Below are 72,089 nucleotides of genomic sequence, written 5' to 3'. Positions count from 1 at the left end.
TATATATATATATATATATATATATATATATATATGCATACACACACACATATATATATATACACATACATTTCAAAATATAACATGTGAATCATTGGCGATTTTCTTCCTCCGTTTTACCTTCTATTGGACTTTCCTCTGCTTCCGAAGAAGAGCGTCTGCTCGAAACATTAAACCATCCTTCTTTCCTTCCCTGAGCATCTGCTAATACTTTACATGTACCATGTCCTCATGTGTTTTTTGTGTTTGTTCTTCTTTTTGGGATTTACTATATATATAGATAGATAGATGTGTATGTTCATGTTTGCTTGCTCCACTGCTTGACAACTAAAAGTTATGTATCTGTAACATAGTAGTTCAGCAAAGGAGACTGATACAATAAGTACTTGACTGAAAATTAAGCCTTAGTGTCAAATCATTTCATTAAACCCTTAAAAGTGGTATCCCAGCATGGCGTCAGTCCAACAACTGCACCAAGTTATATATATGTGCTTGTGTGTGTGTGTATATATATATATCTTTTCACCTTGTGCTGTATTGAATACATGATGTGGTTTTAGAGTCAGGGTTTTGACTTCTATTTCAAGCATGGTGGTATCTCTTAGAAACCCTTATTTATAATTTTAATATCTATCTATCTATCTATCTATCTATCTATCTATCTATCTATCTATCTATCTATCTATCTATCTATCTATCTATATCATCATCATCATCATCATCATCATTTAACGTCCGCTTTCCATGCTAGCATGGGTTGGACGGTTCAACTGGGGTCTGGGGAGCCCGAAAGCTGCACCAGTCCAGTCAGATCTGGCAGTGTTTCTACAGCTGGATGCCCTTCCTAACGCAACCACTCCGAGAGTGTAGTGGGTGATTTTATGTGCCAACGACACAGGTGCCAGACGAGGCTGGCAAACGGCCACGCTCGGATGGTGTTTTTTTATGTGCCACCGACACAGGTGCCAGACGAGGCTGGCAGACGGCCACGCTCGGATGTTGTTTTTATGTGCCACCCGACACGGTGCCAGATGAGGCTGGCAAACGGCCACGATCGGATGGTGCTTGTTACGTGCCCACAGCACGGAGGGCAGTCGATGCGGTACTGGCTACGGCCACGTTCGGATGGTTTTCTTGTGTGCCACGTGCCACCGGCACTGGTACCACAAAGATACAAATTCCATTGATGTTCATCTATTTTGATTTTTTTGATTTGATTTTCACTTGCCTCAACAGGTCTTCACAATTGTCACAAGAGAGGAAGGTATGCACAGGTGGACTGACTACGTCCCAGGTAGGGGCCATGGGTTATGCCTGACTAGTCTTGCCGGGTCTTCGGATGGTGTTTTTATGTGCCACCGACACAGGTGCTAGATGAGGCTGGCGAACGGCCACGATCGGATGGTGTTTGTCATGTGCCTACCACACTGACTACAGCACTGATGATTTTCTTGTGTGCCACAGGCACTGGTACCACAAGATACAAATTCCATTGATGTTCATCTATTTTGTCTATTTTGATTTGATTTGATTTGATTTGATTTTCACTTGCCTCAACCGGTCTTCACAATGTCACAAGAAGGAAGGTATGCACAGGTGGACTGACTAGTCTTGCCGGTCTTCGGAAGGTGTTTTTATGTGCCACCGACACAGGTGCCAGATGAGGCTTGGCGAACGGCCATGATCGGATGGTGTTGTTATGTGCCCACAGCACGGAGGCCGTCGATGCGGAACTGGCTACAGCCACGTTCGGATGGTTCTCTTGTGTGCCACCGCACCGGTGACCACAAAGTGTGTGCCACCGGCACTGGTACCACAAAGATACAGATTCCATTGATGTTCATCTATTTTGATTTGTTATGTATGTATGTATGTAATAGATAGATATATATACATACTACATACATATATACATGTGTGTGTGTATACATACACTTACATACATACATACTTACATACACACACACAAACAGTATTTTGTTTAGTTTTGAGAATTTTCACATTATCAAGCATATCTGGCCATTCTTTCTTCCTTCTTTCTATTTACCATGTGTTTCCCAATAACATGGTGTCTCTGAGTGTTAGCTGTACAGCTCACCACAAACACATCGATACAAACTATGTTTTTTGCTGATGGTTTTTTTTTATTAATTTCCAAATAAATTTCTTCTTTTAAAATCCGTCTTAAACCATACATAGCATAATTCTTATGATATTGATATATAAAAAAAATATATTCTCTTGGTAGAAAATATCAGTTCACTTTCTAAAAATAAATATCCTTTATTTGTCTGTTCCATTTATAAAAATATATTCAGTACTAGAGCTCTTTTTCTCTTTCCCCTCTTTCTCTCTCCTCTCTTTTCTCTCTTCTCACTCTCTCTTTTTTCTTCACTCTCTCTTTTTTCTTCACTCTCTCTTTTTTCTTCACTCTCTCTTCTCTCTCTCATTCATTCATTCTTAGTAATGCTGTTTGTAAGCTCTCCATGTCTTATAGCTGACTATATTTATACCATGCTGGCTAACAGGTCAAAGAATCAATTGCTTACATCCTACCACCAATTATTCAGCTGTATTCATAACAGTGAAACTTAATTCTTACTGCTCAAGTCCACTTGACTTGAATAGTTATAATGAAGAAACAAAAGTTTACTACTGCAAGCTATAGTGGCATTATATGAGCATTGTGGTGGCTGATGTATTTGCTTCACTAATGCACTTGAGAAAAGGATGAACACCACATAATCTCTTCTCCACCAATGATAACAATTTTTGTGACTATGCAAGAAATTAGTATTTTAAAGTAGATGTGATGGTTAGCACTGTTGAACATTATATTGGGTACTTTACCAAATTGCTTTTGAATTTAGGACTTAGAGGTGAGGTTGTGCATATTTTCTATTGGTTCAGTTGGTTTAGGCTGGGTGTTGTTTGCCATGTAGCAGATTTTAAACTGAATCGGCAAATTGCCAAGTAAAAGCCACAGCTTTCTAATAACAATTGCATATGATTGGCCAATTAACTGACCGGTCAGCACTGAGATGTCACATGATACAACTTTCTAGAACATTTTCTAATAAGGCTTAGAAACAGGCTTGCTTTGAGTGCCAAATTTAGCTTGTTAAGAATTGCTGCCATGTAAACCGCTTTCTCAATTTGCAGTATTTAACAATTGTTTTGATGACTCCTTATTCAGTTACAATTTAGCTGTCATGAATCCAGCGTGAATTTTTCTTATCATGACAGTGTACTAACAGAGTCTACTTAACCAAATATTTTGTAATAACTAAAGAAATGTCCTCCCGGTGTGTAAACTTAGTTGCTGCATTTTTTTAATTTCAAGACCAACTTGGAAAGTTATTTGTGTAGTGAATAAGTTTCTGTAAAATTGTTCCTGAGTGTTGTTTATCATCATTTATACACAGCCAGAACAGAATCAAACTCAACCATTAGCATCTCACATATATATATATATATATATATAATATATATATATGTGTGTGTGTGTGTGTGCATATATGTTTGTGTGTCTGTTTTGCCCCCCCCCCCCAACATTGCTTAACAACCTATGCTGGTGTGTTTACGTCTCCATAACTAGCAGTTCAGCAAAAGAGTCCAATAGAATAAGTACTAGGCTTACAAAGAATAAGTCCTAGGGTCAATTTGCTCGACTAAAGGCAGTGCTCCAGCATGACCACAGTCAAATGACTGAAACAAGTAAAAGAGTATTATTTAAGGTCTAGATGTGAATGTAATTGCAAGTCAGATTTAAAACTCTGAGGATCAGGACATCTTAGTACCTGATTTATAGTAGGTAGCATAGGTGGACAGTCTGTTACACCAATGAGCAAAACTCTCAAAGAGGAGAGAAGATAATTATCTTGTGAAATTCTACTGATTCCTACTTTTTACATTTGGTTCTTTGTATTTCTTTGTTTCTCTTACATAAATATCCTCACATGGAGTCGTCTGATTTGGTAGTATTTACTTGCAAGACAGCAGCAGAATCAATCAGCATATTATTTTTACAGAGTTCTAAGGATTAATGTTCAACATGTGCCATAAAAGAAATATACTGTAACACCTGACAATTAATCAATAGCTACCAACTTGGTCACAGCATTATGCAAGATTGATTACTTTGAATATTGATGAAAGAAATGATATGAACCACTGGGCTGGGTGAACTTGACAACATCCTGCCTTGATCTTTGCTTGAAAGCATTAATCCAAGACTGTAGTTCTGTCAAAAAGGTGAATTGGGGGAAAAAAACATGTCTAACAGATGGCAACCACATCAGTTCACCTTCAAGAAATTGCTTGAGATGTCACAGCATTCCTGTGCATCACCAGCCATGGCATACCAAGTTTTTCACACAATGGGTGTTAACAGCAAATAGAGCACCTGAGCAGTGGAATGTGTCCTTTCTATAAAAAGCAAAAGAGCTGATGATCCAGTCCAATCAGATATGAACTGGCCAGGCTGCAATACATGATAGACATGGCATAGGTGTTCACAGCGTCTGCCTGGCCCTTGATGGCTAGCTTTCTCAAGGTTCATTTCCAATTGAGACTGGTTATTCTAGTTACCAATTTGTCTCAGTTCTTCTTCACCAAGAGAGCTGGATAAAACCAGTTCCCAATTTTCTCTCTAGTGCATACAACACTGTCTAATGAAATAACTCAATTTGACAGACACATTTGTTCCTAATTCCTTCACTGGCAGACAAAGTTTGAAATCACACTTTTCACAAGAAGTTGAATGTTTCAATACAGACTACACAAGATTGTTAATTGGTCGAACATCATTTTGCTGGACACGTGAAAGTCACATATCAATAAGATATTATTGATCCTTACCAACTCTTTCCTTAGTAGACGACCTATTTTCTTTACTTTCCAGCTATCTTTCATACTGAACATTTGTGTTAGCAAGATTTTCATATGTATACACATTCAAATACGTACCATGTAAACATAAAAACTCATATATACACATGACCAAGTATATACACACAGTATATACACATATATACACATGACCAAGTATATACACACATGTGTGCACACTCACAAAGTCTAGTATGTATACATGTACATCCAAGCAGGAGAATGATTACAGTATATCACATTCAGGGCAAATCAATAAATGGTGCTCATAAATTAAGAGTTCATTTTAAATCTAATTCTGATAATGAGACTTGATCACTTCCTAGTGCATTACATAATATATTAAAATTGGCATCAGAAATTATTATAAGAGATATACATATCTCTTTCACTCTTTTACTCTTTTACTTGTTTCAGTCATTTGACTGCGGCCATGCTGGAGCACTGCCTTTAGTCGAGCAAATCAACCCTAGAACTTATACTTTGTAAGCCTAGTACTTATTCTATCAGTCTCTTTTTCCGAACTGCTAAGTTACGGGGACGTAACCACACCAGTATCAGTTGTCAAGCAATGTTGGGGGGACAAACACACACACACAAACATACACACACACACACACACACACACACACACACGCATGCACACGCACACACACACACACATATATATATACATATATACAACGGGCTTTTTTCAGTTTCTGTCTACCAAATCCACTCACAAGGCATTGGTCAGCCTGAGGCTATAGTAGGAGACACTTGTCCAAGGAGCTATGCAGTGGGACTGAACTCGGAACTATGTGGTTGGTAAGCAAGCTACTTAACACACAGCCACTCCTGCGCCTTTTGGTAAAGAAATTGTTTGATGCAAAGAAATCATTTGATAATATCATTATGTCATGCAGACTCATTTTTGCAAGTTAAAACATTATGTATGTAGTTGGCAGCATATTTTTTTTTCTGCATCAGTCACTAGAATAAGTCATTTTTTCTACAGAGTCATAAGAGTTATCTGGAGATTGTACTGTTTGAAAATACTTATTAATAGCTTCCTTAGTTTATGGAATGACCACAATGATTTTTGACAATACCCAACCATATGGAGATGGTGAACTTTCTAGACTTCACTCTAGATCTAAGCAAAGGCCTACACCAACCATACCATAAGCTAAATGAAGACAATATTTAAGCTAACAAAGGTCCTAAACATCCCCTTAAGATAATTTGGAATATAGTTGATAATGTAGGTAAAGGTATTTCCAACATCATCATCATCATTTAACGTCCGCTTTCCATGCTAGCATGGGTTGGACGATTTTAACTGAGGGCTGGCGAACCAGATGGCTGCACCAAGCTCCAATCTTGATCTGGAAGAGTTTCTACAGCTGGATGCCCTTCCTAACGCCAACCACTCCGAGAGTGTAGTGGGTGCTTTTTACGTGCCACCATCTTCAAATAGGAATATATTGAATAGTGCTTCCTCATACAACAATGATGTGCTAAAAATATGACTATGGCTTCTTCACCAATGAAATAAGGTATTTAGAAACTGTTCCCACCAAGAAAATTAAACTTAGAACTAAGAAAGTGATATAGTTTAATCCACCTTACAATACTAATGTATTAACTAACGTCGTTGGACGTTTACTCTCTCTTATAAGAAAGCACTTCTCCAGTCATCACAGATGTATCAAAATTTTCAATAAGTACATGGTCAAGGTTAATTATAGCTGCTTCTAAAATATAGGGTTGCAGGTACTGAATTACAACCAGGGAATTACACATACAAACAATTTAAATCTAATCCAACAAGATTGTAATTTTAGAAACAAATTTCAATGTCTATTGGATAATAAATGTCTTGCAAAAGTGCTTGTCTGTAAAGCCAAAGTTCACAACTATGAAGATACAGAAAAATCAAATATTGGGCTCATAGAAAATTTGATCTTCACTCCACACAACATCTTTATACGATCTGTAACTTAGTATAAGGTATTCTACATCATTGTCTAAGTATATCTGGGACCTGAAGGATAATGTTATAAACAATCCAACCAGTAAGTGGAGCATTTTAGGAAAAGCAGACGCCAATAGCAGATGAGGCACAAGATGTAATCTGTGCTTAACTGAGAAATTGAACATCCTGCCTACATCTAACATCCTGAATTCAAGAGAGTAGACACTTTTTTTCCTTACTTGCATATGAGAAGTTTCAGTCTGCAAGTATTCAAATATACTCCTCTCCCTAATGGATTCCATCAACAAACAGGATAGCAACAACTGTGAACCTGGCTTCCTAGTCAAAACGGCCTCTTGAACTCAGCATTAGTTACATCCTCATCATAATAATCAGCATCACAGTCAATACCACTATTATCCTTATTACTGCTACTACTACCTTCACCAATGACCCCTTTATCAGTGATTTGATCACTATCCCCATCAAGTCCCTATTGGAGCCACTATGAGTTGTAGTATATACATACTCTACATAAACATGGCCAGCTTTGGGATCCATTCCTTACACACTGAATATCAATAGTATCATCATATTGGCCATTAATCTGTATTTATTTATATGTTCATTGGTTATCTTTATAATTAATTGTGATCATTACCATCATCATCATCATTACTATCATCTGATATTGTATCTGTATATAATGTCACCCAATCTGTTTGTTCTACTCACCTTCTTCATCATCATTATTCCCATCTTAAATTATTTACTTGACTCATTTACTCAAATATTTTTCCATCCATATGTCCTACCATATCTAGTTTCTACTCTTTATCTCGGTTGCATTTTATTGTTTTCTTTTACCTGTCTTTTGTTTCTTTATTTCTTGTTTCTGGGTATTACTCCTTTAAAAATTTTTTGTATTCATTCTACATTTCTTAACTTTAATAACTTTCAGAATTCTTTTATTCTTTTATTTTTTTTATTTGTTTCAGTCATTTGACTGTGGCCATGCTGGAGCACCGCCTTTAGTCGGGCAAATCGACCCCAGGACTTATTCTTTGTAAGCCTAGTACTTATTCTATTGGTCTCTCTTGCCGAACCGCTAAGTGATGGGGACGTAAACACACCAGCATTGGTTGTCAAGCGATGTTGGGGGGACAAACACAGACACACACATATATGATGGACTTCTTTCAGTTTCTGTCTACCAAATCCACTCACAAGGCTTTGGTCGGCCCGAGGCTTTAGTAGAAGGCGCCTTGCAGTGGGGCTGAACCCAGAACCATGTGGTTCGTAAGCAGGCTACTTACCACACAGCCACTCCACCACCTTTATATTTTATAACTTTTCAATAACTTAACTCCTTATCATTCAGGTTACTCTGTCAAATATAATCCTTTCTACTAAAGGCACAGAGCCTGAAATTTTGCTGGAGGGAACTAGTCACTGGTACTCAATTTATCAATCCCAAAGGGATGAAAGGCAAAGTTGGCCTTGATGGGATTTGAACTCAGAACATAGTGACAGGTGAAACACCGCTAAGCATTTCATTCAGTGTGCTAATGATTTAAATGTTATAAGGTTAACATTCTCAACATGTCTCATTATCTTTCCAACTTTTTCTTAATACATTTCTATATATCTCTATTCCTAATTTTCTACATTGTCTTCAATTTAAAAAAAAATTTTCTATTGAATATTTCCATTGCGTTCATTAACCATTCTAATATTCACCCACCCTACTTCATTCTTCCTATGAAACCTTTCAAAATACTCTCTACATTTCTTCTTCTTCTTCCTCCTCCTCCGCCCCCTCCTCCACCGCCTTCCTTCTCTCCTCTTTTTCTTTTTGTTTTTTTTTTACCATTTTTTTCTCTGCCACCATATCCCATGACAAACCTTATATATATATATATATGTTTGTGTTTGTGTGTGTGTATGTATACTTAAAAGTCTTTGTGAAAATTACTTAATAGTTTTTAAGTACAAAGAGGATTTTTTAAAAATAATTTTTAAAAAGTTATAAAATCTTTTATCAGGTTGTTACTAACCTTTTATGGAAGAAGGTTTTTTTCCTAATGTGTGGGAGCTTTTGATTAACCTTTTCAAATACACATGGTCTTAGTTAATATAATATATATATATATATATATATATATATATATATATATCACTTTGATCACTTTGACCGACCAGTCCATCAGGCGTCCATTTGACAGCGCTGGTCACAGCACGCTGTCCACTCCTCTCTGGATCGCACCTTTCTCATTCCCGTGATCCCAATCGTCCTCTTGAAATCGTCACTCCACCGTCGTGGAGGTCTTCCGGTGGTCTTTTCCGCTCACGCGGGTACCACTCGACAACTGATAATATATATATATATATATATATATATATATATATATATATACACACATATACAGACAGGCATACTGTCAGACAGACAAGACAGATAGATAGAAAATGGAAAGAATGACATTCTTTATTTAAAATTACTTCAATTGTTTCAACACATTTTTACATTTTAATACATTGGTGAGATGTGTAATCATTATCATATACCCAAAGTGTAAAATGCACCTCCTCAGGTGATTGTTTCTTTCTACATCTTTAGTTTTGTTCTTGTTTCTATTCTTCAGTCTTTTTAAAACTTTCTTCCTTGTAATCTGACAATCAGAATAGAATGGTAATCTATTGTCAACTAGACCCATTTCTTTATTTTTATTTGTTTTTTATTTATGTATTTTTGCATTTTGATTGTAATTGTATTTTATCTGTTACTATATTCATGAGTTTAGTTTAGTCAATAGACTGTTGAAAATGATACACTACTTTGGGTATACATTCTCACACTGAGTGGAATGACAGTTGGATCTAAGAAAGAATTTATTTAGACAGTCACCCGAGGAGGTGCATTTTACACCTTTTATGTATGGTAATGATTACACAACATCTCTGCAATGTATTATGGGTGTAAAAATGTCTCCAAACTATCCACTTGTAATAAGAAAATATGAACTCCTATCAGAATCTACATACCATGGACAAGAAACATTTCTACCCTTGCTACACAGCACTTTCCTTGGATAATGGACATCCTACATATATTTTTAATTGTATTTTTATTTTCTTATTTCTCTTTATACTTCCTGTATCCATCCTTTTACAAAATAACTCCTTATATTGAACTCTACTATTTCCCTCTAGTTAACTCTCTCATATTGTCTCTGATGAAGGGATATCCCTAATATCCCAGAAACAGCTGTAAGATTAACTCTCTCTTTATAAATGTCCTATAAATTCCACACAGCCTTGGTTTTGTTGTCTCATTTTATTTAACATATACATGCACACACAAGACACACATTAGACTACTCACTCATATTATTATCAAACTGAGAAGTAACTATGGTTCTCCCGTAGCACTTACATAGGCTTACCTGCCATCTTAGGTCTTCTGGATACCAATACCTCTCATATATATATGATATATATATATGTGTGTGGGGCGGGGGGAGGTGCAAATGGCCCAGTGGTTAGGGCAGCAGACTCACGGTCACAGGATCGCGGTTTCGATTGCCAGACCGGACATTGTGAGTGTTTATTGATCAAAAACACTAAAAGCTCCATGAGGTTCTGGCAGGGGGGTGGTGGCGATCCCTGCTGTACTCTTTTGCCACAACTTTTTCTCACACTTTCTTCTGTTGGCCTACTTGCTTATCCAGCAGGGTGGCATCATTTGAAGGCTAAAACAATGTGAAGCACATTGTGACCAGCGATGTGTAGCAGCATCTGATAGCCTGGTCGGTTACGTGACGTGATATATATATATATATATATATATTTATATATATATATAGATTGATAGATAGATAGATATAGATATAGATATATGATATATATATATAGTTTTTTGTTGTTGTTTGTGTATGTGTTTCTCTGTGTCTTTCAACATATAGACACTGCAACCCAGACTTCAAGAAAAGTCTTTCACTTTGAACAATTTATAAAGGCACATGCATGATTAACATTTTCTTTTTTACCGGCAACACACCGACTGGCAATGACCTATTATTTATAACATAGGGGATGATTTTCGCAAGCCATTCAACCATAGCAGCTAAGAAAGCTAAGAGACATCAGCAACCATAGGTGATGGTTAGAGGTGAATGCCTTCATATGATCAGGCCATATTTGATCATATAATCAAGTTATACTTTCTTACTTTGAGCAACAAACATTAACGGCTTTCTGTTGATGGTCAGCTTCTTCTTGTACCAGTCTTCAACTGCCTTTCCATCGTACAATTTGTCAACAACATTGGTGAAAGTTTGAGGTTCTACTGTATATGTTTTACTGTGGATATTGATACAATATTCTCTCCTAACTGAATCATTACAACAATGTAATCAAGTCAAAATCTTTCTTTTCATTACAGATCTTTGACCAGAATTATTAAAGATCTTCCTGAGACTTTCTTAACAGTAATGTTTTTAATGTCTTTTTTCCTTATCTCTTAGTATAATGCTTGTGGATTGGAAGCAAAATTATGATTTAAACTGCCTTGGTTGAAGATTTTTCTTTGATAACTAAGTTTTTCATTTAATGTCCTTAGTACATATTTTGAAGTAATTAGCTTTCCTTTATGAGCTTGATGTGAAGAATTACCAAACAGTTCCATTATTATTATTATTATTATTATTTTTTATTTTTATTTATTTTTTTTTTGCATAAGATGTAAATCGGTGAGATGTGAACTTGTTATTACTCTTTAAAACATCCAAAAGACATTGCAGATTGTTGATGTTTCCTTCAAGTATATTTTCTTTTTCTGTTGCTTCTGTTTAGTAATTTCATTAGCATGAGTATAGCAAGTGTCTCCTAGATATTCCTTAAGAGTAATAGTAGCAGTGCATAGGAACGTATTAGTTGTTCAGTAATTAACCCCAAAAACACTCATGTTGAAAGTCTTCAATGCTGCTATTAGAAAGTGCTCATTTAAAATATCTGAAGCAAGAATCCAACCAGGATTTAAAACTAAAATCCTTTATTTTACTCATATGCAAAAACCACTATATTCAGAATTGTTCCTGCAATAAAGGAGCAAACAGAAAAACAAAAAAACATAAATAGTTATTGAAAAACCAGATGACCTAAGAAAAGCCAACTGGTGACAGAAAATCTTCTTGAGCTGAGAGAAAAAAAGGTAGTTTTCTGAATTCTGAATGATTCACATATAAATAACTGTGAACATTAGGCTTTATATAAGACATCTTTTCCTTGAAAAATGGAGAGAGACTGCAAAGCTAGGATGAATAAAGTCATGTCACAGTCAAATTACTCAAACAGCTGGAGGAATGCAATCAAATCACTGATGACAACTGATCAAGACATCTCTCATACTTTTATTTTAGTCTTTTTTTTTATTCTGTTTCAACTAAACTAGTATACCCCCGGAGAACTACAAGACTTTTGACTACCAAATTCAATTCTTCTTTCCTCTCATGCATGCATACACACACACGCTCACACACACATGCACACACACACATACACACACACACGTGTATGTGCACATGCATGCATGAACACATGTGTAGGAATATAAACCTTCTTTTCTTTGTGTATTCACATTCTTTTTGCTTTGCACAGACACACACACACACACACATTGTAAACATGAACTTTTGGGGTCGATGATCTGTGAATAGATAAATCAGTCTACCTATTTTATAACATTCTTCTTTGTACATTAATATCTGTAAAATCTGTGGCTAGTGCAAAGTCCCTTCCAGACCTAGGGTAACGGGGTGGTGGAATAGACAGGGTCATTAGAGCAAAGAAACAGGACTGGAAGAGTGGGAGTAGCAGGGAACTGTATCAGATAGCCAGAAAAAAAGCTAGGAGACAGGTATATAGAGCCAGGGGAGAAGCAGAAAAGAAGTTTGTCAATGTTCAGCGACATGAAGACATGAAGACCAAAGAACTGTGTTTTAGATTGCAAGACAATGTGTGAGAGGAAATTGTGATGTCATAGGAGAGAAATGTGTCCCCATGGATGATGGTGCACTTGCATTTAATGATTCTGCAAAGAAAGAGGCTTGGAGATGAAAGTCTGCTGAATGTGGAGAATGAACAGGAGGAGGAGAGTTTGCCAAAGTTGACCCAATTGAGGGACCAGCTATCCGAATTGAGAGTACCCAGGTAGATAAAGCAATTAGGGATATAAAAACTAGGCAAGCCCCCGGCCCATCAGGAATCACTGCTGAGATGCATAAAATATCTGGTGGAGTGAATTATCATCTAGTCACCCATATTATAAATCAGATAGTTCACGAAGGAGTCATACCCAGTGACTGGTGTAGCAGCACTATGGTCAACTGCTACAAAGGTAAAGGTAATGCTTTAAATAGAAATAAATACAGGGTTCAAATTGCTGGATCAGGTGGTGAAAGTCACTGAGAGGATCATAGCCCAACTAATTAAGGAGAAAGTTAGCCTAGATGAGATGCAGTTTGGTTTTGTGCCAGGCAGAAGCACCACTGTTGCTATATTTCTGGTAAGGCAACTGCAGGAGAAATACCTAGCCAAAGATAAACCTCTGTACTTGGCTTTTGTTGACTTGGAGAAAGCCTTTGACAGAGTCCCCCGATTCCTTATCTGGTGGTCAGTGCGGTAACTAGGGATAGACAAGTGGTTAGTAAGAGCTGTACAAGTCCTGTACAGGGATGCTGTCAGTAAAGCTCTAATAGCTGAGTCACAACCGGAACTAGAGAAGAAGTTTTAGGTGTGGAAGCAAGGTCTAGAATTGAAGGGCTTTAGAATCAATCTAGCAAAGACCAAAGTCCTAGTAAGTAGGAAGGCAAACAAATCACAAACCCCTTCAGGTAGATGGCCCTACTTGATATGTAGAAAAGGCATAGGTAGAAACTCCATAAGATGTACCTGAAGTAAGTTATGGGCACATAAGAGGTGCAGCAATATCAAAGGAAGGTTAATCGGGAAGATAGTTTTTGTCTGACAAAAGCACAGGGGCAATAAACACCGGGAATGTACGAAAACAGATTCCATCACATTCCAAGGGTCAAAACTAAAAGTAGTTGATAGTCTGTAGTGGGAGTGGATACTCAGAGAGCATAGCTGATAGAAAAAGAATAGCCTGGGCAAAGTTTAGAAAGCTTCTACCTTTGCTGGTAACAAAGGGCTTCTTGCTCAGAGTAAAAGGTAGACTGTACTATGCATGTGTGTGAACAGCCATGCTACACAGCAGTGAAACATGGGCCATGGCTGCTGAGGACATGCGTTGGCTTGAAAGAAATGAAGCTAGAATGATCTGCTGGATGTGTATTGTCAGTATACATACACAACAGAGTGTAAGCCCCCATGTGAAATAAGTTGGACATAAGAAGCATTAGATGTGGTGTGCAAGAGAGACAACTGCACTGATATAGTCATGTGTTGTGTATGGATGAGGACAGATGTGTGAAGAAGTGTCACACCCTAACAGTGGAAGGAACCTGTGGAAAAAGTAGACCCAGGAAGACATAGGATGAAACATGACCTTCGAAATTTGGGCCTCCCAGAGGTAATGACAAGAGACTGAGACCTTTGGAGATATACTGTGATTGGGAAGACTCAGTAAGTAAAGCAAGATTGCAGCTGTGGCTGATACCAGTGTCGCATATCCAGCCCATTCAAAAGTACCCTTGAATTGCCAGGCAACACGCTGTGCTTGACAATACCTGTTGGGTCAAGTGAAATAGTAATCATGGCCAATGCTAGTGCTGTCTGACTGGCACCCATGCTGTTGGCCCGTAATAAATACCATTCAAGTGTGGTTCAATGCCAGTGCTGCCTGACTGGCTCCCCGTGCTGGTGGCATGTAAAAAACACCATTTGAACATGGTCAAAGCCAGTGACCCCCCAACTGGCTCCCAAGCCAGTGGCATGTAAAAAGCACCATCTGAACAGGGTTGATACCAGTGCCACCTGAGTGGCTGCTGTGCTGGTTGCATGTAAAAAACACCCACTACGCTCTCAGAGTGGTTGGCATTAGGAAGGGCATCCAGCTGTAGAAACATTGCCAGATCAGATTGTCTGATGCAGCCTACTGGCTTGTCAGGCTTCAGTCAAACCATCCAACCCATGCCAGCATGGAAAACGCATGTTAAACCATGATGATGACGATGATGATGATGATGATGATAGAATGTGACAATTTGCTGAATGAAGGTAAAAACCATTTGAAGTTGCAAAGGCACAAATCACTTCTCATTGTTGGTTCATTACCATTTTTTCTAAGTCAGAAATAATCAAATTGGAAATTCTCATTGCTACTAAAAAATTCTCTTTTGCTTTGCATACTGTTTCTCATAATTTGAGTTTCAAGACATCCAGCAGTTTCTAAAAGTTACTCAATAGAATTTTTGAGTCAAAAAGTGAAGCCATAATTTTAAATGTATTTGCATAAATGGTTAAATCTAAGTTTGGTAAAGATCTTGCAGTGGCAAATTTTGTGACAATTTTGATAGAAAGTTCTATATTTAAGAGATAAGGAATTATGTACATTATTTACATTCGACCCACGGGCATATGGCATAGTGGTTAAGAGTGTGGGCTCCTAACTCCAAGATTCCGAGTTCGATTCCAGGTAGCAACCTGAATAATAATAATAATAATAATAATAATAATAACAACAACATCGAAAAATACCTTAGGAATGAGAATCCAAGTTCGAAATTTCCCCAAGACACCTGAAGAAGGTTTGGAGGGTATATCAGCCAAAATGTTGTGTTAACAACAAACAACATAAGGACAAATACCCGTCGAATGTAAATAATATAAATAATTTTGAGAGATGTTTCAAATCAAAAAGATGTTGAGCTACTTTTCAATATTCAATATTACATTTCCAGAAGGCAGTCAGCTGGCAGAATCTTTAACATGCTGGACAAAAAGCTTAGTAGCATTTTGTCCATCTTTATGTGCTGAGTTCAAATTTCACCAAAGCTGACTTTGCCTTTCATCCTTTCAATAATATGAGTACCAGTCATGCACTGGGGTCAATGTAAACAACAAAACCACTTCCACAAAAGTTTAAGTCTTGTAGCTAGAGCAGAAAGGATATTACATTCCTGATCAGGGGTACAAGTCAAATTTTTGGATATGTGTACTGTTTCAGTTGAGACATCTTTGACCAATCTTAGTTATTGACAATCACAGGTTGATGAAAAAAGATACTACATTTTGTGGAAACAACTGCAACACAAATTTTGGTGGAGTAAATAAAAAAAGCAAGGAACTTAGAAGGGATTTCATTAGCATAGGCTTTGGGACATACATTGTGTGTAACTGACTTCAAAAAGCTATCGGTTTATTACCAGTTGATATCAAAGCACTTATGAAAAGTTTCTTAATATTTCTCACGTATTCACAGTTCATGTAACACAGGTAAAAGAAATTTATAACCTTGCAGAAGTAGAATACAAAAAGCTATTAAAACATGGGAACACCCAATTTTTCAATTCATTCAACTACTGCTGGTAGTTGAATGAATTCTTTTGATTTTTGTTGGCTTGAAATGTCACTTTTTCCCAGGAAGACCACCCAGAAATGATGAACCAATTCTTTGAAAAAGGATTCTAGAGAAATATATTTGTAGCAGACAGCTACCAAATACCTAAGCCAAGATTCAAAATCAAATTCACAGTTTCAAACAAGTCTTTGGCTAATTGTTCTCACTTTTTGCACCAAGTAATTAATAAGAATAAGCTGACTTTTTAAACCTCTTCGAGTTATTTTCAGGTCAAACCTGATTAAAGAGAAAGAATCCCTTGTTTTTAGCTTGACCTGGATTAGTTAGATAGATATAAAAATGCAACAACAAATATGTCCATTCTCGTTGGTCACTTGGTGTCTAGCCAAAGACCACACATAATTTCCTTCATTCCTTTTTCTTTTCATTGATGATAGAGAAGTGCATCATTATATGAGGAATAATACAGCACTTACCATTTCTATATGCCATGATTTTCTTGCTCTTTCCCTCTCTCTCTAGCAGTCTCAGAGATGAAAATAGCAAGCATAAAGAATAGACTGGAGAACTACAAATAATTTGTGTATACACAAATAACTATAAAAAGTTATTTTCTATATTTTAATGAATAACACAATAACTTAAATGGTCATTTCGCCAATGCAATTAAACCTCATTGTTACATATTTATGGTTTGTACATGTATAGTTTAGGCTTTTCAACAGATCATTACTGGTTATGGAGAAGAACAATTTCAATGCAACAGATATCAAACTAAAATTCCAAAATCTTATGAGAAATATATAAAAAAGATATGGTGAAATTGTTCCCCCAAAATTCAAAGAGGAATCTTGCTGTCTCTCATATTTATTTAGATCAATGGAAAGAGAACTTTGAACAAAGGTAGAAGACTTGATGTGGTTACAATTTTACAACACACACACACACGCACGCATGCACACACACACACACATATATAGTAACAAAAAGGGAAGAGGAGAATTTCAATTTGAGAAATCTCGATTGGTGAGTTGTAATGCAAAAAGTAAATATACAAAATAAAAGAAGGAAAATACACACAGTTTACATACATTTTTAAATATATTTTATAAGTAAAAGAGTATTGTGTTTGTCAACCATTTTTGCTTTCACTAATCATGATATTGAAATTATTGTGAATTTATATTTTCTTAAGAAGATTTTAGTCCATGTTGTGTCTGGAAAACCTTTTCTACACACAACATATACTAAAATCTTCACTTATAAAATATATTAAAACTATGTAAACTGTGTGTATTTATATATATATATATATTATATATATATATATATATATATATATATGTGTGTATGTATATATATATATATATATATATATATGTTTGTGCTTCTGTGTTTGTCTCCCCACCATCACTTGACAATCAATGTTGGTGTGTTTACGTCTCCAAAACTCAGTGGTTTGGCAAAAGAGACTAATAGAATAAGTACTAGGCTTACTAACAGTAAGTTCTAGGGTCAATTACTAAAAGGCAGTGCTCCAGCATGGCTGCAGTCAAATGGCTGAAACAAATAAAATGAAAGAATAAAGATTTGAAATGTTATCAGTGGGTGCTTTATATAACATTAATTTATAGTTATGTAATTTTAGCTGACCTTGCTGAGTAAATTTGACTTTTAGGGGCAAGTAAATTTCATTAACAGGTGTAAAAGCAATAACATTATGGGTAAACACTAAAATTGAAAATCCTAATGCATCTTACCTGTTTGATTTGTTACTAAAATTATTCTAGTTGGCAACCGACAAAAATTTTGTCACTTTTCAAGATGAGGTACATTACTTTGAATTAATTAAAATACAGGTATAATTGATATAAGATTTTATTCTTTTGGTAAATATTTTGTACCTCGGTGTGGGATACTTTTTTCCACAGTTTGTTCAGGTACCTTCAACATGTCTGACCTCTAAACCCACTGCAAGCCACTTTTGTATGGAAAAGATAGGTGAGAGAGGTGGTGGGGACTGTTCCCTCTTGACAGGACAAAGAAATTTCCCATTGTCTTTGCAAGCAACAAGTGGATGACTTTGGTTTCAAATCCAGGCAGGGCCACACAAGATTCTACAAATTATTTATAATAATAAGTGGCATTATATCAGGGTTGAAAGAATGCTGTGTACAATATTAAATATGCTAAGATAATCTAAAAACAATAGAAACGTTTAAACATTTACCTGTTTTTATGAAATTTTGGAGTTAACGGACTTAATAATGATTTTCTAAGTTAACAGATTAATGGACTTACGCCCAGCTGTGTATATATATGTGTGTGTGTGTGTATGTGCGCGTGTGTGTGTGTGTGTGTGTGTGAGTGTGTGTTATGACTGTGTGGTAAGAAGCTTGCTTACCAACCACAGGGTTCCAGGTTCAGTCCTACTACATGGCACCTTGGGCAAGTGTCTTCTACTATAGCCTCAGGTCAACCAAAGCTTTGTGAGTGGATTTGGTGGATGGAAACTGAAAGAAGCCCATTGTATATGTATACATACACACACACACACACACACACATATATGTGTGTGTGTGTCTGTATTTGTCCTCTTGCCATCACTTAATAGATGATGCTGGTGTGTTTATGTCCTTGTAATTTAGTGGCTTGGCAAAAGAGACCAATAGAATAAGCCCCGGGACTGATTTCTTTGACTAAAACACCTTAAGATACTGCTCCAGCATTGCCACAGTCAAATGACTGAAACAAATAAAGAAATATGTATATATACTGAAGGCACCTACCCAAGGTACTATGTAGTTGGGAAGCAAACCTCAAAGTCTACATATGTATGTGCTTGTGTATGCATGTGTGTATGAAGTGGTGCTGAAAAGTTCCTTGCTTTAAGGGTGTTGCAAAAGGTCTGGCTGGAGTCTCAACCTTCTGAATTCTCTTACAGGGTTTAGAAAAATTGAAGGACCACTGAAATAAGTGTGTAAATCTGAGAGAATATATTAAATAAAATAATAACCAATCCTCATGTACTTTCTTTTACTCAAAGCCAGGAACTTTTCAGCATTCCTTCATATATCTCTTATTCATTTATTTTAGTCATTGAACAACAGTCATGCTGGTCTACCATCTTGAAGGGTATTTTAGTCAAATGGATTGACTTTAGTCAAATGGATTGACTTCTATCCGCTCAGTCGAAGTCAACTCTTGGTCACTCATTGGATCAGTGTCCTCCAGTCAGTTCTATCCTGGGCTGCTTCCTTCAGACTGGCCATGTCCATTCCAGCATCACTCCTGATGGTGTCAAGCCAGTGGATTCTTGGTCGGCCTCTTCCTCTCTTGCCACTGACCATTCCAAGCATGATGTCCTTCTCTGGGGATTCTCTCTGCATTATATGACCGAAATATGCCAATCTATGCTTGGTGATCCCAGCTTCTAGCGACATTTTCAGCCTTATCTGCTTAAGAACTTCTCCATTGGTGAACTTCGCTGTCCATGGAATCCGCAAAAGTCTTCTCCAACACAAAAGCATTAATTCGCTTCTGGTCAGCTTTCTTTAGTGTCCAGGTCTCGCATCCATATGTTGCTATTGGGAAGACAATTGCATTCACAAATCTGCATTTGGTAGCGAGTCTGATGTCTCTACTCTTCCAGACCCTGCTCATGCTGACCATTGCCTCTCTGGTATTTATTCTATTTGTTTCTTGTGCTGAATTGTTAGTTTACAAGGAGGTAAACAAACCAACAAACAGACACACACACACACTCATATACCACAAACTTTTGCACAGTTTCCTTCTACAAATTCACCCTTAAAGCATTGGTTGGCCTTGGCTATTGTAGAAAATACTGTAGCTGCCGCAGTATGGGAGTGAACTAAAAAAACAACACATTTGCAAAGTGACCTTCTTAACTACACTGTCATTTCTGCACCTATATGTTTGTGTGTGTGTGCATGCATGTGGGTGTTTATTCTGTCACAAGGAAGATTGTGACAGCCACCTTCTTATAGTCTTATGGCCACTTGGGACTTCTGGTCCTATATTATGTCTGGAAATCATATTGCTGAATATCCTTGAACAGGAATGACTTTAGATTATGAATGGTAAAAATCAAACAACTGCACTCAGAGGATTATTCCTTATGCTATCAAAATCTTTAAGGAAACTGAGTCTATTTTATCTAACCTGATCTTTGAAACAAGGATTGTAAGATTGTAAGTGTAAGTTCTACACCTGATACAGAGGCAGGATACACACGCAACATTTGTCCCAATACAAATACAGTCGTACATGAGTCAGAGGTAGCATTAATGGATCCCAATGGGTAGAAAAACATGCAGAAGTATGTTGGTACAATATAAGGCCTTTACAAGTCCAGTAACCATAAGTCTTCCTTTAATGTCCAGGAGAGAGGTAATATCACAACCCTGATTAAGGATGTATTGTTGTTAAAGCAAAGTGTCAAAGATTACAAGTAGAGAGTTCTGGAAAAGGGCAAGCCTAGGTTATGCCAAGCTAAGAAAAGAATTAATAATAATTAAAAAAACTTTCTACACCCAAACACCTACCTAAATTGAATGAGTGAGATTTTCTGCTCATGCATACATGAGAGAAAATATATTATTGCTTACCTGTAGTCTCCACCATGATTATAAATTCAAGGACTTCCACTATCAGCTTTTCACCATCACAACCTGAGAGTCCAGTAAAGATCTGACCACACCATACCACACACATTAACACACCTATGCATATGCATCCATACACAAGGTTACGGTTTTATGCACCCACACAATCCTCCTCTAAAACCACCCTACACATGTATCAACCCCTCCAAAAAGAAAAAGAATACCTACACTCATTTCGACCCCTTCTATCTCTGGTAATCACAACTTACACAAGTTTCAGGTGGGGTGGAACAAGGGACATGACTCATGGTGAGTCCCTCCCATAATTGTGATTTTGTTTTGTCTTTATCACAGAATGCTCAAACTGGCCATCTCTGATGAGCACTGTTATTGGATGATATCTGATTGTGTAATATTTTGTGCAAAACTGATTAGTAAGATCAGCTAGAATGGGTCTATAATAGTATAGTTTTATTGATACTCCTCAGCTATTTTTAGATATATCAGTGCCTGTTTTTTTTTTTTGACAAATGGATTGTCAGACAAGATATGCATTCATGCATGCATACATACATATATACATACATACACACATACATACAAACAAACAAACAAAGTTTTGTCCAACTAAACTCTTCAAAGCAGTGCATCAGCATGGCCTGAGTCCAGTGACTGAAACAAGTAAAAGATAAAATATATATATATGAGACATAGACCAATCATTATTACTTTTCTAAGCACCAAGAATATTGAAATAAACGATAAAAGTTTCAAGAGGCAGTGTGTGTGTGTGGGTGGTGGCATTGGAAAAATTTTAATTTTCGATTCTTTTTTAAAAATTGTTATCTTTCATGTTTTTAACACACAACTGGAAAAAATTAAATTCGATACATGTAAAAAAAAAAAAAAATAATCGATTGGTTGCATTCTCTGAAGGGGAGAAGTGGTACAATATCAAAACTTTGAGTTATAAAATTTTTTGTTCTCTATAATTTTAAACAGAAATTTTCAAGAAAAAAAAAATGTTGCAGGTGGATGGATGGGTGCGGGGTGAGGGTAGGGTGATCATTTTTGTTCTGAAACTCCGTCCTAAATATATTAATCCACGGTATGGTCACAGGTGAACACGCATTTCAACATAGACTAACTCGATCACGACTGACTGCTAAACAACAGCCCGACTTTTGTTTCAGACTGCGGTCGAATTGTTTAGGGGTTAAGTGTTATGGTAATCACCGGTAGCATTGTCAAACAAAAAGAGGAAGTGATTCGTTTTGATGAAAATATAAAAGTGGAGTGCCTGTTGGAGCCATAATTATACCTCAATGGCGTGGTTTAAAAATACTTTCTTGAACAGTCCATACAAAATCCGAGGTATACAAGAACAGAAGTATGGAGTCTCGGTCAATAGTTTGGACAAATTAATTTCGGAGGGATGTAAAAAATTGAATGTAAGTCCTCACAAATCATAAACATCGTATGAATGCATGTGCGTGTTTGTGTGGTGATCGCTTATAAGCATTAAGCTTATAAATTATTATTATTATTATTATTATTTACAGAATTGTAAAAATCGCCACTGCTTGGTGCAGGTGTAGCCGTGGTAAGAAACTTGCTTCCCAACGACATAGTTCCGGGCTCAGTCCCACTGCGTGACAGATTGGGCAAGTGTCTTCTACTATATCCTCAAGCCGATCAAGGCCTTGTGAGTGGATTTGATAGACGGAAACTGAAAGAAGCCCGTCGTATATATGTATATATTTGTGTGTGTGTGTGTGTTTGTCTTCCCGCCATCACCTGACAACCGATGCTAGTGTCTACACCAAATAAGTACTAGGCTTGCAGAATGAGTCAAATGACTGAAACAAGTAAACAGAATCATATATATGAGTGGCTGTGTGGTAAGTAGCTTGCTAACCAACCACATGGTTCCGGGTTCAGTCCCACTGCGTGGCATCTTGGGCAAGTGTCTTCTACTATAGCCCTGGGCCGACCAATGCCTTGTGAGTGGATTTGGTAGACGGAAACTGAAAGAAGCCTGTCGTATATATGTATATATATATATGTGTATGTATGTGTGTTTGTCCCCCTAGCATTGCTTGACAACCGATGCTGGTGTGTTTACGTCCCCGTCACTTAGCGGTCGGCAAATGAGACCGATATAATAAGTACTGGGCTTACAAAGAATAAGTCCCGGGGTCGATTTGCTCGACTAAAGGCGGTGCTCCAGCATGGCCGCAGTCAAATGACTGAAACAAGTAAAAGAGTATATATATATATATATATATATATGTATGTATGTGTATATCTGCGTGCCTGTGTGCACGCGCACGTGCATTCATTGCATTTTGGGTGCTCCATCAGTTTATAAGAATAGTCAAATCGATGTATTTTCAGTTTTACTAGCTATATGATGATTCAACTCACTCCAATATGAAGCTAGAAAAGTATGACACGTTCGATAGTATTTTATAACAATATTTTTTTCTACTTGTGCATACATATCTTACAGTTGCGAAAGTATAACCAAACGAAATTGAATCAACTTAATATAGTCTCGTTTTTTTTTTTTTTTTTTTTTTAACGTTTAAGTGAATTATTTATGTCTTTGAATTAGCAATGTATACAAAGCAAAGCATTTTAATCTTTAGATCACATTAAAAAAAAATGAGATCTGAAGTGATGCTCAAATTTTAACTCTGTCTGATATATAAGAAAGGGAATAATTTACGAATGAAGAAAGGGGACAATTACGAATGAATATGTAGAAAAAAAAATCAAGACCGACAAAAGATGATCGAATCGTCTTACTGTGTACTTCACCGCATCTAGGATTTCTACATCGTTCGACCTGCTTAGAATAGCAATCAAATTTCTTCAAAACACACCTTTTTGGTTAAAAAAACACACAAAAAAAGCAAAACAAACTCATTGTACAAATATAGCGCTATACAAAAAGACGGGAAGGTCTTGGCTTATATGCCTTTTATGATGGGTCTAAGCAATCTTGTTTGAAGCAGACGATTTCGAACAACCACGGCGACAATAACGAAACGGAAGTGACGTAACAGCCGACTCTCATTGTGTACAAACACACATGTTTGTACACAATGACGTTCTCTTCTATTGTTTACACGTGATAGCAGCTAAAATCAAGCTGAATAAATTACCTTTGTATTATATTTTATGAATATAGAAAAATTGGGCGATCTTTCGTCTCTAGTAGACCTTTCCGTCGATTTCCGTAAAAATTTTTTTTTTTTTTACATATGGGCTTGCGGGAACTTTTGAAGTAATGAGAGCGAAAGAGACTAAGAGAAAGCGATTGTATGACGAGGGAAGTTCTTTTGAAGTTACCGTGCATGTGAAGCATTGATGTACATGTGTTTGTGTGTGTGTGTTTGATGAGGTGTGGGAGACAGACAGTATGTTGTGTAATCGTCGGAAAGGTCTACTAGAGACGAAAGATCGCCAAAAATTGCACCTAAGAATTCACTACGGGTGTAAAAACTAACGGTGTGGCAATTTCAGCTTCCTCCTACACGCATTTAGTTCGTATCTTGGTAACTTGTAATTACATTCTTTAAATTATTTCCGTTGATAATTCGACATCGTTTCTTCATAACCCTATGATTTTAGATTAGTCACTTTTAATCCTTCCCCAAATGTTCGTCGCTCTGGTTGCAAAGAAAAAAAAATTTATTTTTATTTATTATCATTAAGAAGGCGGTGTGCTGACCGAAACGTTAGCACACCGGGGAAAATGCTTAATAGCATTTCGTCCGTCTTTACGTTCTGGGTTCAAATTCCATCGAGATCGACTTTACTTTTCATTCTTTCAGAATCGATAAATTAAGTACCAGTCAAGTACTGGGGTCGATATGATCAACTTCAAGTTCCAGGCCTTGCGCCTATAGTAGAAAGGGTTATGGCATTATTATCATTAAGGTGGTGAGTTGACAGAATCGTAAGCATTTTGTCCGTCTTCAAATTTCACCTAGATCGACTTTGCTTTTCATCTTTTCGGGATCGATAAAATATGTACCAGTTTGAAAACTGTGATTGATGTAATCGACTTACACCCTCCCTCGAAACTGTTAGCCTTGTACCAAAATTTGAAACCATTATATTGGTACTCTTTCGGTAAAAGTCTATGATGTCATTAACGAGACAGAACACACTCACTCATGACTAATGACTCGAAACGTTGCCGATATATTCTTTTTTTAACTTACAATAATTTACAAATAGCATCAGAAAAAAACTAGAGATTTTTGTCAAGGGAGATAATGTGCCAAATCAGTAATGTGTTCGTGTTGGGTACACGTGTATTTGTATATAAATACGTGTCATTGGCGTTTAAAGTGTATAAATGTATTTGTTTTGTATATAAAGACACGTTCGCATTCAAAGTGCATTAATACATTTTATTTTGTATATAAATATAATTTGTTTACATCGTAAGGGTATGTGTTTTAATCCAAATCAGTTTCTCATAAAGAAAAATAAATGTTTATATTTTTAAAAAGTGCAGAGTGAGAATGTTTGATGTTCAAAATTTTCTTTTTGACTTTTTCGCTTGTTTTTAAAGGCAGGGTGGGGCAAAATTAGAAGCCGGGATAAAATGAAGTCAGGTGGAAGGCCTCTGTTTTCAAGAAACTTTTTCCCAACTTTGACCCGATTGTAACTGAGGTTGCTAATAAAATATCTGGATAATTTTTTGGTCTTTAAGAATCAATATTCTTTTGAAAAGGCTTCCGCCCGCCCCCCACCATTTTCTCCCAAATTTGTTTATTTTTGTTATTTTTTTCGGATACGGAGATTCCGGAAAATTGCCAAAAATTGGCATTGTGAAATCCCCACTTTCCTCCCAAACTTCTTCAATGTTGACTTTTTTCCCCAACACTAACCCTAAAACCCAAACCCTAACCTTAAAACCGTAACCCTGACCCCCCAAAACCGTAACCCTGACCCCCAAAACCGTAACCGTAATCCTAAAACCCTTACCCTAACACCGTAACTGTAAGTACAGAAATGTTTTGAAATTTTTGTCTGAGTCATGATGTCCGTATTTTTCCGCAAGGTGGTGCTCCAGCATGGCCGCATTCAAATGACTGAAACAAGTAAGAGAGTAATTAATATCTCCTGTTACAATTGGTGACTCTCGACTTCAACTAAAAACTTAACCGTTACAGATAGATAGATAGATAAATATAGATATAAGATCCAAGGATTAAGGTGTAGGAAGAAAGTGGGTTTCAAGCAATCCGTAGAAAATAATTAAAAACCAACTTTCAAGAACAATACTGGTTTATTGGGGTGGAAGGTTGTGGGTTTTTGCATATAAACAGAAAAAAAAAACTTTTATATTTCATGGTAGGCAGCCAGGGTTGCCAGGTATGTGAATAAAAATACAAGGGTTAAGGATTGGAGTAGATAATATCTGGGCTACATGTTTCATAGCATGCAGAACCTCAGAAGGGGTAAATATCCATGTGAGGTGTACATTGCAGGCTGCTTTTCAGGTCAAGGGTATCTTGATTAAATAAAGTTAATATTGTTGTTAGGGGGCCTATATCAACACAGAGGATTTGATCAAAATGCATAGAAAGCACAGTTTGAGTGGAGAAATTAGAAAAGAAGAAAAAAAAAGAATGACTGGGTGGTAAGTAGCTTGCTTACCAACCATATGGTTCCTGGTTCAGTCCCACTGCCTGGTACCTTGGGCAAGTGCCTTCTACTATAGCCTCGGGTCAACCAAAGCCTTGTGAGTGGATTTGGTAGATGGAAACTGAAAGAAACCCACTGTATATATGTATATATATATGTGTGTCTGTGTTTGTCTTCCCCAACATCGCTTGACCAATTGATGTCGGTGTGTTTACGACCCCGTAACTTAGCAGTTCGGCAAAAGAGACTGATAGAATAAGTACTAGGCTTACAAAGAATAAGTCCTGGGGTCGATTTGCTCGACTAAAGGTGGTGCTCCAGTATGGCCACAGCCAAATGAATGAAACAAGTGAAAGAGTAAAAAGAGAGAGTAGAAAAAAGAAAAGAAGAAAAAAACTATATATAAGGGAATGGGGAGTTACAAGTTAAGAATTTAAGCACGATCATTTCACAGATGATTTTCAATAGGGCTGTTTTTCTTTTCTTATATTCCTAATTTCTCTTCGCAATTATATTCTCCACTCAAACTGTGCTCTCTATGCATTGTGATCAAATCCTCTGTGTGTTAACATAGGCCCCCTAACAACAATGTTAACTTTATTTAATCAAGATACTCTTGGCCTGAAGTATACACCACACTGCAGTGAGGTGTATACTGCAGGCTACTGCAATATACACCTCACTTGGATATTTACCATTTTTGAGATTCCGCTCACTATGAAACATATGTAGCCTGAATTTTATCTACACTATTCCTTAACTCTTGGATATATTTATATATATAATAAATTCTGTTGTGTCTGGGGAGAGTAATTCTCTTTTAGTACATTATTATTTAACACACTCACCGGTAAAATTTCCACTTATTTCGTCTTTTTATTTTCCTAAAATTTTCGTTGCGTCTTGCAACCTTTTCAATAGTCTTGACTCTCAATAAGTGGAAATTTTACCGGTGAGTGTGTTAAATAATAAGGTACTAAAAGAGAATGACTCTCCCCAGACACAACAGAATATGCTTCAACATACTAACTCATATAAAGAATCTTGCAAACAAAATCCCAAAACGAAATATATAATAAATATTTTGGATTAATAGGTATAAGTTGATTAGTGTGTTTAAATGTTGAGTGGAGCACCGGCACGGTTTAGGCTATCTGTTGTCATCCACGATTATGGTACACTTCTGTTGGGTTACTTCAGGAACTCTGCAGTGTCAGTTAGTGTAATTTATTAATTAACATGAAATGGATTTGGTAATAAAACTATATTCCATACAACGTATGTTTTGACCCATCCTGCTATTTTCCTTTATTATCAAATCCAGCTCCTGTTATTTGATTAATAAATTCATCATCATCATCCACTTTCCATGCTGGCATGGGTTGGACCATTTGACTGAAGACTGACAAGCCAGTAGACTGCACCAAGCTTCAATCTGATCTGGCAAGGTTTCTACAGCTGGATGCCCTTCATGATATCAACCGCTCCAAGAGTGGGTGTTTTTTTATATGCCACTGGCATGAGAGCCAGTCAGGGGCACTGGCATCGACCACATTCGGATGGTGCCTTTTATGTGCCACTGGCACGAAAGCCAGTCACGGAGCACTGGCAAAGACCATCTTTGGATGATGCTTTTTACATGCCACCAGCATGGGTGCCAGTCAGGTGGCACTGGCAACGACTACGATTTCGATTTCACTTGAGTCAACAGGTCTTCTGAAGCACATCATATTACCCAACACTTCAAGAGTACTTTTAAATGGACCGGTTATGCAGCACTGGTATTGGCTATGGCTGCAATCTCACTTTATGGACGGCTTTTAAGCTAGTATGTAGCTTTTGAGCAACTAACCCCGAATGGGATGATCTGCAACCAGATCTCTGACTTATTCTGGACAATTTGTTACAATTGCTTCCTCCAGAGTCATATCCTAATCATGATTATATTCATCGCTAAAAATCATGTAAAAACAATCACTGAAAACAATTGCAGTAATGAAAACATAGGGATCCAAAATTTCAGGCCTGGATTCAGCCCAGAATGCTTTTAATTTACTCATGGAGTCAGCCTGATTCCAAAATGGTATGATATGTTGGGCTATGGCTTCTAAGAGTAAAGTTGGAAAAGTGTGACACACTGACATTCACATTTATTGTACTAGATATGTTTAATTTTGGAGAAATTGTATTTCAATTAAAGTGTATTTTATGTGTGTGTGTGTGTATGTATATGTAGATATGTACACACACACACACACACATGTATTAAAGAAAGCAAAAAAATGAAACAAAAATGATAGCGTTCAGTAGTTGGTTCAGTATGCTGGCCACAGGAATTTCTAGCCAGGAAAGTTGTACATCTCTCTATTTCTCTCACATACCCACACACTCTCTCTCTCTCTCTTATTACTCCCATTGCTACCTTCAACACTACTACTCTTAATAAAATATCATCAACTCTCCCTAAATTTCTTTGTCTCTCTCTTTCTCTCCCTCTCTTTTTCCTTCTTTCTCTCTCTCTCTCTGTCTGCCTTCACCACTGCCCCCACCGTCTCTGTGCCTACTATTACTCTCATCCCAGCAGGAGGAAGTGTCATTGAATGTGAGACAGGGTGTCAAAGTGTGATATACTGACACACAGAAATTAGTTTTCACATTTATATATATATATATATTATATATATATATATATATATATATTATATATATGATCAGTCAGTAGTTCAGACATCCAAAAGGAAGTTCACTCTAAAACTCTAGTGCTGTAATACTAAGAAGGTTGTCCCTTATGACTAGTTAGAAAGTAAACATAGTTTTTGCACCTATAAATCTCTTTGTGCTATAGGTGACTCGTGAAACTCATTGAGTGGAGGTTCATAATCTCTCTGCAACTGGAGGGAGAAAGATGTGTTGGTAAGTTGGCGTTGTAAATAAAAAATTCCAAAATGAAATTCTACTGTATGACAATACTTGTGGATGAGGTAAAATTATCCTCCTTAGATCGGTTCCAGTTGGATCTAAAAGAGTCAGTGTATGGACAATTACTTTCCCTAGTCAGCAAATGGGGAATTCCATGTTTCTAACATGAATTTCCTCTGATAAGGGCACTAACTAAACATCTCTTTTTTGAAGTTTAAGAAAGTCCCCTCATCAAGTGAATTTTTTCAGGATTCTTGCTCTCTTGATGAAGCAAAACTTACATTGTTTGCTCCTATTGAGGTTTGGTCCTGGTTGTTCTAGGAGCTTCTATTTAATTATGTATGGTGTACCCTCCTCTTTTAAATGCCATACATAGCTGGCCAAGGACCTGGTGCTGTGGCTCTCTGGTATCCTAGAATAGGACCTGTGATTGTTAGGATATTGCTTGAACAGACCCTCTGTAGGTCTGACATATTTCTATGCCTGTGCTCTTGTACTGGTGGTATTGCAGCTATTGTTGCTATTATTATTGCTGGTGCAGCTGATGGTTTCACTGCTGTTATTGCTGGATGCAATGCTAGTGCTGTGGTTGTTGCTGTTGTTGCCACCATCTCTACCACTGCATCCTGCTATTATTGGATGCATTGTTGTTGCTACTACTGCCTTATGTACTGTTGGTGTTACTGTCACCACAGTTGCAATTGTTGCTGTTGCTGCCATTCTTGGATGTGTTGGCACTGTTGCCAATGCTGTCATGCTGTCATTGCTGTTCATAAACCATGACTTAGGAGTTGCGTTGACCCCAGCCCTCCCTACTGGGTACTCATTGCTAACCCTGCATGAGCATCCTGCCTCTGAACAGGGTTTAGGGGTGTTCACTGATACTTTTTAATGCTGGACACACAGCTGAAAGTGACCCTTAAGTTGTGTCTATTAAACAATCACCTGTACATGTGACTGTGTGAAATGTTTGTCCACTCACCTAAGGACTATTCTTCTCATGCAGATCTTGATACCAAGTGATAAGAGTGGAGCAAGCCAAACAACTGTACGGTGGTGCTTCCTTTCATTGGTATAAGGACCTGACATATAGATGTGATCCTTAAACCATTGGCTGCCAATGCCTCATTGTAATAGGTGGCTGCAGTGTCAATAATTTCTTTACTCTGGGACAAATTCAAAATCCTTTTACTGATACCCATCACTTGGGTCACCAGAAGCTGTGTTGATAAAGGACAACCTTTTGTTTGGTTTGCAGTAGGGCCTGCATGAACAGGTATCAAGGTAATGTCTATAAAGTTAACAATGGTAATGTCTATAAAGTTAACAATGGTAATATTGGTTTCAATTGTAAGGCCAAGAGAGCTAAAAGTATGAATTAAATCCTTCCTAATCCTATCTAGGTATGCTCATTAGCACCTCTAGAGATGGCTAAAGCTTCATCTCTGTATAGACCAAAGAGGACTGATGGAAACTTCTTTGTTAAGGTGTCCAGTTTATACAATCCTATGAGGTCATAGATATCCATGCTACTGAAGGCCTCTGTCATGATATCAAAGGAACCTATTTGGTCAGTTTGTTTGACCCAGGCCAAACCTTTATTGAACAGCAACATTTTCTTAGCATGCATAATTGCATCTATATCTTTATAACTAATGGTAGTAAAATTCGTAGTGAACATAAGCACCTTAACTAGTAACTCCTTTGATATAAATAGATAAAATTGGGTAAACCTTGCCCTGGTTAGCTTTAAACCATGAAATAACTTCATTGGTATTATGCCATAAGGATGGATTGGATGCCCTCCTTATGTCGTTTTTGAGATCTTTCTCAGTATATGTTTGTTTGTCAGCCTGATTTCCTGTTTAGCTGGGTTCATCAGGCAGCATTTTGGGTTAGAGGCAAAGTTTGGTTTTTGGTCCTTGATAATGACAAGGGGCATTTCTCTTAGTTAATGCTTCCACCTCATCAGCTGTCCTGAGAGTGGTTAACTGTTTGGCCTTGTTGTTTATATTTTATAGGAGTAGGGCTGGTTGTGTGATAGGAAATTTGCTTCCCAACCACATGGTTCTGGGTTCACTCCCAGTGCATAGAACCTTGGGCAAGTGTCTTCTACTATAGCCTCAGGCTACCAAAAACCTTCTGAGTGGAATTGGTAGATAGAAACTGAAAGAAACTTCAGTTCTATACTTTAGAGAAGAGGAATTATTTACATTTGATGGATATATGAAGGTTGGAGGGTATATCAGCCAAAACGTGTTAACAACAAACAAGATGAGGACAAATATCCGTCAAATGTAAATAATGAAAGAAGCTTGTTGTTTATACGTGTGAGTGTGTGTGTGTGTATGTGTGTGTTTGCAGTTTGGGAAAAGAGACTGTTAGAATAAGTACCAGGTTAAAGGAAAACACAAATAAAGTACTGGAATCAATTTGTTCAATTCAAATTCTTCAAGGCAGTGTCCCAGTTTGGCTGCAGACTGAAACAATTAAAAGCTAAAAGATATACTCTTTTACTTGTTTCAGTCATTTGAGTGTGGCCATGCTGGAGCACCACCTTTAGTCAAGCAAATTGACCCCAGGACTTATTCTTTATAAGCCTAGTACTTATTCTATTGGTTTTTTTTTTTCTCAATCTGCTAAGTTACAGGGACGTAAACACTCTAGCATTGGTTGTCAAGCGATGTTGGGGGGACAAACACAGACGCACAAACATACACACACACACATATATATACATATATACGACGGGCTTCTTTCAGTTTCCGTCTACCAAATCCACTCACAAGGCTTTGGTCGGCCCAAGGTGCCACACAGTGGGATTGAACCCGGAACCATGTGGCTGGTAAGCGAGCTACTTACCACACAGCCACTCCTATGCCTGTGTATGTATGTATATTGTAGTAAATCAAGTAGCTGCAATGTCTATTTGGGAAAAGATCACTTTATTAATGCATTAAGCTAAAAACACAATATTCTTTAGAGTTAAGCAAAACAAAATCACTCTGGAAGCTATCACAAGTGTGACAGATGCACATCTACCTTGTCAGAGCCCTGGTGGGTCTGAAGTATATTATGTTTTTAAGACAGTGCATTGACAAAAGGATCTTTTTCTGGATGAACACTGCAACAACTGACTTGTCTATGATATACATACTTTAACTTAAAGCTTAAGTATGTAATATGAATAAAGAGTTTAATCTAGAGCTGCTTCTACAGCAAAATTTTAATTTAATCACATCAATGTGGAAGGATGAAATGTTTTAAGTAAAATTGAGCTGGAAGATTGCATGGAGCCTTTTCACCAAAAACAACCTGTAGAAATCTAAAAGATCACAAACCTAATTGTGTTGCTAATCCTACATTAATGCTTATACACCCACCAAAGTCTGATGTAGAAGGGATAAGTAAAAAATTATCAACTGCTTTACTCCTATGTTTAAAAGGAAAAATGGATTCAGTTTCTGGTCTAATATCATTTAAATAATTAACTGGTAGAAGGACATAAATGATAAAATAGAGAGCAATAGAAAAAAAGATTGAGAAACTGCTTAAAAAATGTAAGCTTTTCTACTTTTTGAAATATGATTATAAAGAGGCTAGTTTTCTGAACATGATATTAGACCTAGATATAGGAATTTATCAGGCACATCACAAACTCAGTGAAAGTTTACATTATATGGATAAAATTACAACCATCCTGGCACTGTAATTAAATCCATTAGTTAGGAGTGTTTCATCTAGAATATCTAGGCTTTCTGCTAATAAGATTTTTTTCTTAGAATACAGAACATTTTAATGCTGCTTTAACCAGGGCCAGTTATATGGAAAAGATCTATATATATTCCCAAGGACAGTGGACCACACTTGCAAAAGTGTAATAAACATCTAGGTAATATTATTCTAATAATAGACATAGGATTATAAATATTTATAAAACAATGGTAGAATAAATAAGGAAATAACTCCACACTGGAATTAATCAAAATTACTATCAAGTTAGAGAAGCAAATTGTCTAAATAACTTTGGATTTCCTTCAAAAATCCCTTGTACATACTCGGAAAATTCAGAAATTAGACCTAAATTAGGAATGAATAAATAAACATAATAATATAGGTTTAAGTCTGAGAAAAATCATTACACACCATATAATTGTAAGAGAACCAAGCAATGTGGAATCAACCATACGAATCTAATTAATTTGAGGTGTATTTCTTAAACCTCTGACTGTTTGTTGGCTCCTTAAACATCCGTATCTTCCTTCTACAAACGATCTTGAGCTTTTTGGTCCATCTAGTTCTTATTTTGAAATCAGTAACATATATATTAGGTGGTACATTCGTTTTTGTATCCTGTTTTCTGATGAGAATATGCAATATCTATAAGATTATGCAATACATTACAATAACCTCCCAACTCTTCAGGCCAAACCATATGCAGGTCGGTAATTGATATGCACTCTGTTTAGTAAATCTAACAACATATGAACATTCAAAGCAGAAATACAAAGAATTCAATTTGGCAGTTGGCAGGAGTACTCTCAGCCAATCACACTTGTGGGTAATCATATTAAGCTCTCAGAGAAAGCTTGATGTCCAAACTCTGAGTTTCAAGTTAGACAAATGGTGGGAGACAAAATATAGTTGATTAGAACAAAAGAAAAAAAAAAGTTGAATGGCTTGAGTATATATTGCAAAACTAGAATTTTGTGCAGTTACTAGTTATTTTTTGACTGACATTTATTTTGTTTCTATATTGCTGCAGTATTTTGGTTTTGTTTCTTTAGTTCTATGGGACAATTACCATTGTTAAACATGAGGCTTTCCTGGTATATAAATTTAAAAGCATTGGAAAGTTCTGTGTCCTAGGTTCTAATGGATGTATATTTTTCATTATCTTTGTTTTTAGTCTTTAACATTTCTGCTCTGGTCTTCAATATGGTGATCTTCCTTTTACATGTCAATTATGGTTCTGTTTGGTAGACATATGTTGCTGGCAAACTCAGAGCCATGACACTGGACACTTGCCCAAAGCACTGCATAATTGAATCAGACTTGGATCGGTTTGCTTGGGAAGAAAACCTCTTCACTATGCAGTCATACTTGTGCCCAAGTACTATATTTTGTCTCCCACCATTTGTCTAACTTGGACATCAAGCTTTCTCTGATAGCGTAATATGATTACCCACAAGTGTGATTGGCTGATTGTACTCCTGCCAACTGCCAAATTGAATTCTTTGTATTTCTGCTTTGAATGTTCATATGTTGTTAGATTTGCTAAACAGAGTGCATATCAATTACCGACCTGCATATGGTTTGGCCTGAAGAGTTGGGAGGTTATTGTAATGTATTGCATATTCTCATCAGAAAACAGGATACAAAGACGAATGTACCACCTAATATATGTTACTGATTTCAAAATAAGAACTAGATGGACCAAAAAGCTTAAGATCGTTTGTAGAAGGAAGATATGGATGTTTAAGGAGCCAACAAACAGTCAGAGGTTTAAGAAATACACCTCAAATTAATTAGATTCGTATGGTTGATTCCACATTGCTTGGTTCTCTTACAATTATATGGTGTGTAATGATTTTTCTCAGACTTAAACCTATATTATTATGTTTATTTATTTATTTATTTATACCTGTGCCCACATGAAATTAACATATTAACTGCCACAGCTGGTTACTGGAACTTACTGGTGATGCCATGTATTTTGTGTGGTCACTCTGCATACTGTTTAATTACAAAGAATGTAATTTTCTTTGCATTTTAACAATATTTCATAATTAAACTTTAATATTCACCCCTCATTTTATTTAAATATCCTTGAAGCCATGTCAGAGATACAGAATAAAATATTTTCTCAAATCATGAAAACGTACCATCACTGGTGGTGCATATGGTGGTTGTGTGAAATCTGCGATGAATTTCTGGTGATATATGTGGTGATTAACATGTTAATTGCATAAATTAATAATTCAAATTAGATAGTATGACCTATAGAAATAATAGTTAAGAAATTGTTGATATAATCATACTTAGATTATATATTACATATAATAAATAAAATCAATATTAAAAAAATAGCAAATTTGTATATATAATGTATATGTATATATATATATATATATATTTTTAATAATATATTATTATTAATATTAGGAAATTAATTATATATTTATACTTATACGTATTACATATATTTTTAACCCCTATCTCACTTTGTGTATATATATATATAATAATATATATATATATATATATATATATATATATATATAATGGCTCGTATTAAATATATAAATATTTAATAGTATTAATACTTTAATACAATAGAGCACTCAATATAATTCAGTAAACATGAATGTGAATAATTTTTTTTATTTCATGTACAATGTGTATGTATGTGAGAAAATGTTTAATTGTTGTTATTTATTTACTCTTGACATCCTGTTGGAAATTTTCTAAGTTCTGTATTTGAGTAGAAATACCAAAAAATACATTTGTGCATGCAAATGCTTATAGTGTATATAATTGTGATAAGAGTATTATGAAAGTCTTTTGAATAGCTAAGACGAAGTATCTGGTGCTTTAACTTTACAAATAATGTTCATTACCTTGATAAAACTGTCTCTCAAAACTTGAATACCTTTAAAATGCAAATCATGTAAGTGAATAATTGATGACAGTGTTTCTTTCTTTCTTTCTTTCTTAAAACGGTATTTTAGATGAACGCTGATGAAGTCAGCGTGGTTCTGGAAGAAGATGGTACACTTGTAGATAGTTCCTATTTTAAAACATTACCTCCACAGACAGTTTTTGTCTTACTTAAGAAAGATGAGAAAATGGCCAGGCAGTAAGTAGAATCTTGTATTAATTCTGTTGTTTTGAATATATGTGCTGGATTGGCTGATTAAATGGAAAATGTATATATATATATATATATATATATATATATATATATATATATATATTTATATATATATTTTATATATAATATTATATATATTTATATATATATATATATATATATTATATATATATATATATAGGTACATGTATATATATATATATATATACACACACACACATATATGCATGTATATGTGTGTGTCTGTATGCATAACACTTTAGTATTCAGATTATTCTGTCAAATGTAATGCTTATTTATTCACATCATTTTGATTTAATCATGCATTATCTCGTAGCTTCAAGATTACAATGATGTGATTGTTTCTTTTTAGAATGACATTGGAAGGTTGGTATGAGGGGCTGGATCTAGTCAGTTTTGTATATATTGGCCAGGTATGGCTGGTTTAAATGCTAAAGGGTTAAAACATTATTTTGAGAATGATTGTAGGCCATGAACTGTGAAACTATTATTCAAAAGTCTTCACTTTTTCTATTACTTAAAGACTAATTTGGTTAACATTTTATTAGAACTTCAGTTTTATTATTAGATTAGATCAATGTCACTTTTATGGTTTGTCCATCTGCTGGCACTCCAACAGTGATGACAATGAGTGTTCCAGTTGATCCAATCAACAAAATAGCTTGCTTGTGAAATTAATGTGCAAGTGGCTGAACACTCCACAGAAACACATACCCTTAACATAGTTCTGAGAGAGATTCAGCATGACACATACAGGCATCCAGCAACAGGACCTCCGTAATGCCATGATGGACCGTGAAGTCTGGCGTAGCATGGTAAATTCCATTGTCTTGACCACGGTCGAACAATGATGATGATGAGTGTTACAAGGCTAGCCCTTTGAATTACAGGCACAATCAATTACGCCAGGTGAGTGGACTGGAGCAATGTGAAAGAAATTGTCTTGCTCAGGGACAAAATGCATCAATGGAAATTGAACTCACAACTTTATGATTGTGTGCTGAATATGTGGACAAAGTAAAGGTACATGGCTTAGTGGTAACCGCTAAGCCATGTACCTTTACTTTGTCCATGTATAAAGATGATGATCATGACATTTATTGGGTTCAAGACTCATTGTATCCAGGATTGGCTGACAAATAATAAACAGACACAAATGCATTGTTGCATGTCTGAAAGATATGGTCAGAGTGTGAATGGATGGTGACATGTTCCACATGTCACTTACTACAACAGAGTCTCTGCTACTCTTCTCTTTGCTTTACAAATTAGTAAACTGACTGAGTCCTTTCCAATGTTATGCATTATATATATTTATGGTAGTAGACCTTTTTTTTCTCAAAATGCTGAGCCTTATAAAGGAAATGACCGAGGTCCAAGATATGTAGTCCATTACTGTGCTAAAGAAGACTTGCCTACCACAACAGAATTGAGATTCTAAAACCAAGGTGTCATGTAAAAAAGCATTGGTGTGGGTGCTGATGCCATGTAAAAAGCTCTGGTGCCACATAAAGAGCATTGGTGAAGGTGCCAAGTAAAAAGCACCCAGTACACATTTTAAAGTGGTTGGCATTAGGAAGGGCATCGAGCTGTAGAAAGCAAGCCAAAACAGACCATAGGAACCTGGTGTGGCTCCTGGCCTTGGCATTTACTCTCAAGCCATCCAACCCATGCCAGCATGGGAAACGGACGTTAAATGTTGATGACGATGATGACTATGATGATGATGATGATGATGATGATGATGATGATGAGACATGATCAAAGCAATTAAACATGTTATTGACACCAACTTGTCCATTTAAAGATATGCAGTCTGATATTTCTATTTTGGTTATTAAGGAAATATGTCAAGGCTCTTTTCATAGCTCCTTAAATGACTTTCACTCACTGGATAATTATTTGTGCACCTACAACAACTTTCTGAATTGCATACTCTTAGTCATTTTAGAGACTTCTTCTTTTTTTTTCATTTCCTTACATTGTTGAGCTTGTCATCTGTTCAAGAAATTTGAATCAGAGTTTTTGTTTCAAATGGTTTCAAACTAATTTCTCTCTCTCTCTCTCCACCCCCCTCTCTCACCCACTCTCCCCTCTGACTCTCTCTACCCCACCTTTCTTTCCCCACCTCTCTTTTCCAGACTCTCCCCACCCCCACTTTTTCTCCCTCACATCTCTCTCCCACCCCTCTCTCCCATTCACCTCTCCCTACTTCTCTCCCACCCATCTCTTCCAACCTCTCTCTCTATTTCACTCCTTTCTCTCCACCTCTCTCTCCTTCACCTCTCTCCCCTCTACTCCTCACCCCTCCTCTCTCTTCCACTCCTCCGCCCTCTCAGTTTAAAAGCTATCAAACCATTCACTTTCTGTTAAGCTGCTTGTTGCATTGTATTATTTGCATTCACTTGGCCATGCTCTCCATATGATAAAGATCTATCTGACTCAGTATGTACTGTTTGTTGATGCAGTCTATAATATATCAGTGACTAGCTGATCAGGTAATGACATAGTAACATGGTATGAATACGAGCTTTAAACCTGTCAATGTTTCTTACCTTCCAAGTTATATTATTTATGATGAACACAGTGGAATATTCTAAGGACACACAAGGGACAGATGGTTGTGTTAATTAAGTAGGATTAAGCTGGTCATGAATAAACAAGAACAGTTACTGTGACAGACTTCTACATAGGCGGCGAGCTGGCAGAAACGTTAGCGCACAGGGCGAAATGCTTGGCAGTATTTCGTCTGCTGCTACGTTGTGAGTTCAAATTCCGCCGAGGTTGACTTTGCCTTTCATCTTTTCGGGGTGATTAAATAAGTACCAATTACGCACTGGGGTCGATGTAATCGACTTAATCCCTTTGTTTGTCCCCTCTATATTTAGCCCCTTGTGGGCAATAAAGAAATAAGACTTCTACACAGTTTTTGTACACAAAATTTCACTCACAGACTTTTAAGCAGTAGTCAACTCAAAGCTTTGGTAAAAGATACTTTACTCAAAGTGCTGCACAGAAGGATGAAACTGAGAACTTTGTAGCATGAGTGATAAAGCTAAAAAGACAAGGGGTCATGATGAATAACGGACGTTTGCAGTAAATTTAGGTGGAGGTGGTATGTAACTAGCTACTCTGAGGATTAGAAGTTGTTTGTAGTATTAGCAGAAGAGATAGAGAGAAGTGACAATATTTCTGAGGGTGGTAGTTGTAGTGCAAAGGTGGAGTGTGTGTTTATATATATATATATATATATACATACATACATACATGCATACAGAATAATGCTGGACAGTATGTATAGGATAGATAATCCTTGCATTGCAGAAAAATTTGTCAGCGGCCAGTCATGAGACTCGAATTCACACTTCTCTGATTACCGGTCAAGTGCTCTACCATTAAGCTAAACTGCCCACTGACAAATCTTTCTGCAAGTTTTGAATTTATGATATATATAATTATATATATATATATATATATATATATATATATATAATTATATATAATTATCAGGAAAGATAATCAATCATTGTAGTACATAGCACATGTAGTGATGTAAAGAATTTTAGTTATATGTTGTTCAAGACTACACTGCATGTGAGACAAGATTACTTTCTTTGATATGTGCTGTAATTGTGTTTTAACAATTATAAAAGAGACTTGACTGTGATATGTTCGGAAGCAATGCTAGTTTGATGTGACATATATAGGTTACATGAGGATAATGCAGAGCAGAAGGTTAAGTAGGAATGAAGAGTGGTATCATTTGCATGGAAATAAGATTTGGTAGAGGTGACAGCAATTAGGTTTCCTGAAGGAGCCCTTATATGAAAAGCATTATTTCATGTATTCTAACCAAAATTTCCATTCAGACCGTAACTACATCAATCCAGATTCTAGATCAGGCATGCAAGGTTGGCTCAGTTTTCTTCAAAACCAAGGTCATGTCCATACCACCAGATATATGGGAATTGAAAGAAACAAAATGTATTGGACTGTGTGAAAGTGACTTCAAAAAGAGATGCATCAACCACAGAGATTGTAGGTCATATCAGAAAGCTGAAGGATAGTAGTACACTGCCCATCACAATTAAACATGCATTAGCCCTTCTCCCATTCAACCAACCATGATAGTTATAGATTTTGACATTCTCTGGATCATTGGTTTTCAACTGAGGTCCATATCACCCTTGGGCGTCTACATAAGGTTTTATTAAAATTCATCTCCAATAAATTCAGTATATTTCTATAATACACAAAATATTTTAACAATTTTTTGTATACAATTCCTAACAATATTTAATTATAAAAATATAATATGATTTTTTAAATATCAGATGGCTAGGAAGGTTTATTAGAATAAAATAGGAATCAAGAGGGCCTATAGGTAATAAAGGTTGAAAAACACTGCTCTAGATGATACTTATTGCCAAGATAAAACATTATATATGCATGGTTACTTCTGTTTCACCAAATATGGGATTGAATGAAAAGAATATATCAGACTGCAAAAAGGACATCAAAAAGAGACACACCAACCACTAATAGGACTTTTTCTGGCACACCCAACCTTTACATTTTAAAGGGACATAACTTAACTTCCAAGAATGGAATTTTTCTCCTTTATCATGGAAAATCTTTTCACTTTTTTTCCTTGTATTTTCTCACAGAGTAGCCATGTTATATGAGTCTGAATAATTGCCAGGTTGTATATGGTATATCTTATATAAATGCATCTGAATATAGTACTTTCCATTCATGGAACTTGAAGTAGTTTACATAGAATTCTTGTATTTTTAAATAATATATAGACTTGGTTGGGTGATTGAAAATGCATCGGGTTCTTATAACAAATTGTAGTTTTTAATTTAAAAAAATTTATTAAGGTTACTTGCTGGTTTCAACAAATCTTTTGATTTTCCAATGGTAAATGCAAAACAAGATAAAAGTTTTAATTGAAAGAGGATGTACAGGAGAAATTTTCATATTGATAAAGTTTGCTTAAAAAAATTAAATGTTCAATAAGTTTTGTAGTGAAATTACATGGCATGCTGGCAGAATCATTGGCATGCCAGGTAAAATGCTTAGCAGCAAAGTACTTATTCTATCGGTCTCTTTTGGGCTTACAAAGAATAAGTTGCTCAACTAAAAGTGGTGCTCCAGCATGGCCACAGTCAAATGACTGAAATAAGTAAAAGAGTAAAAGAGAGTAAAGAGTAATATATATATGTGTGTGTGTATATATATATATATATATATATATATATATATATATATACAAGAAGCTTCTTTCAGTTTTCTTCTACCAAATCCATTCACAAGGCTTTGGTCAGCCCAAGATTATAGTAGAAGGCACTTGGCCAAGGCGCTATGCAGTGGGACTGAACCCAGAACCATGGGGTTGGGAAGCAAGCTTCTTACCACACAGCCACACATGTGTGCCTATGCATATTTCTTATCAAGTTTGTGTTTAGTGCTTGATCCTGAACAGCTGCGAACAAAATTTACTGACAGGCATCTTTGCTGCAAAAGTGCACGATCACTTGCTTCAACATGAGATGCTACTTGTCAAGCAGAAGAGATGTTGGAAAAATTTTTAAGGAAACAAGGACAACCTTGCTATTGGCAAAGTAATCATGAATGATTGCAAAAAAGCTTAGCAGTATTTTCATCTGGCTTTATGTTCCGAGTTCAGTTTTGCCTTTCATCTTTTCAGTTTAATAAAATTAGTATCAATTAAGTACTTGAGTCAATATAATCGAGTATACACCTCCACAAGTTTTAAACCTTGTGCCTATAGCAGAAAGGATTATTATTATAATTATAATCAGGTTGTGATTATTATTACATTGTTGATAATGCTATAATTATTCTTATCAAATTGGTCTTTTACTCCGCTGATTAATTAATGTCTCTCATTATCTCTAACTATATTCTAAAGTGTATTTTGAATAGACCACATATTTATCTCTAGATCAATTTATGACCTGTGACTGGATGGTACTACTAAGACCTAATAATTATATGCTTATAGTTTAAGGTGTCACAGTCAAGCTCAGTATTTTTTTTCCAATCATTTTTACCTATGGACCACTTTGGTGTCTAACTTGAATGGTTCCTCAAAGCCATTCAATATTCAAAAAATCATATTAAATTTTTATAGTTAAATACTATCAGGAACTTTTCTTTTATTCTTTTATTTGTTTCAGTCATTTGACTGGCTGTGCTGGAGCACCACCTTTAATTGAACAAATTGACCTCAGGACTTATTCTTTGTAAGCCTAGTATTTATTTTATCGGTCACTTATTCTGGACTGCTAAGTTATGGAGATGTAAACACACCAACACCAGTTATCAAGTGATAATGGGGTGACAAATACAGACACCTACATACATATATTTATATATATTTATATATATATATATATCATCATCATCATCATCATCGTTTAACGTCCGTTCTCCATGCTAGCATGGGTTGGATGGTTCGACCAGGGATCTGGGAAGCCAGAAGACTGCACCAGGCTCCGGTCTTATCTGGCAATGTTTCTACAGCTGGATGCCCTTCCTAACGCCAACCACTCAGTGAGTGTAGTGGGTGCTTTTTACTTGCCACCTGCACTGGAGCCAGTCGAGGCGGCGCTGGCATCGGCCACGATTCGGATAGTGCTTTTTACGTATCTCCAGTCCAGGGGTCCTGGCATCTGCCGGGTGCCAGTCATAGGATTGGTTCAATTTCAATTCCGATTTCGATATATATATATATATATATATATTATATATATATATATACCTATATACGATGGGCTTCTTTCAGTTTCCATCTACCAAATCCACTGACAAGGCCTGAGGCTAAGAAAATTGATAAAATATTTTGTGTATCGAAGAAATATAACTAATTTATTGCAGACAAATTTTAATAACAAAATCTTATGTGGACCACTGCCCCATCTCTCCTTGCCCCCAAGGGTCATATCAACCCCAATTGAGACCAGTGGTCTAGGCAATATGTTGAAATTCTTCAAAATCTTTATCTGCAAAAGAATGATGTTACTAGACCGATAATAGGATGATTGGGGATGGTGGTTTGGACACTGGCAATTTGACACAGCCAACTGGACATTACACTTGTTTTGGTGACAGCACTTGTTTTGGTGGTCATGAATCCAGGTGAAGCTGGACATGGTTGCAATGACTGCATGGACATTTTTGACATTTTTCATGGGCAATGGTTAGTATTAGTGTTCCTCGGTTATGAGTGGACAGCACTGCTGTGTGGTAGGAAACCTGCTTCCCAGTCATAGAGTTCTTACCTTGGGTAAGTGTCTTCTACTATAGCCTTGGGCCAACCGAAACCTTGTGAGTGGATTTGGCAGATGAAAACTGAAAGAAACCTGTTGCATGTATATACGTGCGTGTGTATGTGTGTATCTTTGTGTCAGTGTTTGACCCCACCACCACTTGACACCAGTGGTGGTGTGTTTACAACCCCATAACCTAGTGGTTTGGCAAAAGAGAGCGATAGAATAAGTACCAATCTTAAAATATAAGTTCTGGGGTTGATTTATTTGACCCAAAAATTCTCCATATATACATATATATTCTAATATATACATATATATATGCATATCTATCTATCTATCTATCTATCTATCTATCTATCTATCTATCTATCTATCTATCTATCTCTCTATCTCTCTCTCCTCTCTCTCTATATATATATATATATATATATATATATATATATATATATATATGTATATATTAATAGTAATGGTATGACAATAAAAGAATGATAATATAATATGTGACAATTATTTGGTTGCCATAATAAAACTCTGAGTTTTGTATGTCAAGGTGGAAATCTGCTCCGGCATCTCATCAGTTATCAAGGCAATCAAAAAATGCTATTTAGAATATGTTCTCTGTAATGTCCTCTTCCATGTCGTAAAAGAAAGCTTTCCATCTCATTTGCTTCATAAGGTCTGTAATCGGTAAATCAAATTTCACAATATAAATATATAATATATAATTTATGTTTAATTTATAATTGATATATGTAATTTGATGCATAATATAAATATAATATATTTGTATTGTGAAATTTGATTTAATACTAAATTGAATTTTTCCCTGTAAGATTGGAGTTATACTCCCTAATATTATTATGTGTGTGTGTCTGTATTAAAAAAATGGACATGTGTTCATGATTTAATCAGCTATGTATGTTTCAAATAGAATGGTATAATTCAGAATGCTGCAATGCATCAGTTATAGATATTTAATGAATCCATTTACATATTTGATTGAATGAAATGCTACAGGGAGAGAGGAATTCAACACCATCCTATGTTTATTGTAGTTTATATCACTACTGTTTATACTGTTGAACATTGTAAGAGAGTGAGTTGTAAATTTTGGGTCTGCTCATCCCTATGCTCATATCTGACCATTCCCTAGTCCAAGGGGTGGTGATATATTCTTTATAGAGCTACTTAAAATTCATACTTATCAGATCATGACTAACTTGTAATTTAATTCATTGTGTACCCAAGCACACCAGGCAGCTAAATGAATATAAACAGCAATACATAGTGCTTGCCCACACCCATATTTTAACTGACTTGTTCTGACTAGTTCATATGCAAAGAGATGATGGAGTATGTTAAATTCAACCTTAGAAGATATTTTATTTAGGTCAAGATAGTATTGTAATTTGATGCATAATATCTTAATATATATATTACACAACAAACAGAAGTTAAGCTGAATTCATGAGTATTCTGAAGGAAAATATTTTGGAATGATGGTAATCGTTAAGGAGAATATTCTATTACACACAAGCAGACTATACATCATGAATAATTATATTCCAAATTTGGTATGAAAGATCAAATAAAGCAATTTAAAAATGATATAAAATATAAGAGCAAAAATGTCTTCCACTATAGCCTCAGGTCCACCAATGCCTTGTGACTGGATTTGATAGACATACATTTATAGAAGCCTATTGTGTGAATTTGTGTGCTTGTGTCTTTGTTTTACCCCCACTACTGCTTGACAACTGGATGTTGGTGTGTTTACATCTCTCTTAGAGACTCAGCAAAATAGACAGATAGAATAAGTACCAGGATTCAACAAATAAGTACTGGGGTCAACTTGTTCATCTAAAGTTTTTCAAGGCAGTGCCCCAGCATGGCCTCGGTCTAATGACTGAAACATGTAAAAAGGTAAAAAAAAAAAAACAAATAAAATATCTCAAGGTATAGTACTTTGAGAATTTGGTTTTGCTGAGGAGGACAAATCCTTTTGAGAACCTCATTTTGCTACAGATTCTGATCTTTTATCACCTCATCCATCAGACTTAGGGTCCTGAGGTCAGCTTTTATCACTTCATCTCATGTATTCGGGATCGTCCTCTTCTGCAGTTTCCAGCCACATTAAGCAAATGACACTTCTTTATACAGCAGTCCTCATTCGAATAAAATACAAATGAGATCCCAAATGGAAGAGACTAAATTAATTCAGAGGCTAATGACTAGTTTGTATTTTGTCATTTGTGAGATAAAGGCAGCAAGATGGCAGAATTGTTAGCTCATCTGATATGATGCTTCATGGTAGGAGACAAGGAGATTGTTATGAGAGAAGGGGCCTAGAGTACATCTTTGCAGAGGAATCTCAGTGGCTACTCACATCTAACATGAAAAACATGAAAGAAATTGAGGTGGGAAGAAGAGAAAATGATCAGTAGGAGCTGCAGGATGTAAATAATGGTAATAAGGCGGCGAACTGGCACGCCGAGTGAAATACTTAGTGGTATTTCGTCTGCCGCTACATTCTGATTTCAAATTTCACCAAAGTCGACTTTGCCTTTCATCCTTTTGGGGTCGATTAAATAAGTACCAGTTACTCACTGGGGTCGATATAATCGACTTAATCCATTTGCCTGTCCTTGTTTGTCCCCTCTGTGTGTAGCCCCTTGTGGGCAATAAAGAAATAAGGTGCCCACGTGGTCCCACAAAGCATAAGCTGAATAGATGTAGTTGGATAGATGGGTGATTGGTTTGTAAGATTTTATGGAAAGGTGAATGGAGGTGGTTGTGTGGTGGTGGTGGTGGTGGTGGTGATGGGAAGACTACCAAAATGGATGTAGTTGAAAGAGAGTATGAACAAAGGTCACGAGCTGGAAATGATAGTGGGATGCAGCAGGGTGTGGAAGGAGCAAGCAGCTGGAATAGTAAAGATAATACAGTTGCTGGTGGTGGGGAAGACAAGTGAGATGAAGCGGGAAGAGGGGTATGAGGATAGGGAGTCTCTGACACAGGTGGAGCACCCAAAGTGTAGCACTTTCAGAACTCAGTTTTGCTGAGAAGGGCGAGTCCTTTTGAAAGTCTCATATAACCACAGACCCTGGTCCTTTCTCATCTCATTTATAAGGCTCGGGATCCTGAGGTCATCTTTCATCACTTCATCCCATCCCTCTTCTGCAGGTTCCAACCACATCGAGCAAATAGCTCTTCTTTATACAGCTGTCTTTATTCATACACATCTCATGTCCACCCTATCTCAGTCTTCTTGAACACATCTGATTCCTTCAACACCCAGTTTTTTTCTCTCAACACTTTTGTGCTAAATCTTTCACACACACTCACATTACACATTCAACTGATTTATTCTTTTATTTGCTTCAGTCATTTGACTGCGGTCATGCTGGAGCACCGCCTTCAGTCGAGCAAATCAGCCCCAGGACTTATTCTTTGTAAGCCTAGTACTTACTTTATTGGTCTCTTTTGCTGAACCGCTAAGTTACGGGGACGTAAACACACCAGCATCAGTTGTCAACTGACGCTCGAGGGACAAACACAGACACACAAACATATATACACACACACATACATATATATATATATATAATATATATATATATATACAAAATGGTCTTCTTTCAGGTTCCACCTACCAAATCCACTCACAAGGCTTTGGTCAACCTGAGGGTTAGGGTTAGGCTATAGTAGAAGACACTTGCCCAAGGTGCTGCACATTGGACTGAACCCAGAACCATGTGGTTGATAAGAAAGCTACTTACCACACAGCTACTACTACACCTATAGCCACTCCTGTTCATTTCCTTTTAGTCTTCTCAAGTCCTTTGCACTCAAAGCCCATGTCTGACTACTATGCAACATTGCAGTTCTAATACACAATCTGCCCTTTATTCTTAAGGAAAAGACCTTTGTTGTCAGCAGTACTAGCGTAGCTAGTGTGTGTATTGCCTGGGGTGACTCTTTTGTTTGCTGCTTCTGGACCCCACAAAAGCACAAAAGCCATTTCCCTGAAGGTAACAGGGTCCTTTACTACGTATTAAAACCTCAAGGCCCCTCAATTCAAGGTTTAGCTTGAACCCGTAGTTCTTGGTTGTGTAATAAGTAGTTTGCTTCTCAACCACACAATTCTGGGTCCATTCCCACTTTGTGGTATCTAGGGCAAATGTCTCTCACTATAGCCCTAGTTCACCAAAAGTGGCGTCCCTTTAAAAGTGCCTCATGGGGTGGACAGACCCCCCCCCCCTCCCACCTTAGTTATGCTAGTAGTCAGAGTGGTAGTAGCTAGAGTGTGCGCCGCCTGGAGTAGCTCTTCTGTTTGCCACCCCCGGACCCCTCAAAAAACACATTGCCTACAGCTGACCCAAAAGTGGTGCCCCATTAAAAGTTCCCCCCTGCCCAAGCGATGCTAGTGCTACCATTGCTGATAACAAGAAATCCAATTTCCTTTCCACTCGTACATACTGCTCCAGTGCATCTATTGTGAATAAAGCTTACATTCTCAGATAGTCTGCTAGTGGTTTCACGACATCCTTTGGGTATCAATAGCTTAAACAAAGTGCAGCTTATGGAGTTTGTACCCAACCCTTTTCTACATATTGAGCAAGGCCATTTCCCTGAAGGTAACAGGGCCCTTTACTACGTATTAAAACCTTAGTATTTGACTGGTTTACCTCAAGGCCCCTCAATTCAAGGTTTAGCTTCCATGCTTGGAATTTCATCTCTAATGCCCCTATAGATTCAGCTATGAGGTCTAGATAGGTTTTCCCATGGACAGCCAATCTTAAACTCTTCAGTGATGGCTTGTGAGGACTATGATGAATATGAGAGGACCGAGGACTGAAGTTTGATGCATTCCTAAAATCCACTTACAAGGCTTTGGTGAACTGGGGCTATAGTAAGAGACATTTGCCCAAGATACCACGAAGTCGGATTGGGCCCAGAACTGTGTGGTTGAGAAGCAAACTACTTATTACACAACCAAGAACTACGGGTTCAAGGTTCCTTATTTTGTAACCAAGGTTGTTATAAGGGAAATGTTTCTACTTTGTTTACGAAGTGGTGCATCAGCATGGCCGCAATCTCAATACTAAAACGAGTGAGAGAGAAAAAACCCAAAGAAAAACGTAGGTTTTTTTTTTTTTTTACAAAATAAATAAATAAGTCAGCATGGCCTATTTATTTAACTTCTAACGTTAATAAAGGTAATTCCTTCTTTCGTAATAGGCATGCCGATTTTTGTTCTAAAATTTTCTAATTTACCTCAGTGAATTAAGGCTGTTTTCTATGGGTCAAATACTTCTTTTATATATATATATGAAAGGTCATTGAATTAAAACATTATTGAATCTCTCTGTTGAATATTAATTCTCATCAATCGTTTAATAGAAAACACACGCTCACAGACACATTCATACACACACACACACACATACACAAACACACATGCAAACAACTTCACACTTACAAGCGCACATGCACAAGCACATACGCAATTCACAAAGGGAAAAGCCAGAACAAGAAATCAGTAAATAAATAAACCGGAAAAAAAAGGGAAGTCTGCACACTCCCTCAATTATACATTTGCATTTCATCAGAAGGACACTGGTGTTGTTCCAGCACCACAGTGGTGCTCCAGCATGACTGCAGCTGCATGGCTGAAACGAATACATACTCCAGGCTTCAATAAAGTCAAAATGAACCCAACTGTCAACTCACCCCTACAAAAAAATCACTATGAAATCCATAAACATTTTGGTTAATGGTCTCCATAAGTGTAACTGTGCGTCATCTAAACCTGCCTGTAAAATAGGAACTATGTGACGAAAATTGTTGTTTACAAGTGCACTGTTGTGACATGTAATGCCATGAGATACTATATAGGATCCATGCCTCATCAAAAGGAAGATGCACCTACACTTATTTAATAAGAGCTTACTTTGGCTGTCCAACTCTTAAGTTGAATACATATTCAAACCTGTGTCAAAAGGGATGAAGTTTGAAATCAAATGGTTGATCATTTCACTATGAAATCCATAAACATTTTGGTTAATGGTCTCCATAAGTGTAACTGTGCGTCATCTAACCTGCCTGTAAAATAGGAACTATGTGACGAAAATTGTTGTTTACAAGTGCACTGTTGTGACATGTAATGCCATGAGATACTATATAGGATCCATGCCTCATCAAAAGGAAGATGCACCTACACTTATTTAATAAGAGCTTACTTTGGCTGTCCAACTCTTAAGTTGAATACATATTCAAACCTGTGTCAAAAGGGATGAAGTTTGAAATCAATGGTTGATCATTTCACTATGAAATCCATAAACATTTTGGTTAATGGTCTCCATAAGTGTAACTGTGCGTCATCTAAACCTGCCTGTAAAATAGGAACTATGTGACGAAAATTGTTGTTTACAAGTGCACTGTTGTGACATGTAATGCCATGAGATACTATATAGGATCCATGCCTCATCAAAAGGAAGATGCACCTACACTTATTTAATAAGAGCTTACTTTGGCTGTCCAACTCTTAAGTTGAATACATATTCAAACCTGTGTCAAAAGGGATGAAGTTTGAAATCAAATGGTTGATCATTTGTTTTGAAGCTATTTTCTGTAGCTCCAGTATATGTTTTGCATGTAGGAGTATATTCAATCCATAACTTTAGACTTTTAAACAATTTTTTTTATCAGGAAGTTACCATTTAGAGGACAGGAATTGAGGTAATTGAAATTACATTTAAGGACCATCATCATATGCATTACATTTGTTGAGCCTACTAATATTGTGCTGGTTAATGAACATTTGTATTGCATCAGACTAGACAAAGTTGTTATAGCAAGAATAGCTAATCTTCAGAGATTTTCTGCAAAACATTCTGCTATAATTTTGTTTGCAAGATTCTTTATATGAGTTTGTGTGTTGAAGCATATTCTGTTGTGACTGGGGAGAGTCATTTTCTTTTTGTGCCTTATAATGTAACACACTCGCCGGTAGCAAGATGCAATGAAAATTTTAGGAAAATAAAAATAAGAAATAAGTGGAAATTTTTACTGGTGAGTGTGTTACATTATAAAGCACAAAAAGAAAATAACTCTCCCCAGACACAACAGAAGATTCTGCTATAAATTTCTGGGAAAATGCTTTGATAGAAAACTAACAAAATCTCTTGCTGTTTTAGCCCTAATTCTGAAGATAAATGTTATTCAACAAAACTTTTTTACTTATACTTCTGTGCAATCTCCATGGTTGTATTCACTTCCAGCATAGCAGATCAGAAGTTTAGCCAGAGTGTGTGCTGCCCAGGGCAGTCCTTTAGGTTTGTCTCCTCTCAGCTTCTTGGGCTGCCAAATCTAAACAGTTTCATGCAGCAGACTCCCCACCTGCACCTGCCAAGTGCCACCCGATAAAAATGTCAGCCAGAGTGGACTGCATCTTTGTCTCCCCACCACCACCACAGCTATTGTTAAATGCCATTTTAATGACAAGGAGGAAATTTACCTATGTTACTGACCATGTTCATAAGTATACAAGGTGGGTGATTGGAACCCTTAGTATTATAGAATATCTTAAGGCGGCAAGTTGGCAGAAAAGTTAGCACACCGGGTAAAATGTTTTGTGGTATTTCGTCCGTCGCTGCATTCTGAGTTCAATTTCTGCTGAGGTCAACTTTGCCTTTCATCCTTTTGGGGTCGATAAATTAAGTACCAGTGATGCACTGGGGTCATGGAAGAACGTAGCATGGATGTTGCACGTGAATGGAACCGCATGGATGTAAAACAGAATGAAACCAAGGTATCAGTGGCGAGGCGGGGCTTGTGGGGTCCGAGCTAAACCTGCCCTCCCCACTCCATCCATAATGTCTTCCGGTCTGTTCCATCATTCGATTTCTTCGTTTTTAAATATATATTGCCATTTTGTGTAAAATTTTTAAAGTTCATTTTTGTGTAATTTATCATTTGTAAATCTGACCCCAAATCAGATTGTGTTGTCCCCTCTGTGTTTACCTCTTGTGCGTAATAAAAAAATGGACTTAATCCGTTTGTCTGTACTTGTTTGTTCCCTCTATGTTTAGCCGCTTGTGGGCAATAAAGAAATAGGAATAGCCTTTTGGTAGGATAATGGTAAGGCATAAGGGTGTTGGATCACATTTCTAAATTGATGTCTAATAAGTTAATACCACTGAAGTTCATGTTAATTGCGATCTTTAACCTATAGCACGCTGATTTACCCCTAGAATAGTTTCCCTTGCCACTGCATTATTTTTGAGGTAACAAAAAACATGAGCTCCTACTGTTTTAAAATCGTTATAACTTTCATTGTATTGTGTGTACAGATTGGTGCTTTGCATACTAATAAAGTAATGGATGAATACTATTTTTATGTAATGCATAAGAAATGTACCTCTTTGGGGTTAGTACTTTCCTTAAATCAGCCAGCCATGGGTGATAGTATCCACTTGGCACATTGTTCTCAATATAACTGTAAGCGCAATCTATGTCATCATTATGTTGAATAATTTTACCAGTGATATCTGCCTGAGTAAATCCTTCAAAATTGTCATCTGAGTTGGAATCAAACAAGATTTCTTCTAGAAAAGCTTCAAATTCAGGGGTGGCCATTTTTGTTCAGTAAGACATCGAAAAAACTATGTTCGATTTCAAAGCTTGATCTCCTTGTAGTTAGTATATAAGTAATGAAAAACTCAGCAGAAAACGAATGTTCAGCCTCGTTCTGAATCGAAAATTACTTGTTTATACCTTTAAGTACTGGAAATTAAATTAGTGATGTGTTTATTTTAAGCACTCTTCTCAAGGCAACAAAATATGCCTGCAGCTACAGAGGAGAAAAGTTGTGGGCAGCAAATTGCAATAACTGCACAGAGAATGTAAAGACAATGCATTGGAAGAATGCAATGATATTCTTCTGAAGCCTATCAAGATCCTGCCTCTTGATGTAGTAGGTGACAATAAAGCAGTCATCCCAGTATAGACCTGATTCTAAGAAGGGAAATATGTATGTATGCAATGTAAAATACATATCCCTATGAACACACAATTCTGATCCATTCCTATGTCAACTGAAAGTTTGCCATTTTTCTTGAACGAGGTAGAATCATTAAAAGCAGTAAAGATTTCCTGGCATGCAATATCATGTCACTATCTGAGTCAGTTACAGCACACATTTTTTTTTTTCTAACTAAAGTAGGGCCTTAAGTAGCACAGGCCTTGTTATCAATTGGGTAAAATTCCATGATATCAAATTAAATTTGCAGTTTTCTTTACTGCTAATACTTTATTTTGTTGGAATTTCTCATGAAATGTAGACTTCCCTTGAGAGTATTTTGGAATTCATTACTCACTTTGTGGAATTTTTTTTTTTTTATTAGTTCCAAAAATATCTCTTTCAAAAGTTTCAAATTCTTTACTGGCTGCAGAATTCTTTCTATACATGAAACCATACTTGCAATCAGCATCATCCTGCCATGTTCTTTTGTTGAAAATATAAGTGTACCATTTCAGTCTGTAGATAAAATATTCTGTTTTCTTTATCAAATGATTACTCTGTCAAATACAATATTTCTTTATTCACATTGTTTTGAATTAATCAAAATGTGATTACTTTGAGATTTTGATAATGTACTTGCTTAGTTTTAGAATAACATAGTTGGGTAGGCACAAGAGACTAGATCAAGCAGTTTGAACATAAAACAGGAAGAATATTTGGGCTAGATATGGCTCAGTTCTGTTTGAATGCTAAAGGGTTAAATATTTCTTATTCAATGGGTTGGAAATGTTCATGAATGGAAAATTCCGTTGGATATTGTTTTAGTGGTTGCTTCTTCCTCTTTATTTGTACCATCATAGATATCTATGCATGTAATTATATGTGGGCATATATATATATATGCACACATGTGCTTGCATGTGTGTATGCGTTGGTGTATGTGTTACTATAGATGGATGTGTCTATATAGGTGGAGGTGTGAATTGACGGGAAGAGTGATGTGTGCCCATATCTATGTATATATATATATATATATTTTATGTGCTTGTGGGTGTGTGAATGCATGTGTATGTGTATATACACATTCGCACATGTATATGTGTTTGTGTGTGTGTGTGTTGGTATAAGCAGCCATCAAGTCTAAAGACAGAAATTACACCCCCACTAAAATCTTGACCACACTTTCATGCATGACTGCCATAGCCAGCTATCAAAGGTTTTCACACACTTTAGGGTCTTTCAGCCTAATGCCTTAAACACACCTCCCCCATTTACATTAGATTTTTCGTACTTTATATTTTTTATCAACCACTTCCTAACTACAAGTATAACCCCCACCATTCACATTAGATTCTTTGTATTTTTTAATTTTTTATCAACCACCAGTATCCTCACTTCACCAATGTGTGCGAACTACTAGCAACACACAATAATATCAGCAGCATCTAACTTGGAGCAAAATGTAAATCTTAACTTTTCAACCATGTTTCATCACCTGATGAGTCTTCCTGCTCTGTATGATGCATCCAATGTCATTACATCGTTCCCCACCCACTAAGGAGCAGTGCAGAAGGCAGCCAAAACGATTGTTGTGCTAAATAAAACTTTTAGTTACACTCCACCTTCCATATCAGTTGTTTGAAATATGTATGTATATATCATCATCATCATCATCATCATCGTATAATGTCCGTTTTCCATGTGGGCATGGTTTGGACAGTTTAACTGAAGTCTAGAGATCCAGCAGCTGCACCAGGCTCCAATCTGATCTGGCAATGTTTCTACAGTTGATGCCCTTCCTAACATCAACCACTCCAAGAGTGTAGTGTGTGCTTTTTATGTGCCATCAGCACAGGAGCCAGTCAGGTGGCCCTGGCATCGATCATGTTCAGATAGTGCTTTTTATGTGCCACTGGCATGGAAGCCAGTGAGGTGCCCTTGCCATCAATCACATTTGGATGGTGCATTTTATGTGCCACCAGTATGGAAGCCAGTCAGGGGGTGGGGAGGGGGCTGTAAAATTTTCAGATGTTACATTAGACTTGGGCTCCTGCTCATACAGGCCCAGCCAAACGAGAAGCTGTCCTATGTCAACACAGCCAAAGAAGAAGCTGTCCTATATCAACACAGCTCCTGTCATGTTCAGATTCCTAGTGAAGGGTGTCAGCAAGTGGATCTTGAACCTCCCCTCAAATCAAGAGATTTTTTATGCTAAGCCAGCAACTACTGAACCACCAGGATCACGTCTGGGAATAACAAAATCAGCAGTTACTCCAGCAACAACAATACAATCAGGCCTGGAGTTAATGAAGAAATAGTGGTTGTAGCACAACCAGTGCACAGACATAGAAATATGTTGCTTCAGCCAGTGCTCCTTTTAAGCAATGTCTGATCAACCACAGTTCCTCTTTTAGGATACCAGAAAGGAGCAACATCATGTCCCTAACCAGCACTGAATGGCACTTAAAAGAGGAAGGGATCCAGTACATAATCAGGGACTTGTTTATAAATTGGAGCAAACGATGCTAGCTTTGCTTGGTAGAGAGAGCAAGAATCCTATAAAACTTGCTTGACCCAGGGACCTTTTTAAACTCCAGGTAAGAAGTATTTAGTCAATGCCCTCATCTAAGACGTTTCCTGTTACATGGTTGGAATTCCCCATTTGTTGAATAGAACTGTGCCAGTGTCTTCGAATATCACCATGGCTGGAACTGATGTATGGGAAATAACCCTGTGCCACTTGTTACACCTGCACAACCATTCCAGAAGTATTTTTGTTTATAAAACTAACTGACCATTATGTCTTCCTTCAGTTGTAGAAAGGTTATGTACCATTCAGCCATTTGAGCCTGACAAGTTGCCTATATGGTTAAGCTCTTTATAGGTGTGAAACCAATGGTCACTCACTGGCCATAACAATCAACTTCCTGATGTATGTATGTATGTATGTATGTGTGGATGTATGAATGGATGGATGGATGGATGGATGGTTCAGGGAGATGCCATTCTGATGACTGACATAGTAATATTGCAAATTGTTACAAGAGCGAAGGAAATGCTCTATAATGAAGCAATGATCCAAACATAAATTAATAAATTAGATAAACCAACTGAATTATGCAAGTAGCAGAAGGAGTTATATTACAGCCTATTAGAAAGAGAATTAGTTAAGATGAGGAAGCAGGTTGTGGTTACTAATGTATGACTGGTTGCTTAAGTGTTAGACAGTGTAAACAATTGGTGTTTTAGAACTGTGCATGCTGTGTACAGGAGCACTATCAGCAAAGTGAAAGTCATTAACAAATTAGCAATAGATTCAGTCAGGAATTTAATATGCTGGTGGGTGTATGACAGGATTCAGTTCTCAACTTTTGTTTCTAATTTGCAACAGAATTATACAGGGTTGGCTGTCATTTGGCATGCTCCACATCCCAACAGTTCCCTAGTAAACTTCACAGAAATTGGAAGTTTATATTGCTCAAATGATTTAATCAGAAGGGAGAAGTGTAAGCATGGGACTGAAAATGTTCCAGAAGCCCTTATTTCTGCTGGCAAGAATTAGATTATCTATCTTTTCAGAGAGAAAAATCATGTGTGATGCTTGTGTATGTTAGCAAAACGGACACTAAATATAAAGAGGTTGGGTGAAAGCAGAAAAGAAATTAAATGAGCTCCTGTTTCTAAACTGTAATAGAATTATTCTGGATTTGCTGTCAGTTGGGATGCTTCATATCCCAACAGTTCCCCAGTAAGCTTTACAGAAGTTGGCAGTTAGTATTATCCGGATGGTCTAATGAGAAGAGAGAAGCATGGCAGACACCCATAAAATTATTAACCATCTTACAAACAATAACTCTGAGCACCTTTTCAAACTCCACCTGTCTAACACCTGTGGACATGTTTACAAAGTCAGAAAATAGCACAGCTCCCATGACTTTCGGAAGCATTTTTTCATGCTAAGAGTTGCTGAAGCATGGAACAGACTGCCGGCATCAGTTGTAAGTTGTTGGAGCACTGCATCCTTCAAAACTTCCATGCTTTCTGAGATTCGCCAACACTACACCTGATTTTCTCCCCTCCATACACACGCAGGCATGTATCTGACTCATACATTGTTCGCTTTCCAGACATTTGTACATTACTGCATATACTTTATACGCACCTTTGACAAGTTGTGGTGCACGTGAGCACTGTATACAATAATTTCATTATTATTATTATAAGCATGGGACTGAGAATGTTCCAGAAGTCCTTATCTCTGCTGTCAAGGATTGGACTATCCCTCTCTCACAGTGAAAATCATGTTGTGTGATGCTTGTGTATGTTAGGAAAACAGATACTGAATATAAAGCTTGTGTGAAAACAAAAAAGAAACGAAGTGAGCATAACTTGACAGGGTTTATGAAGAAATATTTTATTTCTTATTATTTATTAGGTTACTCTGACCTAAATTTTTACAATGATCAACTGCCATAAACACTATCTTTTGCTTCAGTCATTTGACTGTGGCCATGATAGAGCACAGCTTTGAGGAATTTTTATTTAAATGAGTCAACCCCAGTGCATATTTTTTTAAAGCCTGGTACTTATTCTTTCGGTCTCTCTTGCTGAACTGTAGGTTACAAAGATGTAAAAGATGTAAAAACATCAACATTGGTTGTCAAGCAATGGTGGGGGACAAACACTGACACACACATACACACAACACACACACACCACACACACAGACACACACAAAAGCCTTTTCAGTTTCTGTCAACTAAACCCACTCACAAGGCTTTGGTCAGCCTAAGGCTATAGTAGGAGACACTTACTCAAGGTGCCACACAGTGAGATTGAACTTGGAACCGTGTGTTTGGGAAGGAAGCAAACTTCTTACCACACAACTAAGAATGACCTTGGAATTGTACCTAGAAAGTTCTCCCCCAGGGCATGAATCCAGGCAAGGTTGTTTATGGAAGGCCAGCAGTCACCCATGCATACTAGCTTCCCCTCTCCACGTCACCGATGTTATCCAAGGGAAAGGCAAAGAACGATACAGCTTGGCACCTGTAACATCACAACTCATTTCTACAGCTGAGTGAACTGGAACAATGTGAAATAAAATGTCTTGCTCAAGAACACAACACACAGCCTAGTCTGGGAACTGAATTCACTACCTTATGATTGTGAGCCCGACACTCTAACCACTGAGCCATGCACCTTCACTGTATGAGTGTAGAGAACAATGTTAATGGATGAAGTAATGGTTCTGGATAACAACAAAGAAAATTGGTATCAGGAGGTGGGCAGAGCTGCAATACGAGAGATGTGCAAGAGCAGTGGTGAGGTGACGAAGAGACTGATTTGAGTGAGGTGACCATTTGTGTGCCATCACACACACACACACACACATCACAACACACACAGCACAACATATGCACACACTATACACATATGCATGTGCGCATACACACACACACACATGCACACAACATAAAAATATATCATCATCATCATCATTTGATATCTGCTTTCCATTCTTTGCTTCCCAACCACATGGTTCCGGGTTCAGTCCCACTGTGTGACACTTTGGGCGTCTTCTACTATAGCCTTGGGCCTACCAAAGCCTAGTGGGTGGAATTTGTAAACAGGAAACTGAGAGAAGCTCATTGTGTATATGTGTGTGTGTGTGTGTGTGTGTGTGTGTGTGTATGTGTGTGTGTGCATGCATATGTGTATATATGTGTGTGTGTGATTGTCTGTGGTTTGTCTCCCACCCACTGCTTGACAACCAATGTCAGTGTGTTTATGTCCCCGTAGGTTAGTGGTCCAGCAAGAAGAGACCAATAGAATAAGTACGAATTCTAAAATAAAAATAAAAACTGGGGTCAATTTGTTTGACCAAAAATTCTTCAAGGTATTGCTTCAGCATGGCCTCAGTCTGATGACTGAAACAAGTAAAAGAAAGACAAGGAGATATACACTCATGATATCATTACATTCCATTTCATAGATATCTTGTTGTATCTTCCATCCATTATTTCTACTGGTGTTATAAGGGCTTTGAGCTAATGAGTTGCATGGCCACTATACTCAAACCTACTTATTTTACCCATCTCTTTACTATACCTCTACTATACCTCATTTCCCTAGTCCCATGTTAAATACATTGTCCAGTATTCCCTTCTCAAAATCTTACTTGTATACAGTTTTTTCGCTGCACGTGTTTTACATCTGACATCTACACGTAGTCTACTAAATAATCAAAAAATAAAAACAAAAAAAAACCCCAGATAAAACCAGACTCACTATAATAAATCATGAAATACATTTAGAAATATTTTGTAGTAATTAGTGTAATTATTAATATATAATAAGTTTTATGTGAAAATTATTATTAATATATAGGCGCAGGAGTGGCTGTGTGGTTAGTAGCTTGCTTACGAACCACATGGTTCTGGGTTCAGTCCCACTGTGTGGCACCTTGGGCAAGTGTCTTCTATTATAGCCTTGGGCTAACCAAAGCTTTGTGAGTGGATTTGGTAGATGGAAACTGAAAGAAGCCCATCATATATATATATATATATATGTATTGCCAGCTCTGTCTGGCACCTGTGCGGGTGGCATGTAAAAAGCACTCACTACACGCACGGAGTGGTTGGTGTTAGGAAGGGCATCCAGCCGTAGAAAAACTGCCAGATCTGACTAGGCCTGATGAAGCCTTCCGGCTTCATAGACCCCAGTTGAACCGTCCAACCCATGCTAGCATGGAAAACGATGCTAAACGATGATGATGATGTGTATGTATATGTTTGTGTGTCTGTGTTTGTCCCTCTCATCATTGCTTGACAATCGATGCTGGTGTGTTTACGTCCCCCGTAACTTAGTTGTTCGGCAAAAGAGACTGACAGAATAAGTACTAGGCTTACAAAGAATAAGTCCTGGTGTCGATTTGCTCAACTAAAGGTGGTGCTCCAGCATGGCCTCAGTCAAAATGACTGAAACGAATAAAAGAATAAAAGAAGTATTATTATTATTATTATTTTATTATTATTATTATTATTATTATTATTATTAGCCCCTCCCATGAAATTTCAGGCTATTAGTGTGGATGCATGATCTAGTGGTTAGGGTGTTGCACTCACAATTGCAAGATCGTGGTTTCAATTCCTAGACTGGATGGTGCGTAGTGTTCTTGTGGAAAACACATTGTAGGGAATATGACCGTATGTTGAGGTTGGTGACATAGGTAAGTCACACGGTCGCATTCCTAGTGAAATAAGATAAGCCATTAATACAATTTTATACAATGCAGTGCCAACAGAATATAGATGAATTGACTACAAGGCCGTTCCACTGTTTGAGAGAAGATAAGATTTTATTTACAATTGGTGTTAAGGTTAGAAGGTTGTGAGTGCTAGCAAGTGCGTGTGTGTGCATGCAACACGTGTTTGTGTCTGTGTGTTCGTGTGTGTGACAGATACAATAAGTGTGAAAGCGTGTGACATAGTAGGTACAGAGCATGGAGTTCATAATGGAAATTGATTTACTGTTCTGAGGTACACGAAGTGTAAGAGTTCGATATCAGGATGTTGTGTCTCGGGTGGAGGCCGGTTGGGCGAATTATTGTCGAGCCGCGGTCGTGGTCTCAAATCGGCGAGCTGGTTCTCCAGATATAGATTTCTTCAGATGGACTGTTTCTACTTGGTGAAGGCGTTCACTCTAACAGCGTGGTTCTGTGATGTTAGTGTGTACATGTCTGAAGTGGACGATGATGATGGTGACGGTAGCGGAGATAGTAGGCTTTCTGTTGCGGGTGTACATTAGCATCGTCGTTGCTGATCGTCTGTTGTCTGTGACTGGAACATGTTGAGTAACTCTGTGATTAGAGGTTCAGTCCTTACAAGGACTGGAAACCAAAGACGCTTGGTGAAGGGATTCACTCCCTTATATACAAGTAAGGTGGCTCAACAGAGCCTAGAAAAACGGACCTTAACCAAGGGCCGTGATTGGTTGGCTTTTGGCCAGTGGCATGAAATAAGTAGAGACAAATCGCGCCACATGTCAACTAATCAGGTTAGTGGTTACAACTGGAACAACTCGGCCAAAGATGGCTGTAATCTCAAACAAGATCATTCTTGCCGTGTTTCTCAAACAGTGAGGATATCAGAGACCGCTACAACATCATCTCGCATTATTCTGCTATCACTTCAACCCTTAACGCGTGGTACACCATGTATTTGTTCAGGCAACATTGATTTGACGGAATGAGATGAGCAAATGTACAGCACACACATTTGATCAGTATAAACAAATCATTTGTGCAAGTCATTCACAGCAAAAGCTGAACATTCATATGTTGTCTTTGGCGGGAGAAGCCATCATCATCATCATCGTCATCATTATACAGTCTTTCGCCCATTGCTACATTCTGAGTTCAAATTCTGCTGAGGTTGACTTTGCCTTTCAACCTTTCAGAGTTGATAAATTAAAGTACCAGTGAAACATTGGGGTCAATGTAATTCCCTCCCCCAAAATAGAAATTTATCATTATTAATTTTATTATTATTATTATACATTTGTGTTTAATTTTTAACATTTTAGCATCCTGTTGAGATTTTTCTTAGTAAACAGGTTAGCCATGTGATTCAGTAGATAATACCTAAAAATGGGTTTATTTGGTTAAATTTTTAGTGTCTTATGGTCAATATATTGTGCAAATTGGTAATATTGTAGAAAAGACTTTGTTTCCTTTTTAATGTGTTGTACAAGGAAACTGTACTGCGAGGAAATAAGTAACAATTTGTCTATCTTCTTGTCATTTTGCTGTCTAGTTGTACTCAATCCGAAGCTTGTGCCCAGCCTGTGCACCTAATGACTGCAGCTGCTAGTGCTTGTCCCCTTCTAGCTTGCTTACTTCATGCCTGTTTGTCATGAGCACCCAAGACAAAACAGGCTGACCCCTTGTCTTCCTTCCCTCACTTCCTCTCTCCCTCTTCCTGTTCCAGTCAAGCCCCTTGATCATTGATGTCACAGCCCATTCCTTCCTGCTCATCTCATCCCCACACGTGCCCCTGATCTCAAAGATCACCTCCTCACCTTACTTATGTGATCTCCATAAGAAGAGAGCCTCGTTCTCTTCCTCTCCTCCACCTTTGTCATCCGATGAAGCGACAATCCTACAAACATCCAAGACATAACGCAGCATTCCAGCCACAGAAATGTTATTTTTGGAATTAACAACCATCACTGTTCCTCTGTTCCACTGAGATGTGTAATGTGCCTTTGGAGGCTTGACCCAGACTTCATCTCCCACCTGCACATAGGCAGGTCAACTAAAGAATTGTTAGCAAAACCATTAAAAAAAAAAAGAAAGCTGTGAAAATGGCAAAAATTCAACAATTTGATGTTCATAGCACTGCAAAGCATAAATAAATGATAGAGGAGGGGATTAAAGTTTACTCCTTTAGATTAGAAAATTCATAAACTCCCTGTAAAATGAATATAAGTAAGTGTGGTTTGGCTTGTGGAATTTCAAACAGTATAGGATTGCCAGAGAGATATGGTGTGGTGTGGAAATATTTGCTTGTTAATTAATTATTTTTATATTTTTCTAACAAATGTATTTTTAATTCAAGTTTATTAAATTTATACTTAAAAATTTGTATTTTGCAGTAACAAACAATATCCAAAATATCTTCAGGGCAATTTCTGAGCATAATTTAGATCTACATGATTTTTTGAAGCCTGATGTTCTAGAAAAATTGTGGAAGAAAGAAACTCGAGATGACAAGTCGTGCTTGGAACTTCGAAGTGAAGATGAAAATTGGTTTGCAGGTTTGAATTCTTAGATTTATATTAAAGTGCATTAAATTGGCACTTCCTTATTTTTATGCATCTTAACATACTAAACACCTTAACAGCTACTTGCTTTTAGCCACATTTCATTTGAGTGTAAATGAAAAAAAAAAAAACCACTTTTCCACTCTAATTATCAAACACTAAAAAGGGCTATGTATACTATGGGGTGGGGAGGCACATGGCCTAGTGGTTAGAGCATCGGACTCATGGTCGTGTGGGTTTGAATCTCACACCAGGCGATGTGTGTGTTTATGAGTGAAACACCTAAGCTCCACGTGGCTCTGGCTGAAGGTAATTGCGGACTTCTGCTGACTTTTTCACCACAGCTTTCTCACGCTCTTTCCTCCTGCATCTTGCAGCTCACTTGCGACGGGCCGGCATCCTGTCCAGGTGGGAAACTGGGAAACCGGCCTTATGAGCCAGGCATGGCTTGAGAAGGAACAAACAACAACAATATTATTGAGTGTTAAATAAGTATAACTGTAACCCTTCAAAATATAACCAACCATATTAGACCTAAATATTCTACTTGTTTTATATGCAAACTGACCAGAAGTGGCCTCCCACACCTATCCTACAATGTCATTCTGAAAATTAACTGTCACATCACTGAAATCTCAAAGCTACAAGATTAGGCATGGTTAATTCAAAACAATGTAAATAAATAAGACATATGGCTCAGTAGTTAGAGTGTTGAACTCATAATTACTAGGTAGTGAGTTCAATTCCTGGATCAGGTTGTATGTTGTGTTCTTGAGCAAGACATTTTATTTCATGTTGCTCCAGTTCACTCAGCTGTAGAAATGAGTTGTGACATCACTGGTGCCAAACTGTATCAGCCTTTGTCTTTCCCATGGATAACATTGGTGATATGGAAATATCTGGTATGCATGAGCAACTGCTCATGGACTTGCATTTCAGAGGGGAACTTTCTAAGTGCAATCCCATGGTCTTTCATGACTGCAGGGGATCTTTACCCTTTACATTTGACAGAATAATTTGAATACTAAAGGGTGAGCTATAGTTGCAAGACTGACACTGGAAACATGATCACTATGCACAAAAGCTTTAAATTAAATCTAAATGAACTTTTAAAAAGTCAATAATGCATCTTATAAAAACTCAATGTTTTTCTGCTTGAATTATAAATATCTCAAAGAAAAAAAAATTATCCACTGTGTTAGCACTGTCACTGTTTCTGTATCCTAAATATAGTCAGAATTCCTCTTATTTGTAGTATTCTGTATGGTGTCGTTAGTTTAATATTATGAGTATGAAATTATGTGTAATTCCTCAGTATCATTCAGATTTTGATTCTAGAATTATTGTTTGCTGTATCCCAGTTTATAAGTGTTTTAAAATGCTCAATTTTAAGTTGCTGCTTTCAGTAGACCATCTATGTATTAAAACAATGGCTACATATTTTATAATGTCAATCAACATTACTAGCTCAGCTCAGATGGTTTAGATAATAAAATTGATAACCATGGATATATTTGAGAACTATTATCAATTGTAAATTTCTCCTGATAATTTCATTAAATATTCTGGGTTGATGATTTCTTAGAAGTCATAAAAAGAAGGCTAGTGCTATGAGGTCTGATGAACACTGAGTGTATTCTGCTAAACCTCTTCATTCAATCCACCTGTTCAGTAAAATTTTATCAAGGTGGGTCCTTACATAAGGTAATTTTATGATGTATTTTGTAAGGCAAGTGTGTAAGGGTGCATGGCCTTAGTGGTTAGGATGTTGCACTCACAGTTGTGAGGTTGTGGTTTCAGTTTCCAGACCAGTCAGTGTGTTGTGTTCTTGAGTAAAACCCTTCATCTCATGTTGCTCTGATGACCATTTTGACATCCTTACATAAGTATGGTAGTGTTGAGGTGTCCCATCTTGCTGGAAATAAAACTCCACATTGTCAAAGTCCTCTTGTCAGATTGTCAGAATTAGTTCAAGTTATAGGACCAAGCACTGTACTATAAAATTAAATAAATAGCTGTGTGGTAAGTAGGTTCCAGGTTCAGTCCCACTGAGTGGCACCTTGTCAAGCATCTTCTACTATAACCTTGGGCCGACCAAAGCCTTGTGAGTGGATTTGGTAGACAGAAACTGAAAGAAGCCCGTCGTATATATGTATATATATATATATGTGTGTCTGTGTTTGTGCCCCCAACATCGCTTGACAACCAATGCTGGTGTGTTTACATCCTCGTAACTTAGGAGTTCAGTAAAAGAGACCGATAGAATAAGTACTAGGCTTACAAAGAATAAGTCTTGGGGTCGATTTGCTCGACTAAAGGTGGTGCTCCAGCATGACCACAGTCAAATGACTGAAACAAGTAAAAGAGTAAATAAATAAATAAATAAATAAATAAAAGAACAGTCCGATTAATCTTTTTGATGGCAAGCCACACCATACTGTAACTTTTGGTAAATTAACATGATGTTCCTTCATAATATGTAGATTCTCAGATCCCCAGTAGATTCAGTGGTGGTTAATTGAAGCATTTAATTTCAGTGTAGCCTCATCATTCTAAACAATCTTTGTTGGAATGTGTGAATCTTGCTAATACTATTTGGTCTGGATCATCTTCATTGAGAGCATGGATTATTATTAGAATGTCACTTTTCCAATGACAGCACTTCAAAATGCAATGGACACTTCATTCTGAAATTCATATCTCAGAATTCATTTGCTGCACAAATTTTTTTGAACTCTGATATAACAATTCTTTCACCCTTTCTTGCTTTGTGGGTTTCGTTGATGTCTGTGGTCATCCAGAACATTTCTTGTGGTCATTATGAACAGTTCCATGTACCATCTTATGCTGGCTAAGTCCACCCTCAAAAGAACCCACAATATGCCCTCTTTGAAAATGAGCAACTCATGATAAACACTGGGTATGGTGTTCTCTCGATCATTCTATTCTATGGTAGCCTTCACTGATGGTATAAGACATTTTTTTATCCCATTCTCATCATCTTTTCTGATCATATACCTACAGAAGTAGAAGTAGTTTTAAAATTTGTATTAATACTTGGTAAAAATTATGCTTATAACTTGAATCAAAATTTCAATAGTCATCATTAGATAACATTTAACAAATTACTTCATATTTGAAGTGTTATTTATACCAAATTTAATGATACTTTTGTTTTTCAATATTTTAGGAGTTAGAGAGTCATTTAAAACCAAATCAGAATATATGAATTACAAAGCACAGAGCCGTGTAAAGAAATATTATAGTGATGTAAGTATATTTATAACTGCATAGAAATATAATCCAAGACTGAGAAGAATAAGAAAATGACTTGAAATCTTTATTCATTGTAATACAATAGCAGTGTCACCATTTCAAATCAATCCAGGTATGACTCAACCAAGAAACTAAAAGCATGGGCATAATTTATATAAGTAATAATAGCAGACTCAGGAAGACATAGGATGAGGTGGTCAAGCATAGCCTTCGAATGTTGGGCCTCACAGAGGCAATGACAAAAGACCGAGACCTCTGGAGATATGCTGTGACTGCGAAGACCTGACAAATGAAGTGAGTTCATGGCTCGCAGGACGGCCTGCTGTGCTTACCTTGGAACATAGGGTAACCTGCTGTGCTTGAGGAGACCTATTGAGTCAAATACATCAACATCAAAATAAAAATCAAATGGAAATTATAGTTGTGATACCTGTGCCGGTGGCATGTAAAAAACACCATCCTAACGTGGCCGATGACAGCGCCACCCTGACTGGTGTCTGTGCCGGTGGCACGTAAAAAGCGCCAACCGATTGTGGACATTGCCAGCCTCCTCTGGCCCCTGTGCTGGTGGCACGTAAAAAGCACCCACTACACTCACGGGGTGGTTGGCATTAGGAAGGGCGTCCAGCCGTAGAAACACTGCCAGATCAGACTGGAGCCTGGAGCAGCCTTCTGACTTTCCAGACCCCGGTCAAACTGTTCAACCCATGCTAGCACGGAAAACAGACGTTAAATGACGACGATGATGATGATGATGAATAATGTATAAGTTTTTATATAAAAAATTTAATTTCAAGTCACTTCTCAGTTTCATTCTCATATTTGGTTGAATGGATGGACATGGCAGTGGTCATCATGTTATTCCAGTTTTGGGTAGAGTATATATGCAAAAGTGTGTAGTAAGAGGATGTGGTGGTGAAGAAAGCATTGGGGCATCTTAAGGTTTGGGGCACCCAAGTCTATTTCATTGTTAGTAAATGTAAGTTTATAATGTATTTTGTTAGGCAAGTGTGTAAGGGTGCATGGCCTTAGTGGTTAGGATGTTGCACTCACAGTTGTGAGATTGTGGTTTCAGTTTTCAGACCAGTCAGTGTGTTGTGTTCTTGAGCAAAACGCTTCATCTCATGTTGCTCTGGTGACCATTTTGACATCTGACGTTTGGCACACCATGCAATCTGTTCAGACAATGTTGATTTGATGGAAGGAGTGAGCTAATGTACAGCACACAATTAAACAAATCATTTGTGTTGGTTGTTTGGCAAGAAATTGCAGAACCATCTTTCTTGGACTATGAGAAAATACCACCACCACCAATACCATCAACCCCACCTCCACCTCCACCACCACCACCAATACCACCACCTCCACCACCACCACTGCTGCCGCCATCACCAGTACCTCCACTGTCGTCGTCGTCGTCATCATCATCATCATCATCATCATCATCATCATCATCATAAGGCAAGTATGTTTGCATTCATCATTTATTATGTAGAAAAAAATTCAAGAAGCTGTACATAGTGCAAGATGCAAAATGTAAAATATAAAATGCTAAATTTCCCTTCTTCTCACACGGTGGTAAATCAGAGAGTTGTGTTGACATACCAGAACAATGGGGGGGGGGCGGATTATATTGTAAATGTGGTGACTTTATTCTATACTTGAAATGAATGCATAAAACTTGAGCAGTAGTATTAATTTATCTCAGTGTTCCAAATGTAATAATCATAGTAGAACTAAAGGTGGTGAGCTAGCAGAATTGTTAGCAGGCTGGGAAAAATGCTTAGTAGAATTTTGACCATCTTTACATTCTGAGGTCAAATTCCTCCGAGGTTGACTTTGCCTTTTTCTTCCCTTTTTGAGTTGATAAAATCGATTACATGAACCCCTTTTTTTTTTTTTTTTTTTTTTTTTTTGTTCTTTAGGCAAGTGCCAAACTCAAGAAAGATGTCGATCAAGAGGTTTCTGAAGATATTCGTGAACTCGTAAACCAACTGAAAAATAAACTTGAGAAGAATTCTTATCAGGGAACATATTTTGATCGGACTGCTTTGGAAACTGAACGGATTTGTAACTCAGATGGCTTGTTCGAATGTGAAGGGAAGTTTGATGAAAGTACATGTGAAAACTCACATATGATCAACCCTTATTCATCCAGGCAAAACTGTCTGATGTTTGGTATGTGGGATCTGGATCATATGTAAGTAACAATATTGCTAGTCATCAAAAATATATTTCTCTTATACTCTTTTACTTTTACTTGTTTCAGTCATTTGACTGTGGCCATGCTGGAGCATTGCCTTTAGTCGAGCAAATCGACAGGTCTTCACAACTAGAGTTTTGTGTCCCAAGAAGGAAAGGTATGCATTAGTGGACCAGCTACATCCCAGGTAGAGGCCACGGGTTATGGTCTGACTTGTCCTGCCGGGTCTTCTTACGCACAGCATACTTCCAAAGGTCTCAGTCTCTAGTCATTTCCTTGGTGAGACCTAAAGTTCAAAGGTTGTGCTTCACCACCTCGTCCCAGGTTTTCCTGGGTCTGCCTCTTCCACAGGTTCCCTCAACCGCTAGGGTGTGGCACTTTTTCACACAATTATCTTCATCCATTCTCGCCACATGACCATACCAGCGCAAACGTCTCTCTTACACACCTCAACTGATGCTTCTTTGGTCCAACTTTTCTCTCAAGGCACTTACACTCTGTCGAGTATGAACACTGTAATTACACATCCATCGGAGCATTCTGGCTTCATTTCTTGCGAAATATATATATATATATAAACACACACACCTATATATATGTGTGTGTGTGTGTGTGATAAATTAAGAGGCATGTAAATGCCAGAAAAGAAATAATTTTAAGAGTCAACGGAAGCAGATTGTCTGTTACCTGTTGAAAATATGGAAAAATTAGATAAAATTAAGTTGTTAAATCAATGTTGTGCTCCAGCATGGCCACAGTCAAATGACTGAAACAAATGAAGAAAAATCTAAGTTGCCATGGCTTGTTTCATGAAAATTAACTGGTTTAGTTAATATATGTAACTAAAAATAAAATCTTAATCAAATATAGGCACAGGAGTGGCTGTGTGGTAAGTAGCTTGCTAACAACCACATGGTTCCGGGTTCAGTCCCACTGCGTGGCATCTTGGGCAAGTGTCTTCTGCTATAGCCCCGGGCCGACCAATGCCTTGTGAGTGGATTTGGTAGGCGGAAACTGAAAGAAGCCTGTTGTATATATGTATATATATATATATATGTATGTATGTGTGTTTGTGTGTCTGTGTTTGTCCCCTTAGCATTGCTTGACAACCGATGCTGGTGTGTTTACGTCCCCGTCACTTAGCGGTTCGGCAAATGAGACCGATAGAATAAGTACTGGGCTTACAAAGAATAAGTGCTGGGGTCGAGTTGCTCGATTAAAGGCGGTGCTCCAGCATGGCCGCAGTCAAATGACTGAAACAAGTAAAAGAGTAAAAGATATATATATATATATATATGAACGCCTAAAATTTTTCATTAAATCCATTAAAATATTAATAATGAATATTATTTCCTAGTCTAGGAACAACAAAACAAGCGTAAAATAGCAAAAAAGCATATACAGGGGTATTTGAACTTAAGATGGGCTGTGATTGGCGCAATGGAGAGAGACGACAAATCACAGCTTTCTATTTTGAAATCTGGCCTGTGTAACAGTAACAATCTTTATTTTTTTTAATCTAAAGTTTTATTGCCTAACAGTTGTCCTTGTTATTAATAGACTACTGTAATGGGTGGGTTGTTAACAGTACAGGGAGGGTTTTAAAAGTCCAAATACACATTAAGTACTGTAAATATGGTGTCCCTACTTCGCGGAAATTCAGTTATCACGGCCAGTCTTGGAACCAATCTACTGCGATAAACTAGGGATCACTGTAATGACTCTCCCTAGACACAACAAAATTTGTTTCAACGTGCAAATTCACAAAGAACCTTGCAAACCAAATACGAAAATGAAATATTGAAAAAATTATTCTCAAGTAAAATATTAAGTATGAGAGATGTACGTATGGTCAGCTTGAGAAACTGTCATATCTCTTTTTAATGTCTTATTTATGTATATTTATCAACACTATTAATGCACACTAAACATATGATTACTTTTATTACAGAATTGAGAAGACTCGGGTTGTTATACCAATGGTGTTAAAGGCAGCTAAGATGAAAAAAACAAAGCAGATATTGTCATGTGATAAAATTTATAATCTTTTGTTCACCAGGCATAATCTTAAACTGGTGTTCCGGGAATGTCACAGTAAAAAATCTCGTGTTTCCACCCTTGACTGGAAAACTTTATATTTATGATTTGTAAATAAAAGAGGGGTGTTTTAGTAATTTGCTCATCACTATTTTTATTTTGTAATACCTAAGATTGAATTCTTAAATCTATGTCTGGACCATTCTAATGAAAAGTAAACTATTGTTATCATCAGGAAGAAGATATTTCAAAAAAGTATTTGTGAAAAATTGAATGTTTTATGATAATGAATACATAACGACTAAGGGGAGACCAATGGGGTATGTTGGATATGCTATATTAATTTATGAGAAAAGTTTGTGAATTAACCCTTTTGATACCAACCTCTACCTGATGCCACACCTGGTTCTATAATACAAACTTTGTGTTTTAAAGTGATCTCAATTAAAATCTTCCAGCAAAATCTCCTGTTAATCTATGTTCCAAGCATCAGTTTAATTATGACAAAAATATTTTAACAAATTCTTCATAATCATCAGAACTAATTGAAACAGGAATATGGAACCAAAAGAGTGAAGAAATATATATATATATATATAATATATATATATATAACATAAATAAATAAATATATATATATATATAAGTTTAAGTCACAATGTATGGATTCAAGTAATCTTTTGAAATTTTAACTTTGTATTCATATAATGTTACGTTGAGAATTTAGTATTTCACTTAGACTTTCTTTTACATGAGGATATAGCTTAAATTCTGCATTAAGTAATTTATTTGTTATTAAATATAATATAAATTATGTACATCTTTTTGAATTATGAAACAATTTATCCTGATATTAGAATTGTCTTATTGTTAAATAAATTTCATCAAACTATTTCTCTGTCATTATGACTTAGGAAATACTATAGAAAATATCTTTATATATAAAGTACATGTCTGAACTACCCAGTGCAGATCTCTTGACTCAGCTGGGTTGCGCTGTGTGCACACATGGCAGGAATATCAAGTGCAAACACTCCTGCACCAAGTTTTGATATTCAATATTCAAGTGATATTGTTTGAGTTAGAAGATTATATTAACCTAGCAAGGTGCCTCGTTTTAAGTACCTAATTCAACAGAATCTTAATTAAATATATATATAGTGGAATTTCCAAAAGACTTTCAGTATAATTAGTTACAAACTGTAGTTTTTCCTTAATTTTTTTATGGTGTACTCCAAAAAATTTCTCGACCTCTTGCATGATCTCTGAGATGCTTGGAAGAAAAAGGAAGTTCAGGACAATTCAGGGTCAGCTTATCTTAAGACTGGAGACCCGATGCAAATGCATCAGAACTTGGTGAATACTGCTGAAGGTACTTACCTACCTACCTAACAGCCAGATGGTGGTATTTTATCTGGAAGAGAGATTAATTCTACCATGTAAGAACAAGTATGATCTATTTGATGGGCTTCTGCACAGTCTTGATTTACTCATTTTCATTCACAGTCAAATGATGTCTTTGTGAAGCAGACTTTTGCCCTACACAGCCAGGTCTGTGTCAATTGGTATTGCATTTATATGGAGCTACTCATATCCTTTTTGTAATAGCATGTATGCAGCAACTCAAAACTAAAACAGCAATACTAACTTCACTCACTCTCTCTCTCTCTCTCTCTCTCTCTCTCTCTCTCTCTCTCTCTCTCTCTCTCTCTCTCTCAAACTAACAAATTTTTAAAAATATAATTCTATATTTTCACACATTTTAATTTTTTGATTTGTAAATATATTTACAAATATAATAAAATTTAATTCTTTTTTGTAATAAAAATTTTTCTGTTGTTTGAATTTTTATTTTATTTAAAACCAAATTTGTTTTCTCATAGTTTTCATTCAACCCCCACCTTATACTGCATAATCAT

At 36.8% G+C, this 72,089-nt stretch overlaps 1 protein-coding gene across 1 annotated transcript; it reads left to right on the top strand.

The window, feature by feature from the left end:
* The first annotated feature begins 22,125 nt into the window (after nt 1–22,125).
* Nucleotides 22,126–70,311, top strand: LOC115222590 (DNA fragmentation factor subunit beta). Its single transcript, XM_029792878.2, has 6 exons — nt 22,126–22,467; nt 36,337–36,464; nt 62,487–62,648; nt 65,845–65,924; nt 67,856–68,130; nt 70,085–70,311. Exons 2-6 carry the CDS (start codon nt 36,446–36,448, stop codon nt 70,275–70,277), a joined length of 729 nt encoding a protein of 242 aa, XP_029648738.1. The 5' UTR covers nt 22,126–22,467; nt 36,337–36,445; the 3' UTR covers nt 70,278–70,311.
* Nucleotides 70,312–72,089: the final 1,778 nt, after the last annotated feature.

Source organism: Octopus sinensis, linkage group LG20, assembly GCF_006345805.1.
Source record: "Octopus sinensis linkage group LG20, ASM634580v1, whole genome shotgun sequence".
Taxonomy (NCBI): domain Eukaryota; kingdom Metazoa; phylum Mollusca; class Cephalopoda; order Octopoda; family Octopodidae; genus Octopus; species Octopus sinensis.
Note: the sequence above shows the minus strand (reverse complement) of the source record. Positions and strands in the feature narration are given on the sequence as shown.

Bases quoted from the DNA above. Each gene is read 5' to 3' on its own strand.
- LOC115222590 (XM_029792878.2), top strand. The intron at 62,649-65,844 runs GTTTGAATTCTT...TCAATATTTTAG, and splicing joins AGATGAAAATTGGTTTGCAG to GAGTTAGAGAGTCATTTAAA. The intron at 68,131-70,084 runs GTAAGTAACAAT...CTTTTATTACAG, and splicing joins ATGTGGGATCTGGATCATAT to AATTGAGAAGACTCGGGTTG.